The sequence below is a fragment of the Nansenia antarctica genome (genome assembly GCF_963989245.1).
Source record: "Nansenia antarctica genome assembly, chromosome: 20".
Taxonomy (NCBI): domain Eukaryota; kingdom Metazoa; phylum Chordata; class Actinopteri; order Argentiniformes; family Microstomatidae; genus Nansenia; species Nansenia antarctica.
The window spans coordinates 4,725,723-4,797,205 of record NC_137693.1 but is presented as its reverse complement, the minus strand read 5'-3'; the positions used below and the strand labels follow the sequence as shown (position 1 = coordinate 4,797,205).

At 44.0% G+C, this 71,483-nt stretch overlaps 5 protein-coding genes and 1 long non-coding RNA gene across 7 annotated transcripts; 4 read left to right on the top strand and 2 right to left on the bottom strand.

The window, feature by feature from the left end:
• Positions 1-18,555: 18,555 nt before the first annotated feature.
• LOC308174301 (multidrug and toxin extrusion protein 1-like) lies at positions 18,556-28,346 on the top strand. The gene is made up of 17 exons (XM_080549380.1): positions 18,556-18,818; positions 19,577-19,678; positions 19,851-19,919; positions 20,275-20,423; positions 20,703-20,745; positions 20,899-20,943; positions 21,422-21,519; positions 21,645-21,742; positions 23,874-23,987; positions 24,235-24,302; positions 25,220-25,328; positions 25,522-25,597; positions 26,412-26,481; positions 26,591-26,723; positions 26,867-26,961; positions 27,093-27,159; positions 27,259-28,346. The coding sequence occupies exons 1-17, from the start codon at positions 18,624-18,626 to the stop codon at positions 27,483-27,485; spliced, it is 1,758 nt and encodes a 585-aa protein (XP_080405506.1). The 5' UTR covers positions 18,556-18,623; the 3' UTR covers positions 27,486-28,346.
• Positions 28,347-28,487: 141 nt separating this feature from the next.
• On the bottom strand, positions 28,488-42,469 carry LOC308174796 (multidrug and toxin extrusion protein 1-like). Of its 2 annotated transcripts, none has more exons than XM_080549903.1 (17): positions 42,193-42,469; positions 40,640-40,741; positions 40,386-40,454; positions 38,797-38,945; positions 38,492-38,534; positions 37,843-37,887; positions 37,555-37,652; positions 37,000-37,097; positions 36,626-36,739; positions 35,054-35,121; positions 34,655-34,763; positions 34,421-34,496; positions 33,965-34,034; positions 33,598-33,730; positions 33,168-33,262; positions 31,574-31,678; positions 28,488-31,311 (listed from the first exon to the last, which is right to left on the bottom strand). In XM_080549903.1, the coding sequence occupies exons 1-17, from the start codon at positions 42,400-42,402 to the stop codon at positions 30,973-30,975; spliced, it is 1,923 nt and encodes a 640-aa protein (XP_080406029.1). In that variant the 5' UTR covers positions 42,403-42,469; the 3' UTR covers positions 28,488-30,972. The 2 variants fall into 2 exon arrangements, with proteins under 2 accessions (XP_080406029.1, XP_080406030.1); XM_080549904.1 differs by lacking the exon at positions 42,193-42,469 and adding an exon at positions 41,871-41,949.
• Positions 42,470-45,703: 3,234 nt separating this feature from the next.
• LOC308174315 lies at positions 45,704-47,318 on the top strand. Its single transcript, XR_013937920.1, has 3 exons — positions 45,704-45,835; positions 46,720-46,798; positions 47,204-47,318. It is a non-coding gene; the product is annotated as an uncharacterized lncRNA (long non-coding RNA).
• A 441-nt stretch (positions 47,319-47,759) lies between these two features.
• On the top strand, positions 47,760-49,875 carry tmigd1 (transmembrane and immunoglobulin domain containing 1; the record flags this gene model as incomplete). The annotated part of the gene is made up of 5 exons (XM_080549993.1): positions 47,760-47,784; positions 48,056-48,337; positions 48,519-48,803; positions 49,224-49,327; positions 49,647-49,875. 5 exons carry the CDS (start codon positions 47,760-47,762, stop codon positions 49,656-49,658), a joined length of 708 nt encoding a protein of 235 aa, XP_080406119.1. The 3' UTR covers positions 49,659-49,875.
• Positions 49,876-51,519: 1,644 nt separating this feature from the next.
• Positions 51,520-56,839, top strand: pimreg (PICALM interacting mitotic regulator). The gene is made up of 6 exons (XM_080549992.1): positions 51,520-51,527; positions 52,413-52,728; positions 52,941-53,281; positions 53,838-53,933; positions 55,822-55,863; positions 56,772-56,839. Exons 2-5 carry the CDS (start codon positions 52,420-52,422, stop codon positions 55,853-55,855), a joined length of 780 nt encoding a protein of 259 aa, XP_080406118.1. The 5' UTR covers positions 51,520-51,527; positions 52,413-52,419; the 3' UTR covers positions 55,856-55,863; positions 56,772-56,839.
• Positions 56,840-64,822: 7,983 nt separating this feature from the next.
• Positions 64,823-70,966, bottom strand: LOC308174779 (ras-related protein Rab-38-like; the record flags this gene model as incomplete). Its single annotated transcript, XM_080549880.1, has 3 exons — positions 64,823-64,975; positions 67,214-67,491; positions 70,729-70,966. The coding sequence occupies 3 exons, from the start codon at positions 70,964-70,966 to the stop codon at positions 64,823-64,825; spliced, it is 669 nt and encodes a 222-aa protein (XP_080406006.1).
• Positions 70,967-71,483: the final 517 nt, after the last annotated feature.

Genomic DNA, 71,483 nt, shown 5'->3' with positions numbered 1-71,483 from the left:
TTTATTTATATAGCGCCTTTCGTACATGAAATGCAACTCAAAGTGCATGTATCATCTGACACAAGTTCATCGTAGTCCTGAGGTCTGGCAAGCCAGAAAAACAAGTCATGGCTCTCTCATATACACTCTCCCAGTGGCGATTTTAGCTTGGTATTTCTGGAGGGGCCGTTTTAAATGGTAAATGGTAAATGGACTGACTTATATAGCGCCTTATTCCAAAGCGCTTTAGAATGGCCTCTCATTCACCCATTCACACACACATTCACACACCAATGGCGGCAAGCTGCCATGCAAGGCGCCGGCCTGCTCATTGGGAGCAATTTTGGGGTTCAGTGTCTTGCCCAAGGACACTTCGACATGTGACCAGCCGGGGCTCGAACCGCCGATCTGCCAACCTTGCCATCATTAGACGGCGGCTCTACCTCCTGCGCCACAGCCGCCCCGACGTCACGTCACAAAAAATAACGGCGGTCTAGGCATGTGTTATGGGCTACGCTGTGAGTGCCAAAGAGCAGATTTCAAAACTGAATACACATCATACACAGAACGCTACATTGACTGAGTTTGCCCATACATACTGCAAATAAAGTAAAAAGATGAGACAGACAGGTGTCTTCAATCATTTGCATGCTTTATCAAAATACAAGCATGTGGCACATTGATAACGGGTAGGCAGGTTTTATCAGGTTTTTATTGTGTTTCTTTAAATGTCAAATAAATATCATCAGAGCAGAGGCTATAACACTGTGATCAAAGCAATAACAAAATAAACAGCCAAAATATAAATTCACAAAATTACCCATTTATACTATTCACACCAAGCTCACAATAAAGCCCATTCATGGCTCCTACAATGGATATTACAGCCCAGAGCACATCCATTCTCTTCAGTCTGTTTGTTGTACTCTGCGATGCTACGGCAATATGCACCATCGAGTTGTGCCTGAATGTTGAGCTGCGGCAGAGAGCAAAGCCAACTTCATGACACAATTCAGATGGGACTGACAACTCCCACGCTTCACTGTTCTTTTTTTTCTTTTTCTGAGTCGGGCAGTCCCACTCATATTTGTCTTTTTCATTGCGATAGAGACAGTAGAGGTTTGACAGGAAGGATGGGCGAGAGAGAGAGACAGAAGGGATGACATGCGGGATATGTCCGCGGCCGGAATCGAACCGGGAACCCTGCAGTTGCATCATGGTCAACGCTTAAAAGTGTCTGTGTTTGCCATATAGTTGCAAATAAGGCCATGCAGCTCTTCTCCCCAGAAACCTAGAATATATGATCAGGGAAACCTGCAACTGGTTTGCCCATTCAGCCAAGCGCCAATGTGACTATAGGAACATTTATGAGACGATAAACAACAGGAGCTGTCCATTGAAATTGATACGTTCAAGCTCTACCCGTAGGTTAGTGATGGCAGACTGCCTTGATAGAATTGTTGAACAAGAGGATGCTCTCAGACTTCACTTTAACATGGCTTCAAATGCAGAACACTGCTATTCTGCCCGGGTTAGGAGTTGTATAACGTTGTTTTCTGACAATATAGGTTTTGGGCTGGTTTTTGTTGGATCTAGCGGTTTTTAGACTGTGGTTAGCCTAGAAATTGTCAATCCCATCTGGCAACCCTGACCTACAGGTAATAAGTCAGTGATGAAGAGATGAAGGGCCCTATTATGCACTTCATCAATAAGACGAGGCGGTAGATCTAAACTTAAGACGTGGAGGCGTGGTCAAGGCCACTTTGCTATTATGCGTGCTGTAGTGGGCGCCTAAAACCCGGCGCTAAGCAAAGAAATTAGTCATGGGTGTGTTTTGGGCGTCTTCTCAATCAACCCAATCAGCGTGCCAGGTGCCATTCCCTTTAAGAACCGGCTGCGTTGAGTCATTAGCGCTATGCTATTATGGAAGTCCTGAGAAGGAGGTCAGCGCGCTTCTCTGCAGAAGAAAGTAACAAGCTCGTGCATGATGTCAGTTACTGCCTGACGGGTGAAGCGCAGCTCATACAAGCATTGCTGCTCTGTAAACAGAATAAAAGAAACAGAAGAAGAAATATAGGCTATATTATACATATTTTAATAATAGGCTATAATATAATTGTAATTGCAATATATTATAGCATTATTAACAGTTGGATCACCAATTGAAAGCGCTAAAATGCTTAGATCACGAATCCAGGATTGATTGGAGATTTGGCCTACCTGTCAGCCCGAGGTAACACAGTCGTTGCCGGTATATGCGCTCGGCGCGCCGTCTTCGTCTATCATAATTCCTTCCTAGGATATATTCCATTGTTCTCTCTCTCTGGCTTAATATTTGCCAGTGGTGGCATTTATACTGTGACCGTAATTGACGTCTTGCCGTGGAGCCACGTGCGTGTTCATGTGTGCCCACATGCATGCGCAAACCGCGGAGGCGCGCTCGTGTTTCAAAACGTGCATGAAGTCTAAACTTAAGAACTTTTCAAACCACTTCTTAGCGATAGGACATAGGAGCAAAGTCAGATCGCATAATAGCAGGGGCGCCTAGTGCACTTCATTAACATATGAACACTCCCACAATGAGCAATATATGCACGGGAGTTTTACGTCTTATGTGTGGGCGCCTATCGACACCTGCATAATAGCAGTAGCGCGTATGAAGCGCATAATAAGGGTGGCGGTAGGTCTTAACCTGGCGGTGCGTCTTAATTAACACTTAAGACGACAAGTTAAGAAGTGCATAATAGGGCCCGAAGAGTTCAGTCAGAGTTGTAGCCTACATGCTTGGAAAGCAGACGTAAATAAAGAGCTAGAAGTCTTTACAAAGTCTTATTTGTTCTACACTAAGAAACATGACATGGTCCTTTTCTTAAATGGATATAACTTTGAAAACAAATATGAGCCATATGAAATATGAGCTATGAAATATGAGCAGCTGGCTGTAGCTTCTGAGCTATCTGTACCGACAGTCTGCCTGTCAACATCTAAAATGGATGTGATGGGAGAATATTTGCACAGCATTTCTTTTTCATTTAGGGTTTCTTAGTCAAAGAAAACATCTGCTAAGCCTGCCTGCGTGGCGCTAATTTATTAGCATCGGATATTTACCCTCAGAGACGGACGTGCTCACGCTCGCTAGGGAAGCAGTGGCACTCGTGCGTAGCGTGTTAAAAACATGATGGCATTCCTGAAAGATGTTTTAAAATATTGCTGGTGTTTCCACCCTTACTAGAAATGATCATTTTACAGATTGTGACGTTAGAATGATAAGGTTCTATCTCAGTGGCGGGCGGTGCATTTCACACCTAGGCCTTCAGTGATGTCCGACACATTCCTACCTGAATTATTCTACCTCTTAATACCATCGTTATGACGCCATGGCTCTAGAAACTAGACAGAAACACAGTATAACCGGGCGTTGCATCACCTTAACATAGTCAGACAAGTACAACAGAGTTATATTCATATTTCCGAAGCATTTTTAATCAATAAATCCGCATTTACAATGAAGAGTGTTAAACTAACATCTTTAAGATCGCTACATTACCCACGTCTGTCGTCTCGTCCACCATAATAGCGACAAAGGGTGCCTTTTTAATCTCCATTTTGATCTCTTCTCCCATCACTTCAGCAATAGCAAAAATCTGGTCGTTTTGTATTTTGCCTGACGTCCCAGTAAACACTTTGTTTGTGGACAGGTGGTAATGTAAATCTGGGTTGTTTTCAGCAAGAAAAGAAAGAAGCTCAACGTAGTTTCCTCTGTTTGTGGACTCGGCGCTTTCATCGTGTCCCCTAAATGAAAGTTATTGTTTACCCAAAAACAGGACACAATCGATTATCGATCAGTCAACGAAAGCTTTCGTTGTGGAGCTCCGTTTCCCTGCGCACTTGTTCGTTGAGCTGTAAATCCACTCGGGTGTCCCCAAAGGTGTTCAAAAGTTTCACATCTACCGGCATAGTTACGCATCTCAATAGTGAATATCAATAGTGCGTATCAATAGTGCGTATCCAATCAAAAGACGTGCTGGGTGCTGACATCATTGAGCCTTACAGCAGGCGCCGTTGTTGCTTTTGCTCGCCAACTCGAAATCTACGTAGGTTTCCACTAGGTACGCCACAGGTTTTCTCGTTCAACGTTAAGTTACAGGTCGTATTCGCGGCACCGTTTATTGTGCAGGCGGGCAGATTTTGGAGCCCCCTAGCAACACATTTTGATTGGATAAAAGCTCTAACATAAAGGCCAGCCCTCCAAATCTCAATCGGAGACTGGAAGCAGCGCAACCAAGAGGAAAGCTATGAAATGAAGAGAATAGACTATGGGGAATCATTAATACATATTTGTGGAAAAAATATATTAAAATAAAATGTATATTCTGATGATGTTTAGGCCAGCAGAGAAGGCCTTGCTGGCCCTGACGGCACACCACTGTTGAGTTGGCTAGGTTGTATAAGATTTCTTTTCTTTTTTTCTTTAGTCAGGTGTAAAAGTGGCCAATTATAAATATAAATCACTGGCCTTTACACTCACTTAGAGGAGACAACCACTAGCATCACCTAAAGGCATGCATCGTTGTAAAGATATTCTGCATCTATATCTGTATTTGTTAGATATATATTTGGTCATCATCACAGTGGGACTTTTATTTTGAAAATAGTTCCTTCTTATTTATTTTTTATAACTCACTTTTCAACCTTTTATTTTCAGAGCGATTTTGGCGTGTGTGTGTGTTTGAGATGCCAGTACAGCAGTTGGAGTTTGTGTTTAATGCCATGCTTTTAAATGTTGATGCACTTTAAATGACGTTGACTCTTTCCTGGGTGAAAGCGGGATGACCCACCAGTTGTTTGGTCAAAAGCAACATTCAGCACCTCAACACATCCCTGGTCATTCGTGACAAAATGAGTTATGAAATTGTTGCGAGTGAAACACTATTTAAGTTTCAGGAAGAAAAAAAAAGAACAATATATTAACACAGTTGATGTTCAATACACTTCACAACACTGTGTGTTTCTGCTGTTCACATGTTCACGTTGAATAAAGACACACTACTGCACACGTTCATGTTACAACTTTATATAACATCACTGAGATGGCACGATCAGATCAGTGTGTCTCAGGAATATAGTCTTCATGAACCTGTGTGTGCGTGTGTTTGTGTATCTAAAAGTCCGACTCCAGGGCGTCGCGGAGGCGCGCGGCCAGGCAGGCGGCGTCCCAGGCGGCGGGGTCGCTCCGCCACCGCAGCAGCATGTGCAGCAGCACGGTCTTCAGGTGGTAGGAGGACAGGAAGGAGACGCCGCGGGCGCAGAACACCGGTGAGGGCGGCCGCAGCAGGAAGCACAGCAGCTCCAGCAGCATCAGGTGGCAGCTGGAAGTAGCCCTCGTCGCTGCAGAACCACGGCTCCCAGAGCTCCGCCTCCTCCCCCCCCGCGACGACGGCCCCGCCCCCACCCCTCCCCCGGGCGACCACGCACACGTTCGAGTCGGCCAACCGCACGGCCGGGACCACGTTGACGAAGAGGACGCGCCCCGACCCCGTGCTCTCCACCCGCATCACGCACGGCCACTCTGGGCCCAAGAAGCTCAGCTTCAAGACCCCGCCCCGGAACACCCAGGCGCGCCTCAGCCCCGCCCCCAGCCAGGCCAGCAGCCGGACGGGCTCCATGTACTGGTCGACCATCAGGCACTCCTCCAGCATGTAGTCCAGCCCCTCCTTGCTGTGCTCCGTGCGGATGCGCTCCAGGAAGGCGCGCAGGGGGTTACGGCAGGAGAAGGAGCGCGCCCGGCGCCCCTCTGCTGCACGCACCATCACCCTCGCCATCCCCCCGCCGCACTGCATCGTGGGTAGAGGGTGGTGCTGCTGCTGCTGCGGGGAGCTGCAGCCAGAGGAGTCGGTTTCCTCGCTGGGTGGAGGTGTGGGGGTGGAGGGGGGGGTCGATGGGGTGGGTTGAGGTGGGGAGGCGGAGGGGGGGGCGGGGGGGGATAACGGGGTGGCCGTGGCGGACGAGGGGGGGAGGGCGGCGGCCGTCGGCGCCCCCTGACCCAGCTCCACGTCCAGGCTGAGGCCCGCGGGGGGGTTGAGGACGACCAGGACGTCGTACACGGGCACCTGGTCTCCCCGGCTGACCCCCCAGCCCTCGAACATGGACCCCACGCCCACGCTCCGCCCCTGGAACACCGCCTCGCAGCACGGGCCGAACGTCTGCAGCCGCCGCAGCAGGCTGTCCACCATGTGGGGGGGCTCCCTCCTGCCTTTGTACACCTGGGTGGCGTAGAAGTCCTGGAGGACCAGGAGGGAGAGCTCCTCGTCCCTCCCCTCCTCCACCGCCGCCCCCCCGGCTACCTTGCTGCTGCTCTCCTCCTCCTCTGGAGGGTTCTTCTTCTTCCTCCTCCATCTCCAGGCCCGCAGGAGGAGGCTGAGCGGCAGCGCGAGCGTGGCGCGTACCCATCCTCCAATCAGCAGCAGCGAAAGCAGGAGGCGGGAACGCATCCTGCACGAGCGACAAAAACAAACAAACATAACGGGTGCCGTTGTTACTACGGCGAAGAGACGCTCCAAGTTACCACAGTTCTCCACTAAAATGAGTAAGTTCACTCCTAAACTATTATAATAGCCTGTATTATATTATAATAATGGTGTATAGGTGGATAGATCACGTTAAATATTTCCCAGTATTCCTCGTTTGTTTTCGAAATGTATAGTTTGTTAAATCGTGAGCTTAGAATTATAAGGTTCTATCTCCGTTTAGAGTAGTTCAGAGATATTGAGCGTCAAAGTTTTGACATTCCATTATGTTTTGTGAGATAGAACCGTTGTATTTTATGAATTACTAACTCAAACATGTCAACATTTTTAAAATAACACCACACAGGCATTAATAAACACCTAATGGATCAGATTATGTAAAAAACTCAATTTTGACAAAAATAGAGATAGCCTAGCCGCTAGAACCTAACATCACGAAATGTCGTCTAACTAGCGAGCCTACTCACCCCGCGGCGCTCTGACCGGACGACTGATCGCACGGCTCGTTCACAAACCAATGAATCCAAATCTGTCACGAAAACACATCAATAAAGATAATTATAATAATAATAATAATATAATAAAGACGTTGACCTCCGTGACTTAGGGAAACCGGGGGGTCGTGGTGTTGTTGTTGTTGTCACGGCAACGAGAGAACCGGCTCGAGGCTCCGTGTTGTCTGGTTATGTTTGTGTGGTATTTCATATTATTTTTATTTTTTATTTTTTTATTTGTATAGCGCTTTTCCTGCAAACGTTGCAGCTCAAAGTGCTCCAATCATTATATAATCATCATTTAATTATTTACTCATTTAAAGGCAATATTAAAAAGATGGGTTTTTTAGTCTTGACTTGAACATAATTATTTGCTGAGGTTGCATCTCTAATGTAAACTGGCAATGCATTCAAGTGTAGAGCTTACTAATAATGTCTCTACAATGCAGGAACTGATTATAGTCTAGCACAGGGGTCGGCAACCTATGGCACGCGTGCCAGCAGTGGCACGCGACAGCTTAAACAGTGGCACGCGACAGCTAATCAATAAGTGCGAGAATGGGAGATTTTTTTTTTTTTTTATGTTGGCCGCGTTCGTAAATTCGCGCACACTGGGTTCAATGTCACAATGGGACCAAGTAGGATCAGGCCCGTGAATGAGTTCTCTCTTGCCCGCGGGATGATATTTAATTACTATTAAAACCAGCCCGCAGTATTATGTGCCCGCAGCACCATAATACTACAAGTCCCAAGATGCATTGGCGCGTACCGAGTGCCCGCGAGTGTTCCCGAGTACAGTTTGCTGACAAACTCGGCATACTTGCTGCCGAATTCAGGCGGAGATTTTCCGACTTTGAAGCCCAAAAAAGCAGGCTTCAACTGCTCAGCAATCCATTTGCAGTTGACGTGGAAAGTGCACCAGCAAATCTCCAAATGGCGCTGATTGAGCTCCAGTGTAATGACACATTGAAGGCAAAATATGAGTCCGTGGCGCTGCTGAGTTTGCTCGTTTCATCCCCGACACAATGCCTGAGCTGCGCACCCAATTTGCTCGCACGCCGTCTATGTTTGGCAGCACATACGTGTGTGAACAACTGTTTTCGTTGATGAAACTAAACAAAACATCACATAGGAGTCGTCTTAGTGATGAACATCTGAACTCAATCCTGAGGATTTCCTCAGCTCAGAGCCTGACCCCAAACATTAATGAACTTGTACTCAAGATGAGACACTTTTCTAATTTTATTATAGAAGACAGTCATTGGTGAGGATCGGAGCAGCACACTGATTTGTTTTTAATGCATGCTGTTTCATTTTTGCATTTATCTTGCCATTGAGCTTTGAATGAAAATTAAATTTAGCTGTTTACCTGTTAAAAAAAATAAAAAATGAAACGTTTTCAATTTATTACTGAAAGAGCCTTGCGAAAATATTGCAACTGATTTTATTTATGTTTTACTTAATTTAATGTAATGATTAATGTTAAGTGCAATATAGGCTGTGTTATTGGTATTGGTTCAATATGTGCAATAATTGCGAGTTTTAATAAACATTGAACCAGCCCGGCCCTCCACTTGTACCATTTTTAAATGTTGGCCCCCTGTGTATTTGACTTTGACATGACTGGACTAGAGGCAGTCTCGGGGACGCTCCGGCGCTCTCAGGGCGAATTTACGAATGCAGCCCTAGTCTCTCATCCACTCCACGAGAGCCGTATTCTGGCGCCAATTTTCAAAGTAAAATTCTGAATTCGATTCGATACTTGTATCAATATAACTCAAGTCGTTCAAGGATGAAGCAGACAAGGCCGAATCAATAAGACGTGCTGTGTCAAGGTATGGGAAGCAGGCCAGCACCTTTAAAGCATTTGCCACTGCTAAAAATCACGCAACTGAAGCAAGCTTTCGCATTGCTCATTGCATTGCGAAACGTGGAAAGCCATTCACTGATGGAGAATATATTAAGGAGGCTTTCCTCTGTAGCTCAGATGTTTTGTTTGAAGGCTTATCAAACAAAGACACAATAAAATCAAGAATAAAAGACATCCCAGTGTCAGACAGAAGTGTGGAACGAAGAATAGGAGAAATGGCAGAAAACGTGAAAGCGCAGCAGACCGCTGGTTTGAAAGATGCGACAGTGTTTAGCCTCGCACTTGATGAGAGCGTAGATGTGAATGACATGCCACGTCTGGCTGTCATAGCAAGATACTGTGATTCTGCTGTAAGGGAGGAGCTCTGCTGCCTAAAACCAATGCCAGAAACAACAAAAGGTGAGGACATCGCTAAAGTTCTTATCGAGCATTATGTGGAGCGAGGGATTTACATTAGCAGGATTTTTGCAGTGACAACAGATGGTGCCCCTGCCATGGTCGGGAAACAGAGGGGAGCGGTTGCATTAATTGTGTGCAACTTAAAGTGACCAAGTACCACCCCCAGATAATGGAGTTGAGCAAAGGAAAACAGGGCCAGGGATCACGACATTGATTGTTAGGACTGTTTACATGGCTTTGCATACATAGCTCTTTGCAACCCAAAAAATATATATGTTTGTTGTGGTTGGAATAAAATAATAAAATGTAAGTAACAACCAAATAATTATATAAATATAAATTATAATTCATACAAGTAAGACCCTTGTATAATCACCCTCCAGTTAGGCCTACTTATTAAAATGATAACCATAGGGAGCGCAGTTAGCAACTTTGGTAGACATTGAGCGCTCCAATTTGATTTGAAGTTGTGCTACGCATCACAAAGTTTAGTTGTCTTAGATGTTATGTTGGTAATTTTGTTCAAGTTTCAGTTAGTTACATTTTTAGGTTTATTTAGCATACATAGCTCTTTGCTGAAAATTGTTGTTCATGTTGTGGAATAAAATGGCAGATCTGTTGGTCTGTTTGGTTTGGTTTGATGTCGAGTCATAATTAATGTTGATATTGTGGTTGGCACACTGACTAACAAGAAAATTTAAAAATGGCACTTCATATGAAAAAGGTTGCCTACCCCTGGTCTAGCAGGAAGGGCCCTCCGATTTTGAGATACCCCTACCCGAGGTAGAGCAAATGACAACAATGATTTTTCTTATCTTTAGGGTCTCCCATTAATGAAATTGATTGTTGTCAAATTTTATTTTTGGGGAAAATATGTTTTTTTGGTTGTTCTTTAGAGCTACCCCAATCCCTGAAAAAGAGCCAAATTAGACCAGGCCGAATATGGGGAAGGTGACAAAAAAGCCCATAACTTGAGAATGATCACTCCTTTCCTCTTCAGATTTGCTGAGGTATGAACCAGGTGGTTGTCCTACATCACCAAATAGTCAGACAACTATTTACCTAAATAAATACTGAATTATAGTCCTGTAAACTTAGCTTTAGTTTAGACGGAAATTGTACTTTTTGGTGACAGGAACATAGGACTCTATCACTTTTCTCTCATTTATCAGAAAAACAGAAATCCCTGAAAAATATATCATTACTGAATTGTCTAGGGTGCTATTGAACAATAACCAGTAGTTGTATGGAAATATCTCATACAGTTCTATTGCAAATGAGATTTCTTTAGACATAGGCCTACCTCTTCTCTGATACAGTCAAATTCCGAATGGGGGATAAGTGGCATAATAGCCTATAAGTTAAGAATGCTCACTCTGATGGTCATCATATTTGGAGAGGGAAATACCAGGTGGCTGACAGTGGTCTCTTCATTCTGGTCAAAGTTGTCAATGGCTGCATCAATTATCCCATGTTCTGTGGTTCTTGTCAGTCCATTTGGATACACCTTTGCTTCTCTGTAATTGATCTGCTGCTACTGATGTGAGAAATTGACGCACTTCATCATACGACACACAATGACCCATCATGTGTAGCTTGTTGATAAGGGCCTTGCTGCCAAACTCATGATGGATCATAATCCCAAGTCCTAGTGTGATAGGTGTACGCCTGCTGCAGCACTGTGCAATTAGATCATAGCAAAAGGTTATAACACTTGTGTTATTCTTCAGAGCTGGGTCCTCATCACAGGTCTGCACATTTTTAAATGCACCTGCATTGACACACCAGTTCACAAAATCATACAGAGTGTTTGGCACATATTCACTGCACTGGAGAAGGGAAAGCTTGTCACTGCTTATGTAGAATTGAGGCTCATGCTCAACCTTTTCCATAGTTTTCCTCAATATACCTGCAGCCTGGTGGAGGATTTGAGTGTCAGTGAGGGTCTCTGTTCTCTGTGGAGGCATTGTCTCCCTGTCTTCTGTTATGTTTTCTCTGAGGAGAGAAGCTTCTCTCATTGCATGGCCAACAGTCATGGCACCAGAACAGATCAGATCAGATTTTCCAGGACGTTCAATGAAGATGAGTTTATCCCCATAATGCTGGTTCATCTTTTCTTTGAGTTTCCAGGATTTATACATTGTTGGTTCTGTAGCTGTACTCAGTTTTCCTTTATAGCTCTCAGTTACAGCACTCAGTGTTGTGACAGTCATATGCTTTGAAAAAACTGTCTTAGTTAATTCTTCAGTTAGCTCAATGAAAGCTCTTTCATGTTCATTTAACTTCTTTTCTGTTAAATGTTTGTTTCTAGCTGCTAGAATGTTCCTTTCTGAAAGATAGTGTCCTAGGCAACTTCTGTGATACTTTGCATCATAGGCAAAAAGATCTTCATAGGTCAGTATACGGTGATGTATTATTTCATCAAACCTCTCTGAGGCTGCGTTGAGGACCTTTGACCTTGTACTTTCACCTGTACCGGTACAAATAGGGGTCAGGCCTTCTCTCTTTGTGACTTTCTGGCTGCAATTGAAACATTGGCTGCAAATGAAACACTGGCTACGGATGTCAAATCTAGTGTCTCTGGACAGTCTAAGTCTTTTACTGATCCTGGGGTGGTTCTTGATCACTGGTTGTAGGCGTATAGTTATGTGTGCTTGAATAACTGGCCCGACATGACCTGTGATATGAAACCTTGACCTTGAAGGACAGTATGTCATCTGAGTGGGGCGATAGTCTCTTATGAACTTCATCATCTTGTCCTTGAGCAACGTTCAGTATGGTTCTGAGTCCTTGTAAGCTGGGCTCTGCTAGCCTCTGCCTAGATCAGAATGCCTGCACTATGGTTTAAAAGCTCACAAATCTAACAACATATTCAACAACATATTAATATCATAGTTGGACATATGTGTTACCTGTTATCTGTCATTAGATTGGTGATAATCTGAACAGAACTGTCAATCCACAGCCCCTCTCCCTCTGAGATGGAGATTGTTATGGCTGCTGCTGCCCAGTTGGCTACACAGTTTTGAAACATGCAGCTGTCACTCAAACCAGAGTGGCAGAGAGTGTTCCACTGTCAAGCTTCAAAATTATTTCTATACTGTACTTTGAATTAAGGTTCCAGTTTTAATAAAACCTGTACTATTTATACCTATGTTTTAGAGGCTTGCAATTTAGAACTAATAAACTTTATTTTATTGGGTTACTCTTATTCTGACTATTTGGTGATGTAGTTCAGCCACCTGGTATTTCCCTCTCCAAATATGATGACCATCAGAGTGAGCATTCTTAACTTATAGGCTATTATGCCACTTATCCCCCATTCGGAATTTGACTGTATCAGAGAAGAGGTAGGCCTATGTCTAAAGAAATCTCATTTGCAATAGAACTGTATGAGATATTTCCATACAACTACTGGTTATTGTTCAATAGCACCCTAGACAATTCAGTAATGATATATTTTTCAGGGATTTCTGTTTTTCTGATAAATGAGAGAAAAGTGATGGAGTCCTATGTTCCTGTCACCAAAAAGTACAATTTCCGTCTAAACGTAAGCTAAGTTTACAGGACTATAATTCAGTATTTATTTAGGTAAATAGTTGTCTGACTATTTGGTGATGTAGGACAACCACCTGGTTCATACCATCATTCTCAAGTTATGGGCTTTTTTGTCACCTTCCCCATATTCGGCCTGGTCTAATTTGGCTCTTTTTCAGGGATTGGGGTAGCTCTAAAGAACAACCCAAAAAACATATTTTCCCCAAAAATAAAATTTGACAACAATCAATTTCATTAATGGGAGACCCTAAAGATAAGAAAAATCATTGTTGTCATTTGCTCTACCTCGGGTAGGGGTATCTCGAAAACTAAAGCCTTTTTTGAGGACTTGCTGTTAGACTATTACTGATATGACTTATTTTATTGTTGATTGTTGTTGACTGATTGTGGTATTGTTGAAGTTAGCTTGCCCATGGTTACATCTATCTCCATTTTTGTAAAAATTTAGTTTTTTACATAATCTGATCCATTAGGTGTTTATTAATGCCTGTGTGGTGTTATTTTTAAAATGTTGACATTTTTGAGTTAGTAATTAATAAAATACAAAGGTTCCATCTCACAGAACATAATGGAATGTAAAAACTTTGACGCTCAATATCTCTGAACTGCCCTAAACGGAGATAGAACTTTATCATTCTAAACTCACGAGATGTAACATTGTCTTGAGGCTGTCGGCGCATGCGCAAAACATGCCGGCATCGATAAGAGAATCGATAACCTCGGATGTTATTGATACCGACGCGTCGAAAAATGTGTTCTCCAATACCATCCCTACCCTCCATCCAATACCAACCCTACCCTCCATCCAATACCCTCCCTACCCTCCATCCAATATGATTATACACATTTCCCTGTTTACGCCAATCACGTACAAGTTGCCTAGCAACGATGGGGCAGAGCGCTCCACTGCCCGACAGCAAAGAGATAGGACAAGGGAGCGCAGGGAGAACACACACACACACACACACACACACACACACACACACACACACACACACTAGAGAAATTACTCCAAAACAGCACTATTGTGAGTCAAGTTTATTATATTTATACACACCAACTTCACCATTGAATCACTATTTTCCTACAACGTTCAGATGGAACAAACATCTTGCCCCACCTGCCCTTAACGTAGAATCACCGCTGCACTCTCCTCCCATCCCAGTCTGACTGCTGTACTCTCCCTCCATCAGCCCTGGGTACCACTGAGGAGAGAGAGGAGGAGAAATAGGAGGAGAGACAGGGAGGGATGAAGGTAGGGGGAAGGTGGGGGGGGGGGGGGGGTGGGGAATGGTAGAGGCAGGGCTATACTACAGCGGCATCTAGAGAGAGTGGGCGGGAGAACAGCTCTTTTCACTTCTAAACCCTCTTAAAACAGGTTAGTCTTGTTTGTAAAGTTCCTAATTTCTACATTTCGTTTGTTTTTCATCGAATGAAATCAAAGTCATTTCTCTAAATGTTATCTCTATCTTTTATGAAAATAGGTTTCCCATTTCCCATTCCCCCTGTCCCCCTGAGAGAATGGCTGTGTCAGCTTTGAGTAGTTTGAGACATGAGAAATATTTGACTCTGCCAGGGAAAATATAAATTTCAGGCCGGAAATGCCCTCAGATATAATATTGTTGATTATCAATCATTTCAAAAAAAATGAAAACATGGAAGAAAAAAATATTTTAATGAATTATATCAGTCAAGAAAAACCAATCCATGCTAGGACCAGGGGCCATTGGCCTTCGCAATGATAGAAGAAGGAAGGATTACTTATTAAAGGTGTATTATTTACAGTAGAGAAACTGTGCACGGGGGTAGTGGGGATGAAGAGGTCTTTAGGAGGGAGAGTCAAGATGTAGCCTGAAGAGATGGGTCTTCTACTGCAATAGGCCTGGATCAAGGAGATCAGCCCCATTAGAGTTTTATTTTTAAATGTTTTACTTTTAAGCAGGGAATCTAGTAGATCACAAGTAGAAGATTTGCTAGTCGTTGACTGATCTCCTATCAAGTCAACTGGGGACTGGGAGATGACCAGATTCAGCCAAATCACAATTTCTCTCAGATAACTCCTAACACTGCCTGTCAGGTGTCTCTCTTGTGTGTATGGTAACTTATTACAATTCTTCTAATGAGAATATTGTCAAACACACAATACATTGGAGTGTGCAACTCTCTCCTGTTCTGTGACCAGCAAGGGCTTTGCTGATGATAGATATGCTATGAGACAGAACTTACTAGTTCTAGTTACTAGAAATAAATGTATCTGCCCCTATATCATCTTTCAAGGGGTAAAATATATCAGATCCAAGTGGTCCTCCCAGACAAACAGTAGCGAAAGTGTGTGTGTGTGTGTGTGTGTGTGTGTGTGTGTGTGTGTGTGTTTGTGTGCGTGCATGTGTGCATGTAAGTGGGTAGGTGTGTGTACGTGTAGGTAATGCACACTGTGTGTGTACTGCAGTTTCAGTTCCAACTCCATTCTAGTTTATAGCTGTAAAGTAAATACTTGAACAATACCTCCCTCTTGTGGTTAAACATAGAAGATAACTAATATAGAGAAATGATCATTGACAAAGAGCCACTTTCCTCATGTGTAGAGGGAACATTTGCCATGTCTCCTAATCACCCCCTACAGCATGCATACAGCAAATCACTGTGAAACAACCAAGTCAAAAACGAAACAATAATATTGTATACTTTATTGAAAACCATAAACTATCATCCCAGTCCCGAAGAAAAGCACGGTGAGCTGCCTAAACGACTACCGCCCGGTGGCACTCACACCAATCATCATGAAGTGCTTCGAGAAACTAGTCCGGGCCCACATACTCACACGCCTCCCGCCCAACCTGGATCCATACCAGTTCGCCTACAGAGCCCACAGGTCCACAGAGGACGCCATCGCGACGACTCTCCACGCCACTCTATCCCACCTGGAGAGGGGAAACAGCTACGCGAGACTGCTCTTCGTGGACTTCAGCTCCGCCTTCAACACCATCCTTCCAGACAGGCTAGTGACCAAACTACTAGACCTGGGTCTATCACACTCTATATGTGCGTGGATCAAGGACTTCCTGACCGACCGCCCCCAGAGGGTGCGGGTGGGCCCCCACACCTCCACAGCCCTCAGCCTCAGCACTGGGTCCCCCCAGGGCTGCGTGCTAAGCCCCATCCTCTACAATCTCTACACCCACGACTTCACCCCCGTCCACCCCAGCAACTACATCGTAAAGTTTGCAGACGACACCACCGTGGTGGGATGTATCTCGGGGGGGGGACGAGGCGGCGTACAGGGATGAGGTAGAGCAACTGAGCAAGCTGTGCAAGGTTAACAACCTGCTGCTGAACAAGTCAAAGACCCAGGAATTCATCGTAGACTTCAGGAGGAAAAAGTCCGAGATCCAGCCCCTGCTCATCGACGGAGAGAGCGTGGAGAGAGTCTCAACCCTCCGATTCCTGGGACATCACATGCGGGATGACCTGACCTGGAAGGACAACACAAAAGGCACCATCAAGAGGGCACAACAGCGGCTATACACCCTGAGATGCCTCAGGAAAGAACACAACAAGCAGGAGATACTGGTGGCCTTCTACCGCGGCGCAGGGGAGAGCATCCTCACCTACGGCATCTGCAACTGGTTCTACAGCTGCACAACAGCGGAGAGAAATGCGCTACAGAGAGTCGTGAGAACAGCACAGAAGATCACCGGCGCCCCCCTCCCCTCTCTGGAAGAGCTGTACAACACACGCTGTCTCAGGAAGGCCTCCAAGATCTCCAGGGACCCGACCCACCCTGGGCACGTACACTTTATCAGGCTGCCCTCGAAAAGGAGGTACAGGACCCCGGCCGCTAAGACAAACAGACTGAAGAACTGCTTCTACCACAGGGCCGTCAAGGCCCTGAACACAGCAAAGACCTAAGTTCTGGGCCCTGGACAGTCTGGACGGATTGTATGGCAGCTGCTGGACTGAAAAAATCAGGTGTAGTGCTGAGGCACAAACATGTAAATTTCAAGCCTGCAAACTGTGACACTTTAAATAACGTGAAAAAATACTATTGTGCAATATGACAACCCTAGTTGACTATCTGTGCAGTATAGTACAGTGGATTGTGTACATAGCCTTTATTTATGTAAACCTGCTCCTTACCTTCTTGTGATTTTATTCTTTTTCTAAAAGTTTTTTTTTTCTTCCCTTTCCTAACACCAGGGGAGCCACCCCTCCTAAATTTCGTTGTTTGGTACCTGTACTGTAGCAATGACAATAAAGTCCATTCATTCATTCATTCATTCATTCATAAGTGGTCACCATGTTTAGTAGCGTATCAATCACGACAGGTAAGAACTATACAATTAGATCTGACATTTTGCAAAAAAATAAATAGTAAATCACATAAAGCCGCTCTTTGGGCAATTGTTTACATGTGAGTAAAGTCAATAATAATAATAATAATAATAATAATAATAATAATAATAATAATAATAAAACATACTTTTAAGAAGGAAATCAATGTATAACTATAAAGTCTGTGCAGTCCCATTTGAACTTATATAAAGTTCTATCTGTGGTCCAGTCATAAGCCTGGGCACTTCTGGGTTGCCAATATAAAAAATGTAATTTAACTAATTGAGTTATGAAACAAAACCGCTCTGATATCTGGGTTATAAAAGACAATTGTCAATATGATACTCTGTGTAGGTAGAACGTTATAGTTCACTCATCAAGCATACAGCATAGCATAGGCGTTAAAGTTGACATACATAAATACAAGTAAATCGAGATAGCCTATACATTTACATATACAGATTACAATGTTATTACATTATCTGTACAACATAAGCCTATTCTCTTCCTTAATCAACTAAAGGGGCAACAATTCTCTATTAAAAACAGTAACGTGTAGCCTACTGTAGTGTGAGATATGACCCTATAGAACCGTATATTTATTTAAAGTACCCTAGAGTGATGGACTTATTGAGCTGGAAGAGAGGAATACACTGTTTAACCGTTCTATTATGAAAAATACTATTTTCATTCATTAGCCTAGCTGATGCCATGGGATCCTATCAAATAAACATCTCATAGAGAAAAGATGAAAAGTTAAAGCGTCACATTATGCATCACAACAAGGTAACATCTACAGATAATACTGTACGTTGGGAAACAAAAACATTATGTCAAACTTTAAAAGCAGAAAGCAATTAGAGCACAGTGACTGATGGTGATAATAATGGGCGTAGGTGCCTCTCTCTCTCTCCAGTAGGTTTGCTGGTCCGTTATTTGGAGTGTAACCCAGTCGCAGGGTAGGGATTAGAAAGCACATGCAATTGCTTTTACAGTGTGCTCTTTATTACCACTACACACCATGTGGCCAATGTTTTCGGCTCCACTCTCCACAATGCGCTCGCTTTATTCCACTGTCCTATAATGCTCTCGCTTTATTTTCAGAGCTCTGCGGCTCTTTGAATCGAGTGAAACTTCACCCACGCACCCCGGACAGGAACCGGGACAGCCCGGAATGTAGTCGACGTATCACGCTGACAATATAACTTTCAAGAACCGCCCCGCTCCACTTTATGCAATCTGGTCCCCCAGAAATCGTTTGATTGGTGGAGTTACAGCATGCTCCCAAAACTTCAACACGTGTGCCACTGGTTGATTTATTTAGTAGCTGTAACTTAACTCAAGAACTGTTCACGTTAGTCTTCAGTCGGAAAGGACCGCACAAGACACTGCCGCTCTGACCTCGGTTAGTTAGACCCATTGATCATAGAAATAACGGTAAAACCTCATTCGCTCTCTCGCATAATGGACAATTCTGCAAACAAACCGGTCTCCGTTAACGGGGTGAACGGACAAGCCAAATACGACCAGGCTTCTACTGCCGAATCTACTGTAGATTCACAGACGCGGTGCGGCAGCTGTGTGAGATCCTTGAGTAACTGTTTACCGGCTGGTTCCAAAGAAGAGACGGTCCAACTCCTAAAACTAGCGGGACCAGTGGTAAGCACCCGGCATATAAACCGCACCGACTTCAATTTGACAAAATCCTGTTTGTTTTTGTCTTCCACATTATACATAATGATAGTAATAATAATGGTATTGATAGTAGTGGGAATAATAATAAGAATATGAATAATAGCATTGTAATAATGATGATAGTTAGTAACAATAATCATTATGACATAGTTATAAGAAGTATAATACTACTGATAATTATAGTATTCATTCTAATGATAATAATGATCATAATAGTTACTACTGTAGGCTACTGATGACTGGCCTGTGGTTTAAAGTGTATTTGCCATTACATCATATACAAGTATACGATATGCAACAAAATGCTTGAGGCAGAGCAGATCTACAACATCAATCAACATCAACAATATAGTATAAAAAGTAAACATAAATATAAGCACTAAAAGTAATGACAGTAAATAAGGCAAGGCAAGTTTATTTGTATAGCACATTTCATACAACAAGGGGCAATTCAAAGTGCTTTACATACATTATTATTTAAAAATACAGCAAGAGGAGCATAGTAAGAAAATAAAACTGTGATAAACTAATAAATAATAACAGTAACATGGTAAAAAAATAAAATAAAATGGTAGTGTCAGTGGATTGCAATGACACTGAGCAGAGGGCGGTTGACCATGGGGGGGGGCGGTAGAAGGGGGGGCGGTAATGGCGGTAGAAGGGGCCTGAGGTGGGGTAGCTAACGATTACTATTTTCTGACATGCAATATGTTTCTCTTTAGGTCATTTCACAGCTGATGATCTTTTCGATCAGTTTTGTCAGCACTGTGTTCTGCGGTCACCTGGGTAGATCGGAGCTGGCAGGAGTTGCTCTGGCCATTGCGGTGAGGAGAAAACGCCTTTACTACTGTAGCAGAGAAGGATGTTCCTGGTTTACTCTCTGAGTTATGTTTTTCTAATGATTCATCTGCAGATCCTTGACATGACCTATATACCATATATTCCTAGCCCCAATGTCCCTGCTTGGTGTAATGTTCATGTATGTTATGTCTCCAGGTGATCAATGTCACTGGTATTTCCATTGGCAGTGGCTTGTCCTCAGCCTGCGACACACTCATATCTCAGGTAACTTTCCGTGGCCATGACTGAACAAGTGTACTCGTTTGGTTGTTGGTGGTGTGACCTATTCTAACTATGCTGCATTCAAACAGGGATCTCTGCACTGCACTTTATATATGTAGCACTATCCAATGCACTGTTGTCTGTTCTGTGTTGTCCTGATTTTTGCATTTGTTTTTGTTCATGTATACACGTGAAAAAAGTATAAACGCACTTACTGTAACGCCGAAGCCAAATTCCTATATGTGTATGCATAATGGCAATAAACGTTATCTGAATCTGAATCTGAATCTGAGTCTGAATCTGAATCGGAATATGAGAAAGCAGGGATTTTGATCCAGTGTATCTGTGTCTTATCTAGACGTTTGGCAGCGGTAATCTAAAGCGCGTGGGGGTGATTCTCCAGAGGGGGGTTCTGATCCTGCTGCTGGCCTGCTTCCCCTGCTGGGCTGTCCTCATCAACACTGAACCCATCCTGCTGGTAGTCAGACAGAGCCCAGAGGTCGCCAGGTCAGACACACACACACACACACACACACACACACACACACACACACACACACACATACATACATACATACATACATTCACACATACATACTTACATTCACACACACACACACACACACACACACACACACACACAGTTGTTGTTGAACAATGTCAAGCAAACAGATGGCAGCCAAGTGCCACAGTAGCATCTTAACACATGATGAAATACTCCGGTGGCTGGCAATGCTCATTTGTATGTTCTGTATGTCTGTTTGTCTGTGTGTGTACACCCATCAGGCTCTCTCAGCTGTATGTGATGATCTTCATGCCTGCTCTGCCGGTGAGTTCCCTCGGCTCTAAGACCATAAAACGGGTCACGTCACTGCTTTATTCATTGGGTTATTGAGTTATCGCTGTCTAGGTAGATAACAATTCTCCTCAATGAAGTTTTGGTCTGTTTTCATTCTTTGTCTTATTGTCGCTATCTCCACAGGCCTCCTTCATGTACCAGCTGCAGGCCAGATATCTCCAGAATCAGGTACAGTATATTACCACAAGGCCAGAGTGTTCTATGAGGAAGAGTGGCACCAATAAAGGGGGAAATGTTCTATTGGCCACAACACTAAATAGTTCCTTTACATTATACCAACTGAGCATGTTGCCAGGCAACTGGTTGGTAGTCCAATAAAACATCAGTATTGGAAATGTATTTTGTGTTCTTTTTTTGTCTTCAAATGAAGCATCTTTTTTTTTAGCTCTATAGTCCAACAGTTTGAATTTGAGTAATTGAATGTTTTCTATTTTCAGATAGTAAAACGTACTTCTAAATGGTGTGCCCAATCTGAAAAAACAACAACATTAAGCTGAGCAGCTGAACAAACTCTACTTTAATCCCATAGTAATTGTTTGATTTTAATTAAAAACTGTTGGAGTGTAGAGCTAAAAGTTGACAAAGTGCTTTCCAATACTTATTTATGTATGGTAACGTTGAGACAATGTTGTGCATTGCCTTGCAGGGTATCATATGGCCACAGGTGATTACTGGAGCAGCAGGAAACGTTCTGAACGCAATCATCAATTACATTTTCCTCTTTCAGCTGGACCTGGGCGTAGCGTGAGTGTGCACTTTTATGACCATCACAAAACACTGTTTATGGACCACTTCTATAAATATGCTATATACGTCTATACAACCAAGCTTGACATCTGTCCCTACCTCCTGACCTGACCATATCTCAGTGGTTCTGCAGCTGCCAACTCCATTTCCCAGTTTTCCCTGGCTGTGTTCCTGTATGTGTACATCAGCTGGAATGGGCTGCACAAGGCCACCTGGGATGGTGAGTACGATATCCTGACCCACAGACTCTCTTTCCAGATCAGGAGAAACAAGTTATATCATTTTGACAAGCTATCCCTGGGTAAGGAGGTTAAGTTGATTATGACTCTACGGGCATTAGGATAATGGAGGTTCTGTTTACCAGCCTCACAAGAAGTGTCTGTCTAAGGCCCCGAACACACCGGACGCCTGTGTACACGCAGCGTGCGTACGTGGTGGAACTACTGTGGCTCTCACGCTTGCAGCTTCCCTACTGGCAGCGTGTCTTCTGTGGCTCTAACTGCGGAGCTGCTACTGCCAGCCCTATCTTTTTTTTCTTTCTTTTTTTCTGAGTGGGGCAGTCCCACTCATATTTTACTTTTTTTATTGTGATAGAGACAGTAGAGATTTGACAGGAAGGATGGGTGAGAGAGAGAGAAGGGATGACATGCAGGACATGTCCGCGGCCGGAATCGAACCGGGAACCCTGCGGTTACATGGTCAACGCTTAGTCCGCACGCCACCTAAGCGCCCCTGCCAGCCCTATCTTTGTACAGTCTTGCCTTTGCCTTCCGCGGCGCGCTGGGAAAAATAGGCAAGAGTCCTAATCTCTAGATGGCGTGTCGCGGCAGCCAGCGTGAGACACAAATTTTTTTTTTAAGTTATTTTTTCTGAGTGGGGCAGTCCCACTCATATTTTCATTTTTTTTTATTGACAGTTACAGTGAAGATTTAGACAGGAAGGATGGGTGAGAGAGAGAGGAGGGATGACATGCAGGATATGTCCCCGGCCGGAATCGAACCGGGGACCCGGTACATGGTCAGCGCTTAACCCGCTACGCCACCTAAGCGCCCCAGCGTGAGACACGCTTGAGATGCTGCTCTAACCCGTTAACATGGGCGCAGAAATGAAAAGCACACTCGCTGCGGAGGTTGCCGCTTGTGGTGTGTTCGGCCCGTAAGGCTATTGACAAATTGAAAATTAAATCAATGACATGGCTTCTTGGCTAACCAAGCCCTTGATTGATGACTTGCTTTCCTGGATATGATAAGCATAAACTACCATTGTTTTGCTCATCTTATTAACATACAGACGCTACTATTGATTGTCCCCTCAGGTGGTTACACTCTCGGGGTCTCTTGTTTAAAATGTGTGTCTCTCAAACAAGTAGTTGTAATTGGGCTGCCGTTCATTACCTGGTATACTTTGTATACCGTACAGTACTATTTTGCTCGGACAATAAACCTATTGCTTGACCTAACACTTTTGGAGCTGCAAGACATCTTATTTAACAAGGATGACATTCCTGCACCCTTTAAGCCAAGCACTTCCCCATATGGTACTATCACCTGGTACTGCACACACTCATACTGATGTTCCTGTATGTAATACAAAACAGGTGATGTTCCAGTGTAATATTAAACTGGCAATGTTTCACTGTGTAACTGTGTAACGTTCTGTGGAGAAGAGGTCACAGCACAGTGAATGACACAGCACTGGGGCTGCAGGGAGAGGGCAGACCAGGTCAGAGTCAAGCAGCCTCTGAAGATCTTCTGGAAATGGAGAAGATGTCTGTTTTTGATTCTATGCAAGTTCATAGCACACACTTCCAATACTCTTCCCAACCCACATTTGAGCACAACGGAATGCAGAATGTCATTTGCAGTGACAGAGGGCAAGGGAGTCTTTAATAATAATACATTTTATTTATATGGCGCCTTTCATGGCACTCAAGGTCGCCGTACAACAACAAATCTAAAAACAGCCACAAAATTCAAAACACAAAATACATAGAAATATACAGTATAAAACATAGCCAGCAACAGAGCAGCACGGGAAAAGTAAATCAACACGGGTATGCCTGTGTAAACCGGTGGGTTTTGAGGTGGGTTTTGAATGAGATGATAGAGTCAATGTTCCTGATGTCGGGGGGGAGGGAGTTCCAGAGGCGAGGGGCGGAGCGGCTGAAGGCTCTAAACCCCATGGTGGACAGACGTGCCATACCATACCACACCATGCATACCATACCACTCTGATACATTTGTATTCATATTTAGTCATGCCTTCTAGTTTTACAAGTCCTATTGTGCCCATCTCGCTACCTTTACTTTGTGTGTTTTTTTATATTTGACCCATGACCCTCTGATCCCTAGGTTGGTCGCGTGAATGCCTGCAAGAGTGGGGCCCCTTCATCATGCTGGCTATTCCCAGCATGCTCATGCTGTGTCTGGAGTGGTGGGTCTATGAGATCGGAGGATTCTTGGCAGGTCAGAGGTCACTCTGATTGTGACTATTTTCGGTTTCTGCATTGATATTGAAGTAGGTTTTTACTCTATTGAGTCTACGCTAATGTTTTTTCCCGGGAGACTGGACACCTCCATGTTGTTCCAGTTGTTGTTCCATTGTTCCATGTTGTTCCATGTGGGTTGGGGACACAGAGGGAGGCATGGGGGGCATGGCAGTGAAAGAACAGGTGGTATCGAGCTTAACGCTTTTCCTTCATCCGTTCCTCAGGTCTGATCAGTGAGATGGAGTTGGGTGCTCAGTCTGTTGTGTACCAGCTGGCCACCATCTTCTACATGGTAAGTCCCTCTGGTGCATCTGTTAACACTAGGACAGCCATGCCTATTTTACCTACTATAAGAGCCGCCTCGGGGATCAAAATGTCCATAGTCTTTACAATGGAAAGCTGCTACTTACACACAACAACCACTGGTTGGCCAGCTTGTAAATTAGCCTGTCTCCTGCACAGAAAAACGGCAAAATAGCTTTATACTAGCTTATCCTGATACTGGGTGGTAGAACGCACATATCTAGGTAAAGTCATGAAAGGAGGGTCCTGAAATTTGATTGAGTGCAAAGATATAACAAAATATTTACTCACATGGTTCTGTTCTAGTGTTAAAAGGGGTACATGACAGGTTGAACAGAAAGATAAAATAAGTTTAAGATAAACAAATATCAACATTTTCAATGTTTCAAGTTTCAAGTTTATTGTTAAGTCACATTACACATTACTGTAACGTTTTACAAGTGTAAGAGAGTAAAATTCTTAGGCTTTGGTTCCTGACATTGCAGCACAAGACATAATACAAGATAAAGGTGACAATAGTACAGGTAAGACAGGATACACTAGTGGTGCAACTAGTAATAATAGATAGTTCAGTAGTAAAGTGGCTGTGAGCTTAAGGTTTTCATAGTCCGTATACATGGGGTGTGTTTGGGGATGATAGTCAATTGTCTGCAGTGGGCTTGTTCATGAACCTGATCGCCTGGGGGAAGTGTGAGGGAAGCTGCCGCTTAGCCTCTGAGTTTTGGCCCAATGTTCAGTCATTGTAAAGACACGGTTCACTTCATAGTTAACTCTCTGAAAATAACAGGTGCATCTACAGTACCAGTCAATGTCCTGTAAAAGGGGTCAAAGAAAATAAAGTCGGTCTCTATCTTCAAAGATGTGAAAATGTACTAATCTCGACTAATCTCTCGTCCTCTCTCTCAGTTCCCTTTAGGCTTTTCGGTAGCTGCCAGTGTGAGGGTGGGGAACGCTCTGGGTGGTGGACACACAGAGCAGGCCATATTGGCCGGCAAGGTCTCCTGCATCTGCACAAGTACGAGCTGCTAACGTCCCCTTCGCTAGGTTAAACTTATTGTTATAGTCCTGACGGACTCCTGTACTGCAGAAACACTATGATATGCAACCATAACCTGACACAAAATCATAAAACCCAGTGCCTACTACCATGATATGATGTTTCTATGATGTTTTTGACTTTAACATACTGTACTTATTTCCCTTTCCAGTTATAGTCTCGTGTTTTGTCGGTATGGTTATTGGAGTCTCTAAAGATGTGATTGGATACATCTTCACCTCAGAAGAGTGAGTAGAGATATGTGCACGGGACAAGATTTGTTGGAGGGATCGTTCAATCAGTTTCAGGTGAAAGTGCAATCCATGCTTTGGGTTTGTTTACCTAGCCTAGCCTATGCTATTATTATCAAATAAATAAAATAAATGCCATGCCTGAATCACCAAATTATATGAAAAGACTCAACAACTTAATTTAAATGACTTATCAATGTTTTCGGCATGATATTTCCAACATGCTAACAGCTGACAAAATAAGGAAAGAAATATGTAGTTTTGTCGTTTGGTGAACTATCCCTTTAACCTTTTACTTTGACAAAATGTTACAAAACTTGGTTTGTGTGCGACCTGTTACCTGATACCTCTGGTCAGTGGCCATATACTCCCCACAACTGCTAACCTGCAACATTGTCATCCTGACTGACAGAATGATCAAGTGTATGAGTAAACCTGCTCAAGATATCTCCACTAAACTAAGTTTCGCCCTTAGATTTTGAAGATCTCAAATTGGCCTAAAGGGAGATGCTTGGGTCTTCCATGCGAGAGACCTGGGTTATAATCCTCTCTCTGTTACACTTTGAGCTGCATTTCTTGTATGAAAGGTGCTATATAAATAAAGCTTTACTTACTTACTTACTTTACTTACTTACTTACTTACTTACACTAGAAGAGTGTGCTAGTGTCCTAGCAACAGGCATACACTACAAATGAGCTATTCAATTCTGTTCCCTCAGCGTCTTAGGTCTGAATCAACACTAGTTGCAAGGAGAGAATTCAAATCAACAGTGATGTGAGCTATGATTTCAATCTCTTTTTTGTTTTCCAGGGATATCGTTCAGAGGGTTGCTCAGGTCATGGTCATGTATGGCTTCTTCCATGTGATTGATGCCATAGCGGTGAGGCCCCATCGTGACTGCAATGGTGATGTAATCATAATGATAAAGCGTGTGTGTGTGTGGATGTGAGTGTGATGGTCGGGGGCGTGTCTATGTGTGTTTCCTTCAGGCTGTGACGGGCGGTATCGTGAGGGGAGTAGGGAAGCAGATATTAGGTGCCCTGTGTAACCTGGTCGGATTCTACTTTATCGGCTTCCCCATCGGAATATCTCTGATGTTTCCTGTCAAAATGGGCATCATAGGTGAGCAGTCAGAGCTCCGTGTCTTTTTACCTCCTGCTTCAGTGCCACTGTAACCCTCCTTGTTTGACCACTAGGGACTGTTTTAAAGGCCTGGTTCTAAAAGTGGACTCCGCTTGACTCCCTCTTTCTATTTTGTCCTGCAGGTCTATGGACAGGCCTCGTCATTTGCGTCATTGTACAAATCGTATTCTATATCATCCTCCTGTGTAGATTGGACTGGAAGAAAGCCACTGAAGAGGTGAACACAATCTTCTTCAGATCTTGCATGCTGCAGTCATTCATGATGATATTGTTCTAGTTGTTTGCTTCTCTGTCGTGAAGCCTTGACACCTTTGTCCAAACAGCTCTGTTGCTACTGTTTCTAATCAGGCACTGGTGAGGGCAGGAGTGCAGGTTTCTGAGGGAAAAGAAGAGGCCTTTTGTTCGGACAAAGATGGTAAAAAAAAAAATCCAGAAATTTCTGCAAATGACTTTGGAAATCAGAATCTTCTTAAAACCTCTCCCTCTCTCTCTCTCTGCCTCCCCTCCGTTATAGGCTCCTCCCCAGACCCCCCGTTCAGCGAGATGAGCTTAGGGGAGGGGAACACAGACCCGGAGGGGTCGGGTTCAGGGCAGGGCGGAGCCAAAGTCACTACAGTGGGCGTGGTCCTGTCAGTCAATCAGCTGGTTCTTCGACGTGGGCTGGCTGCGTTGATCATGCTCCTCATCCTGGCTGTTGGAATCGTCATCAACAAGGTGCTCCATACGTACCTGCATACATGAGGCTCCCCAGCCCCCCACCTCCCTGGACCAGTCAGTCAGTCAGTCAGTCAGATAGCTGATTTTTGACATGGACTGACTTTAGCACTGGAGCCATCATTATCTAAAAGCAGCTTTAGATGAACACTCTCCGCCCTGACCTACACACACACAGTGTGGTCAGCTTCAGTATTTAAGCCAAATGTCTGACACACAAATCAGTGGTCTGTCTGCCTCTGAGAGTAGAGCCTCATGTATTTAATAAGAGATGCACATGCGCACACACAGACAGCTGTAGGCCAGGAGTTGAACTCATGCATGTACCCTCACCTACTGTATGAGCGACGGTTTATGTAGTTAACCAAAGAGTTCACTGTTGTTATAGGGTAATGTATTATGACGATGTAATCTGCCCCAGCCTCAGGGGCTGTCCATACAGTATATATTATAATAAAATGTGAAATATCAATGTTGGTTTTGCATCCACATGCTGGAATTATTGGCAGTCCAAACTGACACCTAGCTACATTTACGTTTACATTTTGGGCATTTAGAAGACGCCTTTATCCAAAGCGACTTACAACAAATACATTTGTCTAAGTAAGTGAATCATCTATCCATCAGTCATCGCAAGAAAAGTAATCGGGCCAGGGGTCCATTGGCAGTCATAATGCTAGACCTAATGCTTTATCTTGTTGTTAATACAGCGACACATTCAGAAGTAGTGTTGCAGATAGGAAACATGTGTAGCTGTTTTTTTAAAAAATTCTGTTTAAGGACTGCATCCATTCTACTGTATGTGAAAAAAACGATTCCTTTTTTTCATCCAAAGTCAGTGAAAAAGGTGTCGATACCTTTTTACATTGTCAGTGTAATGTTATTCTCAAACCAAAGGAACTAAAGGGATTTAGTAAAGTCTCTCTCAGTTTTACAATGTACTGTACACATGACCATTTTATTTTCTTGTTTAATACATAGCAACGTTGGTGTGTTTCATAGGTCAATAAATGTTGACAGACAACCACCCACAAGTCAAATGACGTCATTTATTCATTATAGTTCTTCATTGGTCGATGCCAACCTCCATGTTCTGAAGAAGCTGGCCATTGCAGCACCTCACTGTCATTATCTGACATCCCAGAATGCAGAGGTCTAACCCGCGCAATGTACAAGCAGTGATGTCACTGTCTGTGCACAGTAGAGGTCAAGTGTACAAATGTACAAGTGTCATAATTAGAATAGGAAACACTGTCATTGAGTGTTCATCAGACATTTACAGGGCTTAAAGTGGGGAAAAAATCCTGTGCCTGAAACTTTTTCTTGGGGAGGGGGGTCACAGTTTGAGATATTGGGAGAGCGGGTACAGAAGACAGCTTCTTGTCTCAATGTTTAAATGCATTAATACTTTTTTATAGTCAATACAAAATATATGTCTAATGTTAAAATGCATTAATACTGTTTTATAGTCAATACAAAATATATGTCTCAATGTTAAAATGCATTAATACTGTTTTATACTCAATACAAAATAAAATAACATATTTAGATGTCTTTAAAAGGCCAAACTGATTGCATCACTTATTAAGCCACTATCACTATAACAATAGAGAATAAAATATATACATGTCTTTAAAAGAACAAACTGATTACTTATTAAGCCACTTATTAATTAATCACTTATATTCTCCTTCTTGGCACCACGTCCCATAAGGCTTCCCGTCACTACTCAGGGTTTTTCCTGGCTCAAAATGAGGCGGAGGTGGTACCAGTGGTGTTTGACATCGGGGGGGGGGACCCATGAAGCGGGGCTGTCTGGGGGTCCTTAAACGAGTATCAAACACTTAATTTCTTGCATTCTGGAGAATTGATATGCACCAATTTGTGCCCTTTCTGCATCAATTTATGGTGGAAATGTCATTATATATGTAAAGGAAAAAACAATATTCAGGCACCAGATGACCATTCAATATATAATGTAATATAATGCAATATAAGGCTCTCAGGCATTCTGTACTTTCAAATATGTATTCTCCTTGACCAGTCAACATCAACTATCAGCTGTTTCGCTAGCAAACACGAAAGCTAACTTATTTGTGAAACAGCGCCCCCCGCCACCACAGTGCCGCAATTGCAGTTAGAAATGACAGAAATCCATCGCCCCGCGGTGGTGTAGCGGTCTACGCACTGGCCACTAGTGCATGCTGCCCACCGGGGCCGGGGTTCGTATCCCGGCTCGCCAGATCCAGATATGGCCGAGGCACACGGGAAGCGGCATATTGGGCGGCCGCTTCCGAGGGCGGTATAGGAGTATTTCTGGACTAGGATCCGTCGCGCAACACCGCCCCCTGGGCGCCGGAATAACGGTGCTGGGCTCGAGGAGCCAGTCAGCTAGTCTGCCTGGCGGCCTCTTCTGGGACTGCCGGCCACGGGGTCGTGCGGCGGATCCTATGCAATAGGCAGGGGATAATTGGATGCTAAGTTGGGTTCAATTGGCTACCAAATTGGGTGAAAAAGGGATAAAATCTGAAAAAAAAAAAAAAAAAAAAAGAAATGACAGAAATCCACCGAGTGCCGCTTGTAGAAAATACGACTGTCAGAGTTTTGTCGAGAGCTGGAGGCGGCTATGACGGAGGCGGCCGCCTCATAATTCTCTATGCAGGAAAACCCCTGCTACTCTCCTCTATCCATGCCCAGCGCCATTTATTCCTTACTCCTCGTTCTAGTATAGCTGTGTCTTCGCCAGGTTTAAGAAACGTGGCTTCCATTTTAATAGACTCTTACTAAAGTTAGCGAGATAGCGGGCTGCTAAAAGCGAACGTCTCTACAAGCTAACATTACACTCATTCAAACTTCTTAAGGCCCGCCCCACTACTCTGCCTCCGATTGGCTAGAAGTCGTTGGTTGGCTTGAGCAATGTGATACCATTGGTAGGCGGAACTGTCTCTTTGCTGAAGATGACTCTTTAAATTACGATGTAAACAAATAGCATGTGATTTTTTATTTATTTTTTGCTCAAAATTCCCCTGCGCCGGAAATCCGGCACCGTGCCGGAGAACTTTAAGCCCTGATGATTTACATTAATTCAGTCAACACTTCTAAGAAAACACGTCTAAAAAAATGTGCAGTGCTTTGTTACAATTACTGTATGTATCAAATGAGGTAATGATCAACAGGACATACTGTATGTTAGGAAACAACAACTTGAAACAACAGATGCCAAACTCTAAAAACAGAAAGCAATGAGAGCACAGTGATGATGATGATGATGATAATGATAGCTGATTTCTCATCTGTTGCCTGACAGTAAAGTTAAAGAGGAACACAATCAGTTTGGTCGTGGGTGGGGGGGGACATGCAGGCTCTCCTCTCCCCAGTAGGTTTGCTGGTGAGTGATTTGGAGTGTGTCTCAGTCCCAGCCACTCATCTCTGTAGTTGATATAATAGTAATTGGCCCCAACAGAGCCCACCCCTTTCCTTAGTGTCTGTCTCCTCTCCTCCTGCCCCGTCCCTCTCAAAGGGAGGAGGTAAGGTCCAGCATGGGGGTGGGGGTGGAGTAGTTGGCCCAGTCCAGGGTGATGTTAGTGTTAGAGCGGGGCTCTGGAGGAGGAAAGGCGACATGGACGGCGACCCCTCCGGCCAGGATGAGAAGTAAGGCCAGCAGGGTGAGACCCCTCCGCAGGACCAGCTGCGTGTTAGAGAGCAGAACTTCGGGTTGCACCACGCAAGGGGCCTCCCCACCCCCCTCAGCCTCCCCATTACTGGTGCCCCCAGCCCCCAGCCCCTGATTTAGCTCCTGATCACTGGTGCTCACAGGGTTGTATCCAGCAGGTTTAGGTCCATCACTCTCGGTCTGTAGTGTAACACACATACACAACATCAAGATAAGATAATGGATTGAACACTCTTTCACACAGCACATTGTCCATTCACACTCACTGGGCACATGTCAGAGACACGTTTACTAAGTCACTGCTCTGCACACACACACGCACACGCACGCACGCACGCACACACACACACACACACACACACACACACACACACACACACACACACACACACACACACACACACACACACACAGACACACAGACACACAGACACTCCCTCACCGTATCCGCAGGGCATGCTGATCCCTCTGGGAACACTGTCAGTCCAATAAGAGGCTTTGCTGGCACACACGTGACTGGCCCACTTTTCCCAGCACGCGCCTGTGCCTGAGGACAGTGAGAGACCCATGAGGTGGAAGAAAAACGATAGAATAATTGATGTGACATGGTCCGGCAATATGCCGAAGACCTAATAAGAATGAACATTAACGTGATACTAAAGGTATACACGTTCCTTACTCATCGTTCTACATTGTGACGCAGCCTAATCACTCCTGACTATATCCTGACCACTTAAACTGCACACATGTCGTATCTAAAGAAAGCACAACTCAATGTAACATCAAAGGTGTGTGTTTGTAGGTAGAATCAATTTGAGGATAACAATGTTTTAAGCCACGGCTAAAACAGGTGTAAAGCATGTCTTTTTCCTGTCAACTGTATGTAACAAGATTTTGCCAATGGATAAATGTTCTTTCTCTCTGTGTCGTGTTCCAAGAGGACACCTCTGCCAATCAAACATGTACAGCAAAATCAAACATTAATGGGTTTACCAGTGGACAGAGGTAGCGTGCAGGATAGTGACGCTTGGGCTTAACAGACCTGAACTAACCTGCACTCTCGAACCCTCATCACCAACTGTATATATAGTACAGCAGTGTTATTCAATCTTGGTCTACAAGACCATCTAATCAAAGGCCTGATGATGATTTAGTCAGGTGGTTATGTTGCTAACACTCTGGAAGGACAACACAAAAGGCACCATCAAAAGGGCACAACAGCGGCTATACACCCTGAGATGCCTCAGGAAAGAACACAACAAGCAGGAGATACTGGTGGCCTTCTACCGCGGCGCAGTGGAGAGCATCCTCACCTACGGCATCTGCAACTGGTTCTACAGCTGCACAACAGCGGAGAGAAATGCGCTACAGAGAGTCGTGAGAACAGCACAGAAGATCACCGGCGCCCCCCTCCCCTCTCTGGAAGAGCTGTACAACACACGCTGTCTCAGGAAGGCCTCCAAGATCTCCAGGGACCCGACCCACCCTGGGCACGTACACTTTATCAGGCTGCCCTCGAAAAGGAGGTACAGGACCCCGGCCGCTAAGACAAACAGACTGAAGAACTGCTTCTACCACAGGGCCGTCAAGGCCCTGAACACAGCAAAGGCCTAAGTTCTGGGACCAGGACAGTCTGGACGGATTGTATGGCAGCTAGTGCTGAGGCACAAACATGTACATTTCAAGCCTGCAAACTGTGACACTTTAAATAACGTGAAAAAATACTTTTGTGCAATATGACAACCCTAGTTGACTATCTGTGCAGTATAGTACAGTGGATTGTGTACATAGCCTTTATTGATGTAAACCAGCTCCTTACCTTCTTGTGATTTTATTCTTTTTCTAAAAGTTTTTTTTTTCCCCTTTCCTAACACCAGGGGAGCCACCCCTCCTAAATTTCGTTGTTTGGTACCTGTACTGTAGCAATGACAATAAAGTCCATTCATTCATTCATTCATTCATTCATTCACTCATCCACAGTATAGCCAACTGTCGACAGTCAGAGGGAGGTCAGCAGTCAGGGGTAGGTGTCTTACCTCTTCTGTGAGTTTCTGCCAGTTGAGTCTGAAGATGATTGTGATGAAGAAACTGGACTGCAGGACGCCACAGAGTAACAGACCCATCCAGAACCCTGACAGGGAGAGAGAGAGAGAACACAACACATTAACACATTAACACACACACACACACACACACACACACACACACACACACACACACACACACACACACACACACAGAGATGGTACCAAGAGGTACGGTGCCCTCAACAACATTGCAGTAGTTTGCTTATTTCATTGTTTTTAATTGTGATTTTACCCTGCAATGTACAGTACCAGTCAAAGGTTTGGACACACCTTCCCATTGAGACACACCAACACACACAATCTCACTGTACACACAAATGCATAAATGTACAAAACAATGAATCCAAACACAGTGACAGAGAGATGGAGAGAGCAGTACCCATAATCCTGAGCTTGGCTGCGAACGCCAGGGCTATCCCCACTGGCAAGCCTATGACGTAATAACACATCAGGTTGGATATGGCGGCGATTTTCTGCTTCCCGGCCCCCACCAGGATCCCATTGCAAATGCTCTACACCACACACACATGAATAGACACACACACACACACACACACAGCACAACATATCTATTGAGAGCCATTTACAGTTAATTGCAACAACGACCTGGCTAAGAGGCAAAAGCAACAGAAACAAGACAACTACTTTACACATCAGGGGAACACACGTGCTGCATTAACACCGTGGACTGATGAGAGGATACTCTGTATCGCAGTTAAACAACATCGAAATTCAATGAAACTCACCAGAAGAGCATCAAAGAACTGTATGAACGTGTAGACGCTGAGGTTGTCAGAGACGATCTCCACAATTTCCCTGTAGACGAGAAGAGAGTCAAACTTCCGAGATACCAAAATGAGAGAAAACTAACTTCTGAAATCCGGTCTTCATAACCACAGTGTGGCACACACACACTCACACACACACACACACACACACACACACACACACACACACACACACTCACACACACACACACGGTCTTCATAACCACAGTGTGGCCTCGCCTCATTGGCTGAGAAGTCAGGAGAATGGAAGGAGCGTGTATGAGAAAACAGAAGATATTCGATTAAATCATCCGTTGACTGTTTTCAAAGTAGCATTTTTATATACGAGGCCGTTTTTGTTGGACCCGTGGGTAAAAACAGTGAAACTGTTCTCTTTGGACATTATTATGGTCTGTCATGAGGTCTGTCACTTACGTGTCTGTCGTGAAGATGAAGCCAAGCACAGACTTGGAGCAAACGATGACTATCCCCTGGAACACTGCCACCCCTCCTACAATAGAAACATGTCTCCTGGTTACTGAAAACACAGGTGTGTGTGTGTGTGTGTGTGTGTGTGTGTGTGTGTGTGTGTGTGTGTGTGTGTGTGCGTGTGTGCGTGTGTGCGCACGTGTGCCTGTGCCGGTGCGTGTCTGTGTGTATTTGCCTGACCTGACAACACTAAGGCCACTTTGCAGGTGAGTATGGCCCTTTTGGTGTCCCCTGCGCCCAGGGCATTCCCCACACGCAGACAGGCAGCTGAATGGACACCGAAAGGGAACTGTACACAAATACCCCAGTTACCATTGATAATAATTTAATTTTGCCATTTAGCAGACGCTTTTAATCCAAAGCGATTTACAATTACGAATTACAGGGACATTCCCCCTGGAGTAACTGAGGGCTAAGTGCCTTACTCAAGGGCACACTAGTAGTGGTGTGGTTTCAGGCGGGATTTGAACTCACAACCTTCCGATCACAAGTCCAACTCACTATCCACTAGACCACCACTACCCCTATTGAGACACACGTTGAGTTCCTAGTAAAGTGGAGACGTGGGGAGGATCTCACCATGTAGGTTATATTCCCCAGCTCCAACAACACATGTTGGGCGGCAAGATCCACCTCCCCTAACATACCTAGAGGAAAAGACAGAGTGTTACAGCCAGCAATTATCAAAATCATCATTTTAAACCTCATCTATTTGTTATAATCAGCAACATGCTGGGAAGTCAGATTTGAGGAACACAGTATGTCTCTCTGTCTCAGGATTGCATTCCTGGCTACTGTTCCTGTGAGTGAATGTCCGCAACACAAGGGCATCTTCTGTCTGAGTGTGAAGTGCGTGGGTGTTCTGTCTGAGTGTTCTATCCATAACCAGAATATGTTTTATATTTTTGATTCTTCAAAGTAGCCACCTTTAGCTTTGATGACAGCTTTGCACACTCTTGGCATTCTCTCAATCAGCTTGGTGTGTGTGTGTGTGTGTGTGTGTGTGTGTGTGTGTGTCAGTGGAAAAGGAAACTGTGAACACCGCCCAGCATGGTAGAAAACCACCAAAAAAGCAAAAGGTGGCTACTTTGAAGAATCTAAAATATAAAACATATTCTGGTAGGGCTGCAACGATTAGTCGACATAATCGACGACGTCGATCATAAAAACTCGTCGACGTGGAATTTTAGTGTCGACTAATCGTATAAAAAATAAAAAAAACTTTTTTTTTTTAAACGGGAGCCATGCAAGAATCAGCTGGGTAAGTTTTAGCTAACGTTGTTAGCCAACTGGCTAACGTTATATTGTTAGGGTCGTAATGTTTATGTTAGCTTTACTGTTACATGTTGGAAAACAACGTCTCATGGACAGGGCTGTACATGCTATGAGCGTTTGTGCTATTAATTTATTTGCCCTGTGGCACGTGTGTGACAGACAGAGGCGCTTGTATGTAACGTTACGTAGCAGGGGTTTTCCATGTTGAAGCCAGGAGAACGCGAGATGAAATGAAGTGAGGGGTGGTCGCTATTAAAATACCAGGTAGTCATGGTGGATGATCATGAATGATGCTTGATAAGTGAATGCTATTTCAATTATGTTGAGTCCACCAGCGAGCTGTCTGTAAGATAAACAGCGCCAAGCGTAGCCTACTAACGTGAGCTGTCTGTAGTCTAGCCAGCAATGCTAGCTAGCCAATCAACTAGCTCTGAGCAGCTGTAGCTTGGCGTAACGTTAGGTTAGATAGCTAGTTAAGCCGGATTTATGCTTCTGCGTCGCCATTTACGCGCAGCGAAAAGCCACACGACTAATCGTGACTAATCGGAAAAATAATCGACAGATTAGTCGACTACCAAAATAATCGTTAGTTGCAGCCCTATATTCTGGTTTGTTTAACACTTTTTTGTTTACAATGATATAATAATTATAATTCCATATGTGTTCTTTCATAGTTTTGATGTCTTTAGTATTAATCTACAATGAAATAATATATAAATAAAGAAAAACCATTGAATGAATAGATGTGTCCAAACTTTTGAATGGTACTGTACTATATATACACACATACACACACACACACACACACACACACACACACACACACACACACACACACACACACACACACACACACACACACACACACATACTGACCAGCAAGGAAGCCACCTATCTCCCAGATCCACCACTCGAACCAGACCATAAGAGTGCTGGGAATAGCAAGCTGCATGTAGGAGCGCCAGTCCTGCAGAGACAAACTGGACCAGCCTACAGAAAGATCAGAGTTAAACTCATAAACCGTAGGCAGGGGGAGACAGAGTTCACTATATGGAATTGCATCAGTACAGAGTTACGTTTCAATGAAAAGCAATGCTTTAGGATTGTTGGGAATGTGCCCACTAAACCAGGACATTCAGTTATCCCAAAATTGTGATGTAATATTTGCATTGGGTCTGGTGAGATAAGTGTGTGTGTGTGTGTGTGTGTGTGTGTGTGTGTGTGTGTGTGTGTGTGTGTATGTTTCTCACCTCCCCATGTTTTCTCGTGGAGCTTTTTCCAGCGGATATAAAAATACAGCAGCAAACAGATGGAGATCTGAGAGAGGCTATTGGCTGCAGCCGAGCCACTAAACACACAAAGTAAATTCTAAATACCATGCAAGGTCACCTCAACAAAAACACACATACACAGAGGTAGGCCTACAAGTGTTACAGAAAAGTTGTCTCACATTAATGAGAGGGGCGGTCTAATCACTGGAAACAAGTGTGCTGTTGGCTTTTGATACTCCCAATGCCTATTCACACCAAACTATTTAACGATTTGTCACCACTGGGTCTTGTTGTTATATGCAATTCTGTGACTGGCCCCTTTAATGGTGTATCAGAGGAGCGTGTACTATAAAGGAAGAATAGACACACCTTTCATAGCGGGAGGATGAGGAAGATGTCAAAAGTAGTAGTAGTAGTAGTAGTAGTAGTAGTAGTAGTAGTAGTAGTAGTAGAAAAGGGAGAAAATAAGGAGGATTAGAAAGATGAGTTGATGGAAGAGGAAAAGGAGGAGTAAGAGAGGAAGAGCACACCTACATTACCCCCAGCTCCAGGCTAAATATGAGGACGTAGTTGACGGCTAAGTTAATGATATTTGCTACTGCTGCTGTGTACATCTGGGGCAGGATGATCCCCTGAGAGACAGAGAGAGAGAGAGAGAGAATATCAGGTGCCAGAGACTAGTCAACACACACACACACACACACACACACACACACACACACACACACACACACACGCACACGCAACATGCAGATGCAGAGAGACTGCTTTGCATTTGTATACACATGTAAGGTGAGAACTACAATAGAAACCAAACTGTACCTGGTTCTGAAGGTAAGCTACCAGCAAGTGGTGCAGAAACATAGCCTGTGAGAGGACCGGGAAGAGAGAGGCATTGTTAATGTATAGTCAGAGAGGCTAGATGTATAGTCAGACAGAACACTCAGACAGAACACTCAGACAGAACACTCAGACAGAACACTCAGACAGAACACTCAGACAGAACACTCAGACCCCAGACAGAACACTCAGACAGAACACTCAGACAGAACACTCAGACAGAACACTCAGACAGAACACTCAGACAGAACACTCAGACAGAACACTCAGACAGAACACTCAGACAGAACACTCAGACAGAACACTCAGACAGAACACTGTTACGTCTTCTGCCTGGACTAACGGTAATAAGGATGCATGAACAAGGAGCTACAGTTTTCATAACTTTACTGTCAACGTCAAGTTCAACAACAACATGTACATATCAATACGCACCAACATAACATCCACATATCAATGCGCACCCGCAGTATAGCAAGCAACAACATAAAATAGTCCCATGCCTATTGCATACATAACAAACACTCAGACTCCAGACAGAACACTCAGACAGAACATCCAGACTCCAGACAGAACACTCAGACAGAAGAGGCCCTTATGTTGCGGGCACAATGTGGCAGTATTGACTCACAGGAACAGCAGGCAGGAATGCCATCACATACAGCTGGGCAATCCTGAGATAGAGAGACACACATGTTCCTCAAATCTGACTTCCCAGAAGGTGGCTGGTTTTTGAAAATATGGATGAGGGTGTGTGTGTGTGTGTGTGTGTGTGTGTGTGTGTGTGTGTGTATGTGTGTATGTGTGAGAAACCTCTAAATTATAATACAGCGTGACGTGAAATGCAATTATTAAATGATATGCAATGTCTAAATGACTCCAGCCAGATACCCGTGTGTGCACGTGCGTGTGTGTGTGTCAATGCAGCAGCCCTACCTTGCGACCTCTTCCTGCTGAAACATGGCCAGTAGCAGATTTTGTCCATTGATGAGCAGAGCCCAGCAGGGCAGACAGGCCAGCAGCAGGATCAACACACTCTTCTGGAGTATCACTCCTACACGCTTCAGATTATTGCTGCCAAAGGTCTACACACAAGAAACACATAAACACGTGCGCACACAGCAAAAAGCTCTACACAAGTATGATCATTGTAATGTTCTGTTTGTGAGTTTAAATGCATTGGGGCTTTTGCTCTGTCACCTAGCATGTTTGAGTTCACCAGCACTTTAAGCGTGATCCTCAGAAACGGACAATTTACTGGTTTAGGCCTAACCTGTGAGTGTTCTGTCACAACATTCATCAGTTTATATGATAGTTCACTGAGAATTGGTGTAAAAACGTTTAACTAGTAGCCTATCTGCGCTTTTCTTCTTCAGTTGTCTGCTGCCAGTGGGTGAAATGCAGATAGCAGATTAGATAATACAAACATTTAATTTATTATTTTTCAATCTCGGAATCCAGCGGGACTACATTACTTTTTACATTTCCAGCATTAGAAGCGCCTTGACGGTCATATTCACTGTCATTTAAAGAGCTCTGACATTGAGAGTCTGAGAGTATGTCTATTATTAATGTTTTCGGGATCGATAATTATGCCTCCTTCATCTTGGCCTACATGTGCTACAGGGGGGAAAGTCAATAGTGCGCAAAGTAGGCTGCTATTTGTGAAATTCAAAAGCAGGTTGTCTGTCGGCGAAAAAGTTAGGCTATCACTTTACCAACGATGTACAGCATGTGTGGGATTTGCCTTGCCTTATTCCCAAATATAATAGATACTTTACGGAAACTTGGGTTTTGGCAGGTTTAGCTGAGAATAGAATTTGACTGGCACCTAGTGGAAAGTGGGGTGGTTCCTGACGCACAGTGCAATGGAGATTGGTTGTCAATGAGTCTAAATTCTGTATGCACGTCTTAGTCGGGGTCAGACGGCATGATTATGCTAAACTAGCTGTCAGAGCCCCCAGAGCTACAGGTAGGGACTAAACGAGGCAAAGCCAAACACAGAACACTAATAAGCACTGTACTACTCACAATTTTTTTATTTTTTTTATTTTTTTATCCCTTTTTCACCCAATTTGGTAGCCAATTGAACCCAACCTAGCATCCAATTATCCCCTGCCTATTGCGAAGGATCCGCCGCACGACCCCGTGGCCGGCAGTCCCAGAAGAGGCCGCCAGGCAGACTAGCTGACTGGCTCCTCGAGCCCAGCACCTATTATTCCGGCACCCCGGGGGCGCTGTTGCGCGACGGATCCTTGTCCGGAAATACTCCTATACCGCTCCTATGCCGCTCCCCGTGTGTGCCCCAGCCATATCCGGATCTGGCGAGCTGGGATACGAACCCAGTCCCCGGTGGGCAGCATGCACTAGTGGCCAGTGCTTAGACCGCTACACCACCGCGGGGCAAGTACTACTCACAATTGTAGCAAATTTGATACACAGATAGCTCATTTGACTTACACACTCACACATATGCAAACTTCCCAATCATGTATCGTTAAATTAGGCTGTATTTGTATTTTCACCTGAGAGACGAGTGTGTCACAGGCCAGGGATAGGCCATAGCCAGTGGATGTTGCGGTTAAGTTGATGATCTGAGGAGAAAGCGTTAAGAGTTAATGTGTCAGCTCTGTTGTCAGTTCTGGGCGGGTTCTTGTCGGTATTGTCTGTTCCATAAGTTATCATTTCTCTACTCCAGAACATGATAATGAATCCTGTCTTTGGTTAGGGATATCATTGTGAATATGCATCACTGTCTACTGAGAATTGGAGGTCCTACCCCGGAGGCTAATGCAAATCCAGCCAGCTCTGAATTGCCTAAGTGACCACAGAAAATAGTGTTGACGAAGGGCAGGAGGAAGTTCAGAAGCCGAGACACCAGCTGTAGGGAGACAAACACAACAAATACTAATTTGTACAAATATGCAAATCTTACAAAACGAAGTATTTTTGGGTGAAAACCATTTGATTGATAAAACATGTGATTTATGATAGCTACATAAAAACAAACAGCTTTCTGTCCCTGTGCAGCTCTAACAGAGGTACTAACAGGTTACTGTGCAGCTCTAACAGAGGTACTAACAGGTTACTGTGCAACTTTGTTTACTGTGCCCTGGTGCTGCCACAACGCAGATCCTTCAATGGCATCAGTGACAAATGCATCAGGTGCACGTGTATGGGCAGAGATTTGTGCCATATCGATGTCACAAATATGTCAACTTGTATATTGACAGTTGTCGGTGCAAAACAGATTTGCAGACTTGCATCTTCAGAGTTGAAGTTGCAAAAAAGATTTGCAAACTTGTACATGTTTACAACTAAGTCTGCGCACACACAGATGTTTTACGCGAATGGCGCTGTATGTAAGTATTGATGTCATAAATACGCAGACTTGTATATTGACAGTTGTCGGTGCAAAACAGATTTGCAGACTTGCATCTTCAGAGTTGTAGTTGCAAAAAAGATTTGCAGACTTGCATCTTCAGAGTTGTAGTTGCAACGGGTAGTTTGTAAGAGAAGAAAGGGGGGGTCTATAGGAGACCTTTGGCATAGTTGTTGAGGAATGTTTTCGAAGAACCTGTGTATGTATGTGTGTTCGTCAATCTTGTGTAAAGGTGAAATGTAGGTGAAATGTGTGTTCGTTGTGTAAACACAAGATTGCCGAACACACATTTCACCTACATACACAGGTTCTTCGAAAACAGAAAGCAGACTCAGTTGTAAACATGTACAAGTTTGCAAATCTTTTTTGCAACTTCAACTCTGAATATGCAAGTCTGCAAATCTGTTTTGCAACTTCAACTCTGAAGATGCAAGTCTGCAAATCTGTTTTGCAACTTCAACTCTGAAGATGCAAGTCTGCAAATCTGTTTTGCACTGACAACTGTCAATATACAAGTTTACGTATTTGTGACATCGATATGGCACAGATCTCTGCCCATACACATGCACACACACACACACACACACACACACACTTGGTTGAATATGACAGCAGTATGCAGGCCTACATTTAGCATTAGCTTCTAACTTATAACCCCCTCAGGCCCCTCTGCCGAACAGCCCACTCCCCTCTCTCTCTCTCTCTCTCTCTCTCTCTCTCTCTCTCTCTCTCTCTCTCTCTCTCTCTCTCTCTCTCTCTCTCTCTCTCTCTCTCTCTCTCTCTCTCTCTCTCTCTCTCTCTCTCTCTCTCTCTCTCTCTCTCTCTCTCTCTCTCTCTCTCTCTCTCTCTCTCTCTCTCTCTCTCTCTCTCTCTCTCTCTCTCTCTCTCTCTCTCTCTCTCTCTCTCTCTCTCTCTCTCTCTCTCTCTCTCTCTCTCTCTCTCTCTCTCACCAGTGGGCCTGTGAGTAGCAGGATGTAGTATATTTCCTCTCTGTAGGCCAGAGGTAGCCAGCGTCTCATACATGGATAGCGGAACAATCTGGAGCTGGCCGCTGAAGCCTCCTCGCTCTGTCTCTCCACTGACCCGACAACAGCCGCCCCGGCAACCAGCCCAGCGCCAGGCAATGGGACTGCAGAATCTAGGACCCCTGACTTCTCCATTCTGTCAAGAGAGAGAGGGGGAGAGAGGGGATGACAGAGGGAGAGGGGAGAGAGAGAGAGAGATATTCTACACTGTAACACAGGGCAGACAACAGAAAGCACACCTCCTCAGAGTTACTGATTAAATAACCTGTACCTCCCAGAGGAAACGAAGGCGGAGGGAGGGAGGGAGGGAGAGAGTGAGCATAAAGGAGAGGGGGAGAAAGAAAGAAAAGGGAGAGAGGGAGCAAGGGGGCGAGAGCTTGCAGGCCACAAACAGGTCCTTTATTTGTCGCTGCAAGGGGCAATGCAGGAGTGACGGGTGTTTTTGTGTTTCTGTGTGCATGATTTTGTACATTGTGTGTGTTTGTGTGTGTGTAAGTGTGTGTGTGTGTGTGTGTGTGTGTGTGTGTGTGTGTGTGTGTGTGTGTGTGTGTGTGTGTGTGTAGGCCGTCTTACAGGGCTCAGTAATCTGATGAGGAATGTCTGTTTCTGTACAAAGTCTCTGGACTGAGTTCTGACAAGTGAAGCTGGCTCTGATTAATAACTGACTGAGACCACAGTAGCCCTGCCTACGTGTGGTAAAAGTATATATTTTATAGGTGAGTGCGTATGATTGGGTGTGTGTGTGTGTGTGTGTGTGTGTGTGTGTGTGTGTGTGTGTATGTTTGTATGTGTGTTGTGACATCAATCCCCTCTCTTCTTGATTGCACTTTGACCTTCGATCCCACAACACACAAACACACACACACACACACAACCACACACACAACCACACACACACACACGCACACACACACACACACACACACACACACACTTTTTTAGGCAGACTTGCGTAATCTGTGAACTCATTCACTTAGGTCTCTTGTACAGTGCCCTTTTGTCAGGACTGTAGTCACTACCTGTCTTCTGCTGTAGATTGAAGAGCCTAAAGGCCTCCTCATTCCCACCCCCCTGTACAGTTTCTCTCTAAATACATTAAGAAAAGAAAAAAAGTTATTCTTCACTTATTTAGATTCACTTACTTAGACAAATGTATGTGTTGTTACTTTGGATAAAGGCGTCTGCTGCCCCGCGGTGGCGCAGCGGTCTAAGCATTAGCCTCTAGTGCAAGCTGCCCACCGGGGACTGGGATCGAATCCCGGTCTCGCCAGACCCGGATATGGCCGGGGCTCACAGGGAGCGGCATATTGAGCGGCCGCTCCCAAGGGGGGTATAGGACTATTTTCCGGACAAGGATCCGTCGCGCAACACCGCCCCCGTCTGGTGCTGGAGTAACGGTGTCGGGCTCGAGGAGCTAGACAGCTAGTCTGCCTGGCGATCTCCTCTGGGGCTGCCGGCCACGGGGTCGTGCGGCGGATCCTACGCAATAGGCAGGGGATAATTGGATGCTAGGTTGGGTGCAATTGGATACCAAATTGGGTGAAAAAGGGATACAATCAGAAAGAAAAAAAAGAAAGAAAAAAAAAGGCGTCTGCTAAATGTAATGTAATGTCTTTCTCTCTCTCTTTCACCCTCCAAAGAGTCTCCAACTCATCTATCTATTTTGTGATTTGGGTTTCCTATAACAGGTGACAACAGGGATGTAGACCAATAACCAATAACAACCAATAACCACATCTATAGGTTATCTCCCAGATGGTCAATAAAGACCATTCATTCATCATGTTACCCCAGTGACTACATCAGCATTCTCTTTGTTTACCTATTCACCAACTATACTGATTACACAAATGATTATACCGATGTAGTACAGCCCCTTCCTACCTGCAAGCAATGGTCACCCCCCAAACACCAGCCCACTCACTCCGCTCTTTCACCTCTGCTGGCCGACTGGCACCACCGCCTCTACACGGATGCGGCAGCTACCCGGTCATAACTCTTTACTGTCCTGGCCCCCTGCTGGTGGAACGAGCTTCCCACGGCTGTCAGGACTGCAGAATCACTCCCCATCTTCCGCCATAGTCTGAAGACCCATCTCTTCAGGCTACACCTTAACCGTGCCTCCTGAGACATCTACTTCCCCTCTACAGTTGTAAAGAAAAATAAATAAATAAAAAGATTTTTAAAAATACATTTAAAAAATGTATCTTCTAGCATTACGACTGCCAATGGCCCCTGGCCTGAGCATAGATGACTTTTTCCTGCTATGACTGGTGGATAGATGATTCACTTACGTCAAATATTTGTTGTAAGTCACTTTGGATAAAGGCGTCTGCATTCACTTACGTCAAATATTTGTTGTAAGTCACTTTGGATAAAGGCGTCTGCTAAATGCCAAACATTTAAATGTAATGTAATGTAGTAAGTAATAACGTCTGGGTTGATTGGTACTATTGTAAAATACCACACCTACTCCATGACAATACACAGAGATGATACTCTGCTGTGGTCCACTCTGGGACCATGTACAACTATTGTCATGCACTACTCCATATTGACCTTTCCCTCTCACATGGCTGTGACCACAGGGTTAATCGGTGCTCTTACACAACAGCAGCTATTGATCTAGAGAGGCAGACAGAACCAATACTGGAAGTGTGGTGGCAACAGTTGTGGTGTGTGTGTGTGTGTGTGTGTGTGAATGTGTGTGTGTGTGTGCATTTGTCAGAGAGAGAGGGAGAAAGAGAGAGATAAATAGAGACATTCACATGCTATAAATGATCTTCGGCGTATGGGTAGTTGTTTTCCTCTCCACTCCACCAGGCTCGGGGCCGAGGGGCTACCCTTTTACCACCCTGAGACCTGGTTGAGGGGCTCACCCGGGCTATATTTCTGGACACCCCTCCAGAAGCCACGTCATCGTCTCGTCATCTAATACCGACAGACCATGCATCCCGTTGGGTGGGTGGTACACCGGGCAAGCCAGGATAACATGGTCTGCGGTTTGGTCCTCTGCGCCACACTCGCACAACGCATTTGGGGCCAAGCCCCATCTGTGCATTGATGAGCGGAAACGCTAAATGGGGTCTCCAAAGCTAGTGAACTCTAAGCTCACAACAAGTGGAAAACCTTGTGCGAACTGCGAATCACCAAGCGAATAGAGAGCATTCAGCATCCGTGCATGTTGATGTGGCGTGGCAAACACCTTCTCGTGGTGCCCCCCGTAAGTAGCTAATGACTGCCGGGCGGGTGTTCGGCAGCAGCCGGGGGAGAGGTCTGCTTACCTCGAACCCAGAATACTGCAGCTGAACACCGAAGGACTAATAAATGATGATAATGATAAGGTATTACATATCTTTTACATATCTATTACATAGGGTATTACAGATCTTCTGATATTGTGAATCCTGTTTGCCTCATCTGCCCCTGCTTGAACAGACACCACACATCTGACCCTAAAGCAGTCCCCACAGACATCCAGCCCTCAGCAACATCTGTAGGATTTACAGAGCAGTGAGCTGGCTTTCTCAACTAAGGACCACCCCAGCCTGTCTGCCACTGGAATCAGGTAGACTCTACCGATATACACTACAGATATACAGAGAATATGGGACTGTTCATCATGTTGTTTCCAAATGGTCCATGACAATAACAGGTTTGCATTTCAGCTAGTGATAAACTTAGAATTATGGAACAAGGATAGTATATCAATAAATACCAGGATGAAAGAAAACTAGCTGAGAGGTTGGCTTTGGGAAATTCCCTTTCAGATTCTGTGTGGGACTAGTTATGGAACAAGGAGCATTCAGGCCCGTTTAAAGAGGTATTGTTGTGTCAATACTTCTCTCTGGTGGACAAGAGAGGAAGCACAAACTGGCAGTACAGACAGACACACACACACACACACACACACACACACACATCACAATACATTACATCAGCATGACCGCAATTCAAAGAGCAATATTTTAAACCTCAACATGCAAAATGTGAAGTCAGTTTAATTCCTCTGATTCTATGTTATTTACAGTGTCTGAGAGTTCTGTGTAGGATTGCCCTCTAGCCCCACCCTGTGACCCTGACCTTGACTGTTTCTACCAGTTTTACTGCCTCTACTACATTAAACGTATCCCTCCTCCTCTCCCTCTCCTTCCCACCATACTCCACATTTACTGACACCCAGATACTTGCTGCTGAATCAAACCCTAGCCCTTACCCCCAAGTCACACCTGTACAACTGAGAGGGTTGATGGATATAAACCATAACATTATACAGCTCAAACTTGCCGTCTGACAGGCTGAGGGGTACTGCTGCCATATCTAACCAATCCTGTCAGATCTACAGGCGAGGAAGAACTTTATCTTTCTACTTCAGTGGTGATGTCTAGCACATACAGTAGTACAGTATGCAAAACTAGAATGTACTGACTAACTGTACGAGATGATTTACAGGCATACAGGCTACTTATAATGAATTCTGTACAGAATGACAGCAGGACCAAGAGCAGAAAGCCAAACCTACTCAAGCAAGGTATAATATATTAACATTTCTGAAAACAAATGTAATCTTCCTTTCCTTAAACACCCTTTTTTCCCCACTCCTTAAGAATGTTTAGTGCCACAATAATGTATGACGGTGAATTTCTGTTCTTTCCTATGTTTGCACAACTCTGAGTGTCACTATAAAAGTGTGTGTGTGTGTGTGTGTGTGTGTGTGTGTGTGTGTGTGTGTGTGTGTGTGCGTGTGTGAGTGTGTGTGTGTGTGTATGTACAGGAAGTAAAAGAAAGACAGAGGTGGGGAAGAGACAGAAACTAAGAGAGGGGTAGGGTGAGTGGGATTGTGTTAAAGGCTATAAACTCCCTGCTTTTGCTGAGGCATATATAAAGCCTGTACAGAGCTCAGTCAGACCTTTACAACCTCCACTTCTCACACTAGGAACAAGAGGAAAAACCACCAGGGAACCACTGGAGAACCACTGGAGATTGACAGAAGGATAAGATGATGTTGATGTTGACAGCCAGTCTGCTTCAGCTGGTGCTCTACTGTTCCGGCCGGACCACAGGTGAGTGCTTATGTTATAGAATAGGAGTATCCCAACTAGGGGTGGGCATCGACGATCGATAATTGATCGATAATTGATCGATAAGGATCTTGGTCGATCACAAAATAAAACATTTGGTCGATCACAAAAAGATTTTTTTTTTTTTTTTTTTTTTTTGTGATCGACCAAATGTTTTATTTTGTGATCGACCAAGATCCTTATCGATCAATTATCGATCGTCGATGCCCACCCCTAATCCGAACCGACACAGCCCTTTGGGTTGCCTGAGTAACTGACAAACTCTACCTGGTTTAGGATACGGCTCCGTAGTGATGGGATGTACATAATCTGCTTACCTTGATCACAGAAAAAAAACCATTGTGGACATACTAGTTCTACCTTTACGATAATAACCATCGCCTTTATTCCGTCTGTGATGTAAGTTTCAGAATGAGTACTAGTAGTCTGGAAGAAGGTGAGATATATTCACTATCATAATTTTGCCATTTAGCAGACGCTTTTAATCCAAAGCGATTTATAATTACGAATTACATGAAGGGAATTACAGGGGCATTCCCCCCTGGAGTAACTGAGGGCTAAGTGCCTTACTCAAGGGCACACTAGTAGTGGTGTGGTTTCAGGTGGGATTTGAACTCACAACCTTCACGATCACAAGTCCAACTCACTATCCACTAGACCACCTCTACCCCCCCTATCATACACAAACATCTTTCTCGGTTCCCCAGGTCTGGTGGTTCAGTCAGAACCAGCAGTGAGTGCCGAGGGGTTTGTTCAGACAGAGCTGAAGAGGACCGTGTCTCTGACCTGCCTGTCAGGGGGGGGGTCCCTGCCCGGGGACGAGCTGATCTGGCTGAGGAACGGGGCTGCGGTCAGCTTGAAGGAGGGCAACAGACTGGGCCGCAGTAGCCTCTGTCTGAACGTAACCCGCGAAGACCAGGCCGCCGTCTTTACCTGCCATTTGAAGAGTGAGGCCAGTGTCAACGACTCGGTCACGCTGGAGGTCACCTGTGAGTCACCTCTGACCTGTGAACTGGGAGCAGGGGGGGGGGGGGGGGGGGGATGGGACATTTAAACTCCAATCTCGCTTATGTCACTCTGTTTCTTAGTTGGTTGTGCTCATCGTAGAACTTAGTATAGAGCAGAAGATCCCAAACCCTTCTCACCTTCACCTTTACCCTGTGAACTCAGATGCCCCAGTGCCTTCTGGGATGGAGGAGGTGACCGTGGAGGAGGAGGCGGAGCTGCAGTTGCAGTGTGAAGTCCAGGCCAACCCTCCACTCTCTGTGTCATGGGAAAAGAACGGAGCACCCGTCGACCTTTTTACGGACGCCGTCATTGTGACCAATGACGGATATACAACACGACTCTTAGTTGGTCGAGTGGAGAGGGGCGTCCATCAGGCCGAGTACCGCTGTGTGACAACATCGCTCGTCTATGGAGAAAGCAGCAAGTTATTCCAGGTCACTGTCACAGGTCAGTGCACCACCAAACTCCCAGACTATATCTTATATACAGTATATATATATATATATATATATATATATATATATATATATATATATATATATATATATATATAATATACATGGCCTACTCTCCATCTGCATAAAGCTAGATTTAAGCAATTTCCAGATTTGTGTATGCATCAGAACACTGCAGCAACGACTATAACTAATTCCCACTACCCTCCTTCACCCCGACCCTCCACCCACCCTTCCCTCTCCCTCAATCTCCTCCCAATCTCCTTTCCCTGTCTCCCAATCCTCCACTCCTCCTACCCCCTCTCCTCACATCGTCTCATTCCACTCCTCCCATTCCTCCATCTCTGTTTCCTCCCCTCCTCTCTTCCTCCATTTCCACCTCACTCCTCACCTCCCTCCTTCCCCTCTGTAGATAAGACTCTGAAGTTCCCTCTGATGCCCATGATAGCAGGACTGGTGGTTGTGTTCTGCACCATCCTGCTCGCCGTTGTCGCCCGCCGTCAGAAGATCATAGAGGTATCACAAACACACACACACACACACACACACACACACACACACACACACACACACACACCCATGGGTAGTGCCATTTAGACGATAAACTCTCACTGTTTCTTCAAGGTCTATGTCAAGGTCAAGGATACACATAGAGGTATCACAAACAAACACACACACACACACACACACACACACACACACACACACGTCAACCTGTCATCATGTTGAGTCATGTCATCATGTTTTGGTGTGTTCTGCCACAATAAAATGACCTTAATTGTAAGTATCTAAATCGTTTGCAACAGAGTCACAGTATTCTGTTTCCTGTTTGCAGTGCTGCAAGTAGAAGCCTTCCCTCTGAGCCCGTCTATGCTTCGGACCACTACCAGTGAGCGCGGAGAAAGCGGTCCTAGAGTTGCTCTATTTGACAGAATCGGTCAAACAAAACAATCGGTGAGCGTGCATTTTCCTTCCGTGCACCAACTCTCTGGAACCGTCTTCCACTGGACATCAGACAGGCAGAATCAGTGAAAGTGTTCAAAACTAAGTTAAAGACCCACCTGTTTTCTGTTGTCTATTTGTCATAACCTGTGTATTTGTGTTGTGAAATGATGTGTGTTTTTAAATTGAAATAGTTGTTTTTAAATTGTTTTAAACTGTTGCTTACCTATTGTAAAGCACTTTGATACAAATAAATAAATAAAGTTAAAGTTAAAGAATGAAACTCAGAATGAGTGTGTCTACACTGATGTACTCCTAAATAGGTTTTTAGGACACACTGTGTCTATCATTTCATTGATGTGAAAGGCTTTTCATTCACATTCATTGAGTAAAGATATACTTAGAACCTACTGGTCGTTCCTTTGTTGCCTGGTTTGTGGTGTTTTACCTTGATGGTTTTTATGATCAACATCCAGCTTTGAGACCCATTTCCAGCTTTATCTGACACGTGGTTTTGTTACATGGTGATGGGTTCCAAGCCCTCGTCAGTGGAGAAACACCAGTGTGTGTAAGATACACTGCACTGATAACTGATCCTTCAGTTAGTTGACTCACCTGAAACAGGCACTCTTCAAGCTCTATACTTGAAGTATATTTGACCAACTTTGTGAATATGTCTACCACACATTCAACAACAAGAAACTGAGATACGGTGTATGTTTGAAATAGTTTGAAAAGAAGATAGAGCATCTTAGAGCACTTGAGGTGGAGTGTCTTCCCATCCCCAGTGAACTTTAACCTTCGAGTCAGTTCAGTGTGTTCTTCTCCTCATACCAGCCACTGCACATTAAAATGGTGTTACACATTTACTGTCACTGAGCCAAAGGGTTGGACACAAAACACACACACGCGCACGCACGCACGCACACACACACACACACACACACACACACACACACACACACACACACACACACACACACACACACACACACACACACACACACACACACACACACACACATGGGTAGTGCCATTTAGACGATAAGCTCTGTTTCTTCAATGTCAAGGTCAAGGATCCACTCAGTGAGAAAATCCAATAAAAGAGCAACATTTAATGGTTTCACATAAACATATTTTGTGACCAAACCGTATCAGTACGATAATAAAAAGCAAAGTTACAGCATGTGTTAAGTGCTGATGAGACACACACCCATAACAGATGCTTGGTACTAGGATTACATGAATACAGTATACATCAGTCAACTGAATGACTTTCCTCCGTTTCTAATATGTTTACAGTACAACAGCTCCACTGTCTTTGTCCATTGGAGCGCATTGGAATACGAGGTAGGGAACACGGGTACAATTCCATTTCAAAACCCTATCCCCTTTTCTTGGCTCCTTCCCGTTCGCAATTCACGAGTGAGAAGTGAGAACAGATTAGGTGGGGAGCAACCAAGACTTCACTTTAGCCCGGCTACCACATTCCGCGTTCACTTGTCCATCATTCGCTTTAGAATGAAAACAGGGAACATGGAAGCGGTACGGGAACAGTGGAGAGGCTAGGGACTGAAATGGAACTGCGCAGGGAATTCCGACCGACCAATCACACCGCCCCGAATTCCGACCGACCAATCACACCGCCCCGGTGTGGGGTGTGGTCGCGACTCTCCAGCGCTCCACCGCCAAATTCAAACAGAGAAAGAAAGGAGATAGGAGACGTTCGGATTACCGCTAGCGACAAGAGAGGAACGTTACAGGAAAATCTAAGGTCAGTTAATTTAATTTAATTGACAGTTTTATTCTATGTAAGTAATCACGACACCTCTGCTTAGCTGGGAAGTTTTCATTTCAACGCTGAGATTCACGCAATTACAGAGTTTAGTTGGAAACCTAACTGTTATAGCTGACCATGGGCATGCCATCGTCCGAGTGTGTCCAGCAATCACATGTATAGCTATTAGTGTGATGAACCGGAGTTTAGGCTGCTCCTATCAAAGTTCAGAATAAGAGGCCGACTTTTATGTTTATTAACTACTAACTCTAACTGAGATCACATAGCTCTGGTGTTGTTTGTTGTGTTTAAGCGAACGCGTTGCATTCCACAGAGCGTGACAAATTGTAAACAACGTCTTTTGTTCTGCACTTAACAACTCTTCACTGTCTTTGTGAGCGAAGTTCCATATCCGACACGTGATTTTCTCAAGCGTAACTTCGAGCTACATGTTTTTGACCACGTTTTGTTACAGGGTATCCGCGGTGTCTTGAAAAGTATTAAAAGTTGATAAATCAATTTAGGGAAAATCAAGACCCTTAATAAGTATTAAAAAGTCTTATCACGATTTTATGAGGTCTTGAATTTTGTTGGTATTTTTCTGAATTAGACTCTGTCCAAAGAGTTTGAGTCCTAAAAACGTTTAGTAAAAGTTCGTGAATTTATTAGTTTGATTAAAAAACAAAGATGAACCGGAAATTGTGTTGTATGATAGTGGTCTAGTCTATTGCAAACTAAAACTGTTAAGTTAAAGGTGTCACTGATGTCAACGGTTACAGCTCCAAGTGGTGGTGAGGTCTGGAAAAATATTGACAAGGTCTTTAAAAAGTCTTAGAAAGTTATTAAATTAACCCCAAGATTCCTGTATATACCCTGTGTTAGGCTCAGCATGAATTCCTTGATGATGACCGGAGTCAGCGCGGCCGTGGCGGGGGTCTGGCGGGCACACACCGTCTTGGAGGAGTCTGACGGGGCAGAGAGTTCCCCCGAAGCCCCTGACCGCTTTCGCAAGCTCCGCTCCTCCTCCTCGCTCAACTCCCTGCGGATGTCCCTACGGAAGCGCCTTCCACTGCGGTCAGTCCAGAGCAACTCGCTCCCCGAAAACCCCACCTGGGAGAGCATGCAGGCCGGGCAGAAGACCAGCACCTACCGCCAGCTCACACGCAGCGCCAGGAACTCTCTCGGGGGAGTGTACCAGGTGTGGTGAAATTAACAGCTACCTTGAGTCAAAGAAGTCTGTTCCAGACTGACTTCTATCTTCCTTGCTTTCTACCGTCCTCTCTCTTCCCCTCTTCATTCCCTCTCTCACATCTTATGTCCCTGCTCTCTCTCCGCTCTGCCATCATACCCCCATACATCCCTCTCTCTGTCCTCACTACACTTTCCCCCCCCCCTCTTGTTCTCTTTCAGAAGCTGCAGAGGAGCTGTACCTCTGTGCGTGAGGAGTGTTTGGTAGCCACACCCGGTCGTGTGTGTAAGGGGGGAGAGAACGCCGGGGCAAACCCCCGTACTCCGAAACGCACCCCCGTCCGACGCACCACCCTCATTGCCACAGCAACGCCGACGCGTACCCCCAAACCATCGGCCACGCCCAAACGCACCCCGGGCTCCTCCAGGCGTACCCCTAGGAAGAGGGGGACCCCTGAGGCAGATGTGCGGGGGGTGAGGACTGGGGGAGGCAGGAGGCAGCTGGTACGCATGGCAGCACTACGGAGTCCATTTGCCTCCCCCAACACTCAGAGCCAGAGACGGTGGGTCCCACGCACACACACAGAGCCACATCACACACATCGTGACGTTAGAATTATAAGGTTCTATCTCCATTTTTGTCAAAATTTTGTTTTTTACATAATCTGATCCATTAGGTGTTTATTGATGCCTGTGTGGTGTTATTTAAAAAATGCTGACATTTTTTTGTGTGTAATTCATAAAATACAAAGGTTCCATCTCACAAAACATAATGGAATGTAAAAACGTTGACCCTCAATATCTCTGAACTACCCTAAACGGAGATAGAACCTTATAATTCTAAACGGAGATAGAACCTTATAATTCTAAGCTCACGACATGCTGATACACACACAGAGCCACATCACACATGCTGATACACACACACACACACACACACACCAGACTAGAGACTGTCTTCTATGTTGTTCAGGTTAGAGCTAACGCGTTATCTATCAGTACTGATTGTGTGCCGTCTATGAAAATAGATTGGCTGGTCCACAGCAACAGTGGATTTGATTGATGGGGGGGCCGGGGGGGACTACTGTGTTCTGATTGGTCCTCTCTCTGCTCTAACAGGATGTTTGACCGGGACCTGGACTGTGTGTCCAGTGGACTCAGGAAACTCAAGAACCTCTCCCACGCCTTCGATGACGTCATTGGGAGAGATGACCGGTGAGTATTTTATGGCCCCGTTTAGAAACGACTGACAAATCTCGAGATGTTACCAAAATGACTGTTACTCACCAAATATGTTACGCTAACTCACGTTATCTATAATGCCAGTCATATTTGATTATACACTATATGGACAAAAGTATGTGGACACAATTATCGTCTGGGGCTGTTTTGATGGTTTGGGCTAGGCCCCTTAGTTCCAGTGAAGGGAAAGCGTAATGCTACAGCAGTTTCAGCATGACAATGCCATCATACACAAAGGGAGATCCATAATGACATGGTTTGCCGAGTTTGGTCTGGGAGAACTTGACTGGCCTGCACACAGAGCTCTGACCTCAACCCCACCGAAGACCGTTGGGATGAATTGGAATGCCGACTGCGAGCCAGTCCTTCCCGCCCAACATCAGTGCCCGACCTCATTAATGCTCTTGTGGCTGAATGGGAGCAAATCAACCATATTGTAAAATCTAGTAGAAAGTCTTCCCAGAAGAGTGGAAGCTGTTATAGCAGCAAAGGTGGGACCAACTCCATATTAGGTAATGTCCATGGTTTTGGAATGAGTTCAACAAGCACGTAATGTGTGATGTTCGGGTGTCCCAATACTTTTGTCCATATAGTGTATAATTAAAACCTGTTTCTACAATGGCAGTTGAAAGTTTGTGATACTTACTCTTGGATTCTTGAAAGAGTGTACATGCCGTCATAAACGGCAGCATTCCAAATATGTTTCTATTTTAGCGCTGTGTCAAGCATTTAAAATATTACAGCAGTTTTTTGGTAATATCTCTGTTTTTTGTATTAAGTCTGTGTCTGGGCACTCAGTGTGAAGGGTTTGGTGTGTTTTGAGCGCGTAACAGGCCAAACAAGGGTGCTACACATTGCTTCTTCTTGTTGATCCAGCCTATCCCGCAAAGTTATGAGGGTATTTCCTGTTTTGGGACGCATGAGGAGGGGTTCTGTTTTAACGGTTGACCCCCCTCCCTGCTCTGTCTCCAAACCCCCTTGCAGCCAACACACACACATTCCTTCCCGCCCAGACTTTCAAACTGGGTCTGTATTTGGATGAGGAGGGAGGAAGGGGAGACTTAAGATTTGAGTGCAGGGGCGTGAAGCCAGATGAAAACCACATGAGAATGTGGCTGTGCGGCCTGGGACATGTGATGTTGACATTTGAAATTGTTGCAAGTTGAAACGTGATATCACAACTGACCCAGATAAAGGCGCGGTATATTGTGTGACTGTGTGCTGTTGTAGTGAGAGAGAAAGAAAGAGTTGACAATGGGGAGTGAAGGGAGTCGTTGACTGCTATCTGTGTGAATTCCACCCATTCCTCCCCTCTGTGCCCCTCGGCAACCTTGAATGAATGAATGAATGAATGAATGAATGGTCTTTATTGTCATTGCTATAGTACAGGTACCATACAACGAAATTTGGGAGGGGGGGCTCCCCTGGTGCTAGGAAAGAAAAAAAAAAAGAAGGGAAAGGAGCTGGTTTACATAAATAAAGGCTATGTACACTATCCACTATACTATACTGTACAGATAAAACACTGTGCTGTACTCTATGCTATGCTATACCTATTCTAACATTTCCTATTTCTCTGCAACCTTATGTACCCTAGGGTTGTCATATTGCACATAGTGTTATTGCACATTCATTTAAAGTGTCGCAGTTTGCAGGTTTGAAATGTACACATTTGTGCCTCAGCACTACACCTGATTTTTCAATCCAGCAGCTGCCATCAATCCGTCCAGACTGTCCAGGGCCTTGAGGCACTCAATGCAAGTTTCGGGATAAGACTGACTGCAGCAGGAACTATAGCTTTAAGAAAGAAAGAAAAAAAGACAGACATTGAAAATGTAACCTTGTTGTTTTCCTCCTTCAGCAGAAAGTTCAGCTACTCCTTAATCACAGAGTAGAGATGAAGGTAAAGTTACATGCTGAGCTTCGTGTTAACTGTCTCTAACCCACTACAGGAGGTGTGCGTGTGCGTGCGTGTGTTGCATGGCGTTGCATGGCCTACCCATGACCAACAAGATATCATTGCTAAAGTCTGCTCATGTCAGTTTCCAGTTATTACGTCAGATAACTCTCTTGTGTGACCAGTGAATCGTTTGCATTGTTTGACCAAACAAAGGCTACCCTAAGCCAGTGAACCAATCATCTCTCTCCCCTCCCCCCCCCTCAACTCTCTCTCCTAAATCCCATCCCTCATTACTACACCCGATCTTCCTCCTTCCCCTCGACTTCTTTCTCCTATTCCTGACCATCTGTTCCATCTTTATCTTCATTTCCATAACCCTGTCCCCTGTCATAACCCTGTCCCCTGTCATAACCCTGTCCCCCGTCTCTCCTCCCTCATTGTCCTCCTCCCCACCATACAGTCATGTGAAAAAACGAGGACACCCTATGAAATATTGAGTTGTTTTTTTTACGAAATACGGACATATCAATATTTGATCTCCTTCCAAACAATAGCTATAGATAAAGGAGATGTAATTGAACCAAAACACTGCAAATTTAATTTTGTTATTGTTTATATAACGCAAAATGAACAAAGATGCCAATTCCTACTGAGGAAAAAGTTAGGACTCCCTGTGCCCTTAGGCTGAAATAACCTCAATTATAACTGTCTACTAGTCTCTGACGTCGACTTCGAACAAAGTTTTTCCCACTCTTAAAGCAACTCTTAAGCTGTGTGATGTTTGAGGGGTGTCTTGCATGCACAGCCTGTTTCAAAAAACCCCCACAGCATCTCAGTGTACTGCCACTCTCCTGTACTGCCTTCTCACTCTCCCTTTACCCTTCCGTCTCCTGTCTCTTCCCCCACCCCAGGTCCAATGCAGCGGAGCGTTACGGGGCAGTGATGAGGAGGAGGTTGGACCCCAGCGGTAAACTCAGCCGTTCTGCTCTCACACGCCGAGCCAGAAATCTCACTCACACGCTGGGCGGATGGACACACACCGCCGTCAGCAGCATCCGCAAACCCAACTGAGCCGTGCGTGTGCGTGTGTGTGTGTGCGTGTGTGTGTGCGTGTGTGTGTGTGTGTGTGTGTGTGCGTGTGCGAGAGCGAGAGTGAGAGAGTGTGTGAGAGAGACACCAATCCTCCTGGTACATTGTATGCCAGTGAGGAGCCTTCAACCTCTGTTACAGTTCCTTTATTTACTGTGTATGTTTATTCACTGTGTATGTTTATGTACTGTGTGTATGTTTAAGTACGTACATACTGTAAGACAGGGCTGCTCAATGTACATGCCAGCCTGCCTCTAACTAATGTTTGTGTGGAGTACATGAGACCAATGTCTTAGCTGCTCTTTCTCCTGTGTGTGCACCTGTCTCAAGGTAGCAGTCTTCTCTGTTTTAGCTACTACACAGAGAGATGTGTAGGTGTGAGTACTATAGTCTGTCCTAGCTGCTACAAATGAGTGACCAGCCCTGGTCACAGATTGGGAGCATTTCAATGTTAAGTGTCTTCTCTACGTACAGTTCCGTATCCCAGGGCAGAGTTCCTATACGCTTTATCTGACTCGGTGTCCCTGTGGTAGCATTTTTAAGTCTGCCCAGTGTAGAAGTTGCCCTTGAGAACACATTCAGGGGATTATTTGGAAATCTCCTGTCCTTATCGGTTTAATGACTTGTGTCACTGATTGCGACCAAACCTCACAATACCAAATTCTAAACTAATAGTGTACTATGTGTAGAGAATTATTGTATCTGTTTAAAAAAAAGACATACTCTTTGGTAATGAAGTTTACAGCGATTAGAGAAATGACCATGTATGAGGCCAAATATATAAAGCTGTTACACTAACACTAAACGTGATTAACATGGAGGGTCATTGTACCAGGCCCTACAGGGGAAAAAAATATTGTATGTAAGCAATAATGTCTACAACTAACTTTATAATGGGATTCACAGTTGATCATGCCACATTTTAGTTTTGCTATGAAAAGGCACTTTTATTTTTTTATATCTCAGAGTTGGGTTGATACAGTCATCAGCCCCAGCAGTAGTATGTTTAGGGAGATTTAGAGAGAGTGACTATTTGTCAAACTATCTGTCTGTTTTAGACTGTCCTTCTGCTTCATAGTCTACAAAAGAGAGGAAACCACATTTTGAATATGTTTACCCTTTTATATAAGACAATAAAAGAACATAAAAATGTACCTGTTTGAGTGTGTTGATATGATGGATGATGCTGTGTAAGAGGTAGGTTTCTAGTCATATCAATATTAAATGCCTGCTCTTTCTGGTATTCTTTTGCGACATTCAGTAAATATTGTGTTTGTGACTGACTTCGCATTTTGAGATCGACTGTCAGTTTAATTGGAAATCTTACTGATCTACACACCTACTCAATACTTTTCAAGGAGAAAGACTTTAAAATATTGGTCAATAGAGGTCAATTGAGAACCAATTCTCATTTGCAATTACGACCTGGCCAAGAGGCAAAACCGAAGGCAAGTCTTTACAACACAACACTGTATATACAATATAAAACATGAGTACAATAAACAACAAGAGTCCATTTTAAAAGCATCCTAACATACAACATCACAATACACTATACACTGGGGTGCAACAATGTGGGCACCCCTGGTTTAAATGTCTGTTACAATGAAGTTTCTCTCTCACCAGAGCTCAGCAGTGCTTTTTCTTATTTTTAATGAGGTTCAAAATTGTTGATTTTGGTTAACCTAAGGCTTTCTCTATTTCTGATCGTTTGTTTCAGATTTTTCAGCTTAACAATTGCTTCTTTGACATTCATTGACACCTCTTCGGTACTCCTGAATAATAGGCTCCAAAGGCAAAAGCAAAGCCTAAAATTAATATTAGACATTGACAGCTCTCTTATGCCCACACAAATTATGTGACAGGATACACCTGACGCACCAGAAACACCTGTCAAGACAATTTTCCAACACTGCTGGTTCACTGAAATGCGGGGACTATGTATAAAAAGGGTTGTGATTTCCAAATGGTGAAACCAATCTGAATTAAAGCTGAGCATATCTACTTTAACCTCATACTAACATACATTTTGTATTTGGATTTCAAATAAAACGGAGTATAAAGCTAAAAGAGGACAATGCTTCCTCTTTCCAATACTTATGGAGGGCACTGTCCCTCTCCGTGAGCTCCACCTGAGTGATGACAATGGAAGCACAGGCATTGAGACTGGCTGTCTCAGTCTCCTGGACATCTCAGTCTGACAGGTGTGTCCACAGTTTATGAAAACAAAGATTAGAACAAATGCAAAACAAAGATGTATAACAGTTAAAGGAGTTAATTTATGGGATACTTTTGAAAAGGAAATGAAAATGTGTAGTACACTAAAAGGATTAAAAAAATTATTTAAAAATAGGATGATTAACAAGTATAAAACAGAGGTTTAAATATAGTTTTTGTTTGGTATTTTTTGAACTTTTTGTTGACATGCGTAAGTGAAATTTTGTTTATAAAAGTTTCAATGTTTTGATTATGCATTCATGGGGGGACATGCATACATGTAACAAGGGTAGGCGCAATAAGCCACGGCTTCAGCCTACACCTTTTTGGTCCTGGTGTTATAAACTGTCACTGTGTATTTTTTTTTTATATCTGTATTGTAAATTGTATAGGGGACCAAAATAAACGTTCTCAATCAATCAATCAATCAATCACTGCCCAAACATTCTCTAGCCCTTTGTGCTTAGATATCCATATTGACTTCTTAAAGTATACTACAGTAGTTTTGGTGAGCATTTCAATGGTTTTGAGTGCATGCAGTCTCACACATAGTTTGATAGATGGCGCCACCACAACAGCCTTTCAGAATCATAGGAGGGAGGAGAGCCCAAATCAGCAGATTCAAGGTTCTCGTCCAAGATCGTTTGTATGCCTCCATATGTATTATGTAACTTGCCTGAGAATCTCATGTTATTAAACCAGAAATATATGTTCTGATCTAATAAAGAATAATCTGTTATAATCTAAAATGCTGCCCTAGATCACTTGCTGAGTGAGAGGCATCATGAAATGAGGCCATGAAATCATGTTACGTGACAACCAAATATGGAACTGAATTGGTGCGTGAGGCAGTATAGCTTCTTATGGATGTTAAATGATGTGCATATGTGTGAGCTTGTAGTAGGTATGAGTGTGTGTGTGTGTGTGTGTGTGTGTGTGTGTGTGTGTATGTGTGCGTGCACGTGTGTGTGTGTATGTGTGTGTTGGAGAGCACGTAGGTGTTTTGTGTAGGAGGTGCTCTCTGGCAAGGCTTTTATGAAAACGAAAGGCTTACAGAGAGATACATGCAATACATTCAGACTCTGTGTGTGTTTCTGTGTGTGTGTGTGTGTGTGTGTGTGTGTGTGTGTGTGTGTGTGTGTGCGTGCCTGTCTGTCTGTTTGTCTGTCTTGGGTAGAGAGAGAAAGGAGACAGAGAGGACCTGTTGACCTGAGCCAAGGCGGCCAAATGCCCAAATCTAATCCCTGAATCACCCAGTCATGTGCTGGTTGAACACTAATGAGATACTAGGAGTCCTGGATCAGTCAGAGCTCTGCTTCACCAAACACACATACCTCCCTTCCTCCTCTGAAAGAAAACCCAGTGCTTTCTAGAAGCTCCCTTAATGTACTAAGTTAGCCTGACTCCCATATGATGCCTATACCATGGTTGAAACCTTGAAACATCTAACAGTATAGCTACAATAGTAGAGTATTCCCTCTTCAGACATCTGAATCATAGCTGAATGCGTCTACTCTACCTTGAATTAAGGGGTCTCTCTGAAAAGCACTAGCTAGATGTTCACGTCTGGTGTCATGTGACGCTTATGTAATGCGAGCTTTAAAGAGATAGCATACACTTTCAAATCAAATACTTTATTTCTTCTCTGCACCATAACAGTACTGAGGAGAGTATAGTCAGGCAGGCGCAGGCCCACTCACTGCAGCCAAGGAAAGGCACCATTAGAATGTGGGGAACAGTTGTCATGGTGATAATGGAATGCTGAGTGCCCCTAGGTTCTGAGTTCCAGTGGGCTGTAGGCTCACCACATCAGAGAGAGAGAGAGAGAGAGAGAGAGAGAGAGAGAGGATTCCAATGGAACACAACCAAGACTGTAAATAAGTATCGGCACTATTTGTACCATGCTGATCTCTGTACATACTGTTTACACGGTTGTCATTTATTTGTATTTACATGTTTTAAACTGCAATGTCCACACTTTTCTATTCTTTATCTTTATTCACCTGTATACTATATACATATATATATCTTTATATATCTTTATGTATATACACACAGCTCTGTTTAATAATGTCTTTATTCTAGTCGTACAAAATAGTCGTTAAAATAATAATATATATCTTCACACTTGCTTTGGCAATGTAAACATGTTTCCCACGCAAATAAAGCCCTTTAAATTGAACATGGACAATTGAGAGCGAGGGGGAGAGTGAGGGAGAGGGAGGGAGAAAGAGAGAGAGAGCGAGACAGAGAGAGAGAGAGAGAGACAGAGAGAGAGAGAGAGACAGAGAGAGAGAGAGAGACACAGAGAGAGAGAACTACAGTAACTGTGACATCATCCCTGACATCCCCATTAACCTGCTGCTGGCCCACACAGAGAGAGGCATTGTGTGTTTATGTGTGTGTCTGATTTTAGAACTGCTTGAAAATCATAACCACAAGCACATGCTGTCCCATTTCGCCATGGCAACATAACACTCAGATTGTGATCATAAGTGGAATTTTATTGCATGTAACTGGGACATAGACCTACTGTGTATGGAGCTTCACTTGCAGTCAGGCAGACAGTAGTTCTTCACAGCAAATGCATGTATTGAATGAATGAAATATAATTGATTGATTGGTTGATTGATTGCTCCTGATGTTTATGTAATACATAATCCCACTTTCTCATTAAAACTAAAGAAACAAATATGAGCAACATTCAGATACACAGACCAGCAGACATCAGACTCCTTATTCACACACATACACACACACACACACACACACACACACACACACACACACACACGCACACACCCACACACACTTTATATACAGTGCCCTGCGCAAGTAATGGGACAGTGAAGCATTTTTTCTTCTTTTGCCTCTATAACTCTACACGTGGATTTGAAATCAAACAATTACTGCAAGGTTAAAGTATAGATCGTCAGCTTTTATTTGATGGTATTTGTGTACATATTGGTTTCACCGTTCAGAAATCACAGCACTTTTTATGCATAGATCCCCTGTTTCATGTGTGTATGCAATAATTGCCTGAAGTCTGTGACACGTTGATCCCACCAGACACTGGGTATGTTCTCTGGTGTTGCTCTGCCTGTACTGCAGACATCTTCACTTGTTGTTTGTTTTGCAGTATCTATCTTTGCCTAATTAGGGAATCAAATGCATGTTACATTGGATTTAAATCTGAAGATTGACATGGTCATCCAGAATGTTTTGGCCCTGAAAAAACCTAGTTGCTATGACAGTATGTTTTGGGCCATTGTCTTACTGTATGATGAAGCGCCATCCTTGAATTTGGAGGCATTTGCTTGTACTTGAGCAGGCACGTTTCTTTACACAACTGCCGTCAGCAGCAGCAATTAAGACAAGTTAACCAGTTCTAGTGGCAGCTATAGATGCCTTAACATTAACACTCCCGCCACTATGTTTCACCGATGAGATGGTATGCTGTACATCTTGGGCAGATCCTTTTTTCTCCAAATTCTACACTTCTGCAATCATTCTGGTACACAATAATATTATATATACACTATATGGACAAAAGTATTGGGACATCCGAACATCACACCCATATGTGCTTGTTGAACTTCTCATTCCAAAACCATGGGAATTAATATGGAGTTGGTCCCACCTTTGCTGCTATAACAGCTTCCACTCTTCTGGGAAGACTTTCTACTAGATTTTGGAATATGGTTGTGGGGATTTGCTCCCATTCAGCCACAAGAGCATTAATGAGGTTGGGCACTGATGTTGGGCGAGAAGGACTGGCTCGCAGTCGGCGTTCCAATTCAAAGACAACATTCTTTAAGACAGGGAAAAAGCTTGTTTGCACTAACATGCACATTACTTTATTTTGGTCACATTGCAGATATTAATTGTTTATTGTGTACATTCATCATCTGTAGATGTCTCCAGGAAACTCTGGTTTCAAACATGGAAAAGAATGAACAGTCACATCAAGTAAACATGCATAAAGAGCCTGCTTTGAGATAAGGAGGATCGATAAACACATGTCGGAGACCATGTTTAAGGCTTCCTTCAGATGCGGGGGACAGAGGAGGTTTATATAATGGAAGTGAATCAGAGGATGAGTAAGAGACTTGTGTTTAAGTGGAGGGAACGGGGAGACAACCCAAAGTGGGGTCAGCAGAGAGAGAGAGAGAGTTAGATGGGGGGGATGGTGTAGATAGAGAGATGAGAGGAGTGGAGGAGGGCAGAGTGAGAGGGGAGCCAGAACAGAGGGAGGAGGAGATAGAGATGAGAAAGGGGAAAATAGTTTGGAGTGAGTGAGAAAAGAAATGGAGCATATAATGGTAGAATAGAGAGATAGAGGAGAGGAGAGGGGAAACAGAGATATACAAGTATTAGAGTATAGGAGGAGTGAGGGTCCGTGAAAGAGGACCGGAAGAGGGTTGCATGAGTGGAAGCAGGGAGAGAGAGGAGTGAGCAGTTCCAGATAGGGGTACTTGAGAAGTGTGCTTCTGTGAATCTGCTACTGGTGCTGTTCGCTCTCCCCTCCCACAGGTTAACACCCCCTACAGATTAAAACACTTACACTATTCAAATGTGCGTGTGTGTGTGTGTGTGTGTGTGTGTGTGTGTGTGTGTGTGTGTGTGTGAGTGTGTGTGAGTGAGTGAGTGAGTGAGTGAGTGAGTGAGTGAGTGTGTGTGTGTGTGTGTGTGTGTGTGTGTGTGTGTGTGCGTGCGTGTGTGTGTGTGTGTGTGTGTGTGTGTGTGTGTGTGCATGTGTGTGTATGTATTGCATACAAGGTTGTGTTAATCACAATATCAGGTTTTATTTTAGTTGAGAAAAACATACCACATCACCGTGGATACAGCAATACCTACTGAGTAAAGGCTTTGTTTGTTAAAATGACCTCCTGAGGAAGAACATACACAAAATATATAAAAATGACATTTGCCTTGTCGTGAGGGAAAATATCTATGAGTATAATATTCATAATATCTATGAGTATAATATTCATATAAAGACTTAGCACACACATCCACACACAGTGGGCATAACATTTGCCCAGTTGTGAGTTAGGTATTATAGACACTGTGGATTTCAACATATCTCTCAGTCGCTTTCATCATACCTGTGGAAACCTACAGTACCACACCCAAAGTCTAGTTATGTTAGACATAAATATCTGAAAAAAACATAAAACAATATTTGTGCAACATTCACAGTACATAATAACATCAAACATTGAATTAGTCTGATAAAAGTGTCCAATACAACCAAGTCTCTGGCTCTTTTAGAACATGGATGGAGTGTTTGCCCTCCAGTTCACTCCCACACTGTTATTTTGCTTCAGAGAAGGTTGGAGGTGGAGAGGGAGACCGATGGGGTGGAGGATGGAGGAGGGGTGGAGAAGGAGCAAACCTCCTAGGCTGGACAGAGGGTGAGTTGTGAGGGCTGAACAGGGGGCATATTGCCCCCTCTCCCCCTCAACACCACACTCTGGAATGGATGAAGATGGATGGGATGGGAGTATGCGTGGAGGTGGGGTGCAAACTTCTCAATCACTTGACTACGGACATTAGATCACCCTCTGCTTCCCCCAACCCTGTCTTCTCCTCAGACCCAATGGGGTACAGTATGTCCTGCTCTTTCCCCATGCCAGGCCTCCTCTAGCTCCTTCTAGGGTTTAAAGCAGGCAGAACAGCTCTCTTGCTTTGAGGAGTTGAGCTGAGGGGAGATCGTGTCAGGGACCACCGACTTGAGGATGTCATTCTCAGTGGCCATGATGTGTTTCACCAGGAAGTTGGCTGCCTCGTTTATGTTGGTGTTTTCCTGAAGGAGAATGATCAGGGTTAGCATCATAGAAATAGAGTATGTACTTTAGATATAATAATAATAATAATGTAAAAATAATAATATTAAATACATATTTTAATTATTTGTATTTATGTCCAAATGTTATGTTCAAATATTATACACTGTGTTCAGAGACTCAAGATATTTAACATGACGATTTAACATCCGGTATACACCACGTCCACTTCAGGTCTTCTATCTGAATACAGATACAGATAATTTTGTAGGTTGAACAGATACAGATCATGACATCTCTGTACACCCCTACTGGACACACCCAAACAAATGTTCAATGCTGAAAAACTGGCATTAAAATACTGTATTTGGCTGCTAAATGTACTCCCACCATAATAAATATGTTTTTGGTCTTTCCCCATTTTATCATGCTCAATAATCTATCTTAAATAACTTTATTTGCAGTCACCCATGTAGCTTTCTATATAATCTTGCTATGTTTGTATCCAGATATTTCTGTTCTCATGGTACTCTTAGATTGTGGTGCAATCACTTTACCAGCATGTTGACATTTCATGGAACATCGCTTTGAATTGGAATGTTTGCCTTTTATTTGTCTTGTCATTTTAATGACATGGTTGGAATGCGAGTGTTCAGTGCTTCACCAGGAGCTGCTGTGCTGATTTCTCACAGATATTTAGAGTTAATGAATCATTCCCTCTAAATGACTGACACACATGCTTCTTGGCAGGTACCAAGGCTAATCCAACACTTTTCAAAGCCACCACTTTGTTAAGGAGAAATGAATAAAGACTCTAAATCAAATCTCCCCTGGCAACCACTCTGCTTGGTGTATGAGTGTCATAGTGTTTTAAGGTTAGAAACATCACTGTGCTCTAATCAGGAACTTTCTTAGGTGAAGGGGATGCTTGTGCAGTGTGAAGGTCTCTGTGGAGGTGTTGTTAGATTACCAAACTCCAAACCTAACCGCTATCTGAACCCTTTTTCCTCTGCCATGATTATCTGTACTGTATCTGTGATCCATTGTCTTCAACTCATACGACCCTCAACATTGCTCTGAATCACTGTGGGGTTTGAGCAGATAAACACTGTTACACCACATTCATCTCAAGCCAGTAGTGTTCTGTAGGAGTAGAGGAGTGATCACTGCAAGATCACATTCATCTAAATCGCTGTCTTTGTCAATCTGCCGTTGATTTAGGTATGGTGGGTTTTAGTGACGATCTGGCTGAAGATGCATTTAACCCAGTGAACTTTCACCTTGTGGAATGTTAAACCTACATGCCATAGTGAGGGCTGTGAAGTGAGGACAGTTCAAACACATTTGTACCAACGAGGGGACATAATATATTCTCCAGGTTTGGTATTGTGTTTGTGGCAGACAGTGCTGGGGCCAGTTGAATTCATTTCAAGAACTGGAAAATCTATTCTGATGGGAAATAAATGGCAAACGTAAAACGTTCAATCAAATATTTTCTATCCCCTCAACTACTTATCTGAATCCGAATGGAATTGTCTGCGATGAGTTTTGGCTCAGTGGAAACACATGCAACTTATTAGGAGGACCAGCTTTTCCATCACCTCTAAACAAGCTGTTGACTTTGCTACCCGGAGTCTGGCCTTCCCCTTTAAATGTATCTCACGGCCCACTTTCCATGCGGATATGAAATTCCTGTCAGATCTGTGGGCCGGGTTTTCAGTGACTGAACTGTGACCTGGTCAAGAGAAGAGTTGTGATGATGACATGTTACAGTAGTTTGGCTTCTTTCTATGGTGGCAACTGGGCTTCTATGGGGCAGCTGTGGTCAGGAGGTAGAGCCGGCGTCTAATGATCGCAAGGTCGGCGGTTCAATCCCCGGCTGGCCATCTGTCAAGGTGTCCTTGGGCAAGACACTGAACCCCAAATTGCTCCCAACGCGCCTTGCATGGTAGCTTGCCGCCATTGGTGTGTGAATGTGTGCGTGAATGGGTGAATGAGAGGCCATTGTAAAAGCACTTTGGAAGTACAGTCCATTTATCTGTCCAGGGGAGGGCTGTAATAGGGCTCTCTAGTTGGTGGATATAGTTCAGTTGGTTGAAGCATGGCACTTGTACACCAGTTCTGTCAGTTTAAATCCCATATGAGGGTTTAACCTGAGTATAATGACTTACCTGTGACTTGTATAACATAAGAATGGTCTGCTACAGTAGATATTATGCTGTCGTTGCTATGGAAGACAAAAATGGAAGAGGTCTCACCTTAGCGGAAGTCTCAAACCATCCCACAAAGCCGTTGTCCTCGCAGAACTGGTCCATCTTTATTCCGTTGGTGAGCGCGTCCCTGCCCTGGTCACACTTGTTGGCCAGTAGCACGGTGGCGATGCTTTGTCCATTACCCAACATCAGTTTGGAGTCCAGGTCCTCCTTCCACTTGGTGATCGCCTCGAAGGTGGTGGGCCGCGTCACGTCAAACACGATGAACGCCCCCATGGCCTCGCGGTAGTACACACGTGTCATGTTGCCAAACCGTTCTTGACCTTAAACACACACACAGACACAGACACAGACACACACACACACACACACACACACACACACACACACACACACATAATGGTCATCATCAGATTATCCTATATAATTGAAAGACACTTAGGAGAAGCTAAGGCATAGGCTGCACTGCGCTGGATTTGGCTGAATCTGTGATGTTTTGATAACGTTTGCATCTAACAGCCACATGACTCCGCCGATTTCGAGAGAGCTGACACGGCGAACTTATGAAAACTCTGCGAGGGACTTTCCGTATCGTATTCGGTATCGCGGGGTCGGCGATACGGGAGCGTATGTTAAAAACGATGACGTAGAGTCACTGGATAAAAGTGTCTGAGAATTCCTTATGAATTCTGCTTCATTTTAATCTGTAATCAATCTTTCATACTCCTGGAGACAGAGAGAAGAGAACATTATTATAGAAGAAAAGTATACCGTGATGGAAAAGTAAGCAATAATTCTTACTGACTCACTTGCCTGTCAAATACAGGCATACAGTATATATGCTCATACGTTCAGGAATCCTCTCTCTCTTATTCCTAATGAGCACAGTGCCCTTAAAAATAGATAAATACCAAAATGTCCTTCCATTCTCTAAGGGGCTGCAGAACACACAATGGCGCCCACATGGGTGGGTTTCATGATGCTCATTGTTTTCCTGGTTATATTAGTAGGTATTCTAAGCATGCCCATTTTAGGAGTTAGCAATGCCCACATTCACTGCTATTACCAACTCCCTCGAAAGCAGCACATTCCCGTGTCTCACAGACCTGTCCTATTCAGTCAGTCAGTCAGTTAGTCAGTCAATGCTTGTTATATTATTGGTTCTAAACTGTTGTTAGTAATTAACCCATGACCGATTTATCGTGTTAGTGTTGAGAAGACACGTAAAGAAGATTATATGGTAGGAGGGTTTAAAACTGCATGGAAAAGATCATGACTTAATTAGTAGCCCACGACCCCATTAAGTATACTTGTAATTCCCATGAACTGTGTGAGATGAGAGTGTGTATGTGTGTGTGTGCGTTTGTGTCTATGTGTGTGTTTGTGTGTATCTATTATTTACCATTCACCTCTATTTGCCTTCCTACAGGGTGACATTAGACATTCTGTGTCTGTTTCTCCCTCGGGTGTGTGTGCTCTGTGATCCTACAGTCTGTTAGTACATCCTGTCTGCTCCAGGTTCAGCAGGTAAACAATGGTTAGAAACAACTAGCAGTTACAGATCTGTAAATGTGTTTAGAAATATCAGGCCTGACACCACTGTAGATGTTAGGGGCGGCTGTGGCTCAGGAGGTGGAGCCGGTGTCTAATGATCTCAAGGTCGGCAGATTGGCGGTTTGAACCCCGGCTGGCCACGAGGTGTCCTTGGGCAAGACACTGAGCCCCAATAAGTGGACTGGCGACTTGCATGGTCGTTTGCCACCATTGGTGTGTGTATGTGTGTGTGAATGAGAGGCCATTGTAAAGCGCTTTGGAATAAGGGCGCTATGTCAGTCCATTTACCATTTAGATGAACCTGTGAAGAAGAGGAAATGGAAAATATGACTTTCCTCAAATCAAGGAACTTCTGGGTGTATTTCTTGTGCAATAGAGGAAAGGCTGTCCTCACTAACAATGATTCATCATCATGTTTGACTGCTGTCACAGACATTTTTTTGCCATTCAAAAAACTGTGGGATTTTGTCACATGTGCTAAAGGTTGTCTTTGACTATGTTGTTCTCTATGGACAATGACCAAGCATATTTTCCCATAACGTTATACATTGTACTGTATTGTATAAGTGACATGAACAGAAAGCCAAGGTCAAGGTTGTAAAGAGTGTAATGTGCTGCCAGGTAGGGAAAGAGGAGAGAAGGCTACTGTCAGTGTGTTTGACAGAATCTATCTGAAATGTTTTCTTGTTTACAATGACTCTCCTGTGGCTAGCTTTTAAATCTCCCTCACATGGGCTCTCACATGATGAGGCACATACCGTCCACGAGGGAGAGTGTGTTGGTCTTGAGAGGAACGTTTTGCGTGTGTGAGAGAGAGAAGGAGAGAGTGTGTGTGTGTGTGTGTGTGTGTGTGTGTGTGTGTGTGTGTGTGTGTGTGTGTGTGTGTGTGTGTGTGTGTGTGTGACTGCTCTGAGTTTTAACTTGCACGTGAGGTAAGCCAATAAAAATTATGCTTCAGAAGGCGTGAACAGTACAGCCTACTGTTTCTCCTGGCTGAGGGATTATTTGTGAGCTCCAATCGCAAATCTTATCTTTAACTAATAGAATTACACAAGTCTATTTACTGTATAATATAATTACACAAAACTAAAACTACTTTAACAAGCAAGAGTTTTCCCATTACTATATCGGGCCTATTCATATTATTTAAGTCTCATTTGAGCATTTCTGCATCCCATGACAATAATAACATAAACCAACATTTTTTTTCTTTTTGGGGGGGTATTATGATGTGTGTCTGATTCTGTGTTTTACTAATGCTACAAACAAAATGTATTTTAAATGAACACACAATGAAGTAAGGTAAGACATTTGTTGTACTCTCTATTTGGATTGGAAGTATATATTTCATGGTTTGTAATGTAAGGACATCCTAGACTGGATTTCATGGGTCTATAGATAACGCAGTAATTGCAGGCTTTATTCTGCAAAACACATCTAAGCAAAACAACAACGTCCACACGTATTTCCACGCTTCACTATCAGTGGTTTGAAAACTTCGCACTTGAACAAGCATAGCGTTCTCTCCTTTATGTAGACTAGACTATCCTAACAGCTGTTACAGTGAAACGGACAGATACCAAGGTCCAGCAATCAATTTATATAAATATGTATATATCTAAAGATTGCATGAGATCAACGATGTGAGTTCGTGAGTTTAGAATGAGAAGGTTCTATCTCCGTTTAGGGCAGTTCAGAGATATTGAGCGTCAAAGTTTTTACATTCCATTATGTTCTGTGAGATGGAACCTTTGTATTTTATTAATTACTAACTCAAAAAAGTCAACATTTTAAAAATAACACCACACAGGCATTAATAAACACCTAATGGATCAGATTATGTAAAAAAAAAAAAACTAAATTTCGACAAAAATGGAGATAGAACCTTATAATTCTAACGTCACGAGATACCAAGGTCCAGCAATCAATGTATATAAATATGTGTCTAAATCTAAAGATTGCATGAGATCAACGATGAGTTGTATTGTGTATTGTGACTCAACTACCTGCGATGTCCCATAACTGCAGCCGGACGGTCTCGGAGTCCCAGTTGAGCACCTTCAGGGCGAAGTCCACCCCGATGGTGGCGCGGTAGTTGGTGGAGTAGCTCTGGTGGACGTAGCGCTTAATGATGGAGGTCTTCCCGACCCCCAGGTCCCCGATCACCAGGACCTTGTACAGGTGCTCCTTCCCCGGGATCTGCATACCGCCGGCGGACGAGGGGGGGTGCCGGTGGTTGGTCATACCCTGGTTGGTTTACCGACAAGTTGGGGGAAAGAAAGGGATATTATGTGTAGTTAGTAGTAACTGATCTAAGAGAGGGAGCGGTTCTTTCTCAGCTCTTTGACCTCTCTCTCTCCTCTCTGCACGGGAGACGGGAACGCCCAGCCGCTCGGGAACTTGTGACTTAACACCGCCAGTCTCGCCTCCTCCGCCCCCAGGGAGACTCACGGCAGCTCGTGAGAGGCACACGAATTACCAATTCTAAGAGCTGCGTCACGAGAGATAGTTCAGAAAGCATCATCTGGTCCTAAGAACAATACTACCCTTGTGACAAATAGTACCGCACTTCTACAGAGATAAAGTGAGTGCGGTGCGCACGTCATACCTACTAGGCCTGCCATTGCATAAAAGGCCTACCTGGGTCATTTTTAAAATACGGTGCCTTTTCCGTCCCCAGTACTAAATCATGTTGTATTTTGTCTAAATTTGGACAAATACTTATTCCATTAGGTTTTTCATGTATAGTCAATTGTTATTT

Excerpts from the sequence above, each read along its gene's own strand:
- LOC308174301 (XM_080549380.1), top strand. The coding sequence starts at position 18,624 with ATGGACAATTCTGCAAACAAACCGGTCTCCGTTAACGGGGTGAACGGA. Across the intron at positions 20,746-20,898 it reads TCTTCATGCCTGCTCTGCCG|GCCTCCTTCATGTACCAGCT; the intron begins GTGAGTTCCCTC and ends CTATCTCCACAG. Across the intron at positions 23,988-24,234 it reads GATCGGAGGATTCTTGGCAG|GTCTGATCAGTGAGATGGAG; the intron begins GTCAGAGGTCAC and ends TCCGTTCCTCAG.
- LOC308174796 (XM_080549903.1), bottom strand. The coding sequence starts at position 42,402 with ATGGAGAAGTCAGGGGTCCTAGATTCTGCAGTCCCATTGCCTGGCGCT. Across the intron at positions 38,946-40,385 it reads GTGACACACTCGTCTCTCAG|ACCTTTGGCAGCAATAATCT; the intron begins GTGAAAATACAA and ends TCTTGTGTGTAG. Across the intron at positions 31,312-31,573 it reads CAGCATGCCCTGCGGATACG|ACCGAGAGTGATGGACCTAA; the intron begins GTGAGGGAGTGT and ends GTTACACTACAG.
- pimreg (XM_080549992.1), top strand. The coding sequence starts at position 52,420 with ATGAATTCCTTGATGATGACCGGAGTCAGCGCGGCCGTGGCGGGGGTC. Across the intron at positions 52,729-52,940 it reads CTCTCGGGGGAGTGTACCAG|AAGCTGCAGAGGAGCTGTAC; the intron begins GTGTGGTGAAAT and ends GTTCTCTTTCAG. Across the intron at positions 53,282-53,837 it reads AACACTCAGAGCCAGAGACG|GATGTTTGACCGGGACCTGG; the intron begins GTGGGTCCCACG and ends CTGCTCTAACAG.